Source organism: Hypanus sabinus, unplaced genomic scaffold, assembly GCF_030144855.1.
Source record: "Hypanus sabinus isolate sHypSab1 unplaced genomic scaffold, sHypSab1.hap1 scaffold_1049, whole genome shotgun sequence".
NCBI classification, from domain to species: Eukaryota; Metazoa; Chordata; class Chondrichthyes; order Myliobatiformes; family Dasyatidae; genus Hypanus; species Hypanus sabinus.
This window is the reverse complement of record NW_026779102.1, coordinates 84,705-155,756: the sequence shown is the minus strand read 5'-3', so window position 1 is coordinate 155,756 and position 71,052 is coordinate 84,705. Positions and strand designations below refer to the sequence as shown.

The 71,052-nt window shown below is 48.2% G+C and overlaps 1 protein-coding gene across 1 annotated transcript; it reads left to right on the top strand.

The window, feature by feature from the left end:
- Nucleotides 1–12,440: 12,440 nt before the first annotated feature.
- LOC132386166 (serine/arginine-rich splicing factor 2-like) lies at nucleotides 12,441–65,075 on the top strand. The gene is made up of 3 exons (XM_059958455.1): nucleotides 12,441–12,682; nucleotides 63,958–64,485; nucleotides 64,870–65,075. The coding sequence occupies exons 1-2, from the start codon at nucleotides 12,441–12,443 to the stop codon at nucleotides 64,448–64,450; spliced, it is 735 nt and encodes a 244-aa protein (XP_059814438.1). The 3' UTR covers nucleotides 64,451–64,485; nucleotides 64,870–65,075.
- Nucleotides 65,076–71,052: the final 5,977 nt, after the last annotated feature.

Genomic DNA, 71,052 nt, shown 5'->3' with positions numbered 1-71,052 from the left:
CGAGGGGGGGTCAGCACCATAGACAGTGATGGGTGGGGGTCAGATACGAGAGGGATGTCAGCACCATAGACAGTGATGGGGGGGGGTCAGATACGAGAGGGAGGTCAGCACCATAGACAGTGATGGGGGGGGTGAGATACAAGGGGTAGGTCAGCACCATAGACAGTGATGGGGGGGTCAGATACGAGAGGGAGGTCAGCACCATAGACAGTGATGGGGGGGTCAGATACGAGAGGGAGGTCAGCACCATAGACAGTGATGGGGGGTCAGATACGAGAGGGAGGTCAGCACCATAGACAGTGATGGGGGGTCAGATACGAGAGGGAGGTCAGCACCATAGACAGTGATGGGGGGTCAGATACGAGAGGGAGGTCAGCACCATAGACAGTGATGGGGGGGGTGAGATACGAGAGGGAGGTCAGCACCATAGACAGTGATGGGGGGGTCAGATGCGAGGGGGAGGTCAGCACCATAGACAGTGATGGGGGGGGGGTCAGGTACGAGAGGGAGGTCAGCACCATAGACAGTGATGGGGGGGTCAGATACGAGAGGGAGGTCAGCACCATAGACAGTGATGGGGGGGTCAGGTACGAGAGGGAGGTCAGCACCATAGACAGTGATGGGGGGGGGGGTCAGGTACGAGAGGGAGGTCAGCACCATAGACAGTGATGGGGGGGGGGTCAGGTACGAGAGGGAGGTCAGCACCATAGACAGTGATGGGGGGGGGGGTCAGGTACGAGGGGGAGGTCAGCACCATAGACAGTGATGGGGGGGGTCAGCACCATAGACAGTGATGGGGGGGGGTCAGATACGAGAGGGAGGTCAGCACCATAGACAGTGATGGGGGGGGTCAGCACCATAGACAGTGATGGGGGGGTCAGATACGAGAGGGGGGTCAGCACCATAGACAGTGATGGGGGGGTCAGATGCGAGGGGGAGGTCAGCACCATAGACAGTGATGGGGGGGTTCAGATACGAGAGGGAGGTCAGCACCATAGACAGTGATGGGGGGGGTGAGATACAAGGGGGAGGTCAGCACCATAGACAGTGATGGGGGGGTCAGATACGAGAGGGAGGTCAGCACCATAGACAGTGATGGGGGGGGGGTCAGATACGAGAGGGAGGTCAGCACCATAGACAGTGATGGGGGGGTCAGATACGAGAGGGAGGTCAGCACCATAGACAGTGATGGGGGGTCAGATACGAGAGGGAGGTCAGCACCATAGACAGTGATGGGGGGGGGGGTCAGGTACGAGAGGGAGGTCAGCACCATAGACAGTGATGGGGGGGGGGGGTCAGGTACGAGAGGGAGGTCAGCACCATAGACAGTGATGGGGGGGGTCAGATACGAGAGGGAGGTCAGCACCATAGACAGTGATGGGGGGGGGGGTCAGGTACGAGAGGGAGGTCAGCACCATAGACAGTGATGGGGGGGGGGGTCAGGTACGAGAGGGAGGTCAGCACCATAGACAGTGATGGGGGGGGGGTCAGGTACGAGAGGGAGGTCAGCACCATAGACAGTGATGGGGGGGGGGGTCAGGTACGAGAGGGAGGTCAGCACCATAGACAGTGATGGGGGGGGGGGTCAGGTACGAGAGGGAGGTCAGCACCATAGACAGTGATGGGGGGGGTCAGATACGAGAGGGAGGTCAGCACCATAGACAGTGATGGGGGGGGGGGGTCAGGTACGAGAGGGAGGTCAGCACCATAGACAGTGATGGGGGGGTCAGATACGAGAGGGAGGTCAGCACCATAGACAGTGATGGGGGGGTCAGATGCGAGGGGGAGGTCAGCACCATAGACAGTGATGGGGGGTCAGATACGAGAGGGAGGTCAGCACCATAGACAGTGATGGGGGGGTGGGGGTCAGATACGAGAGGGAGGTCAGCACCATAGACAGTGATGGGGGGTCAGATACGAGAGGGATGTCAGCACCATAGACAGTGATGGGGGGGTCAGATACGAGAGGGAGGTCAGCACCGTAGACAGTGATGGGGGGTCAGATACAAGGGGGAGGTCAGCACCATAGACAGTGATGGGGGGGTCAGATACGAGAGGGAGGTCAGCACCATAGACAGTGATGGGGGGGTCAGATACGAGAGGGAAGTCAGCACCATAGACAGTGATGGGGGGGGTCAGATACGAGAGGGGGGTCAGCACCATAGACAGTGATGGGGGGGTCAGATACGAGAGGGGGGTCAGCACCATAGACAGTGATGGGTGGGGGTCAGATACGAGAGGGAGGTCAGCACCATAGACAGTGATGGGGGGGTCAGATACGAGAGGGAGGTCAGCACCATAGACAGTGATGGGGGGGTCAGATACAAGGGGGAGGTCAGCACCATAGACAGTGATGGGGGGGTCAGATACGAGAGGGAGGTCAGCACCATAGACAGTGATGGGGGGGTCAGATACGAGAGGGAGGTCAGCACCATAGACAGTGATGGGGGGGTCAGATACGAGAGGGAGGTCAGCACCATAGACAGTGATGGGGGGGGGTCAGATACGAGAGGGAGGTCAGCACCATAGACAGTGATGGGGGGGTCAGATACGAGAGGGAGGTCAGCACCATAGACAGTGATGGGGGGGTCAGATGCGAGGGGGAGGTCAGCACCATAGACAGTGATGGGGGGGTCAGATACGAGAGGGAGGTCAGCACCATAGACAGTGATGGGGGGGTCAGATACGAGAGGGAGGTCAGCACCATAGACAGTGATGGGGGGGGGGTCAGGTACGAGAGGGAGGTCAGCACCATAGGCAGTGATGGGGGGGTCAGATGCGAGGGGGAGGTCAGCACCATAGACAGTGATGGGGGGGTGGGGGTCAGATACGAGAGGGATGTCAGCACCATAGACAGTGATGGTGGGGGTCAGATACGAGAGGGAGGTCAGCACCATAGACAGTGATGGGGGGGGTCAGATACGAGAGGGAGGTCAGCACCATAGACAGTGATGGGGGGGGTCAGATACGAGAGGGAGGTCAGCACCATAGACAGTGATGGGGGGGTGGGGGTCAGATACGAGAGGGATGTCAGCACCATAGACAGTGATGGTGGGGGTCAGATACGAGAGGGAGGTCAGCACCATAGACAGTGATGGGGGGGTCAGATACGAGATGGAGGTCAGCACCATAGACAGTGATGGGGGGGTCAGATACAAGGGGGAGGTCAGCACCATAGACAGTGATGGGGGGGTCAGATACGAGAGGGAGGTCAGCACCATAGACAGTGATGGGGGGGTCAGATACGAGAGGGAGTTCAGCACCATAGACAGTGATGGGGGGGGGTCAGATACGAGAGGGAGGTCAGCACCATAGACAGTGATGGGGGGTCAGATACGAGAGGGAGGTCAGCACCATAGACAGTGATGGGGGGGTCAGATACGAGAGGGAGGTCAGCACCATAGACAGTGATGGGGGGTCAGATACGAGAGGGAGGTCAGCACCATAGACAGTGATGGGGGGGTCAGATACGAGAGGGAGGTCAGCACCATAGACAGTGATGGGGGTTCAGATACGAGAGGGAAGTCAGCACCATAGACAGTGATGGGTGGGGGTCAGATACGAGAGAGAAGTCAGCACCATAGACAGTGATGGGTGGGGGTCAGATACGAGAGAGAAGTCAGCACCATAGACAGTGATGGGGGGGTCAGATACGAGAGAGAAGTCAGCACCATAGACAGTGATGGGGGGGTCAGATACGAGAGGGAGGTCAGCACCATAGACAATGATGGGGGGGGTTAGATACGAGAGGGAGGTCAGCACCATAGACAGTGATGGGGGGGGTGAGATACAAGGGGTAGGTCAGCACCATAGACAGTGATGGGGGGGGTCAGATACGAGAGGGAGGTCAGCACCATAGACAGTGATGGGGGGGTCAGATACGAGAGGGAGGTCAGCACCATAGACAGTGATGGGGGGGTCAGATACGAGAGGGAGGTCAGCACCATAGACAGTGATGGGGGGGGGTCAGCACCATAGAGAGGACCCTTGGGAACGTTGATGCACAGTGATGAGTCTCTGCAGTGGCCAGTTGGTGAAGAAGGTGTACCACATACGGCCAGGGCCGAGTCCAGTGTATAAACTGGATCTCGTTGAATCTGGAGTATTGTGTGTCGTTCTTGTCGCCCCATCATGGGGGAGGGGGTTTCTTCTATAAAATTGAGAAAATTAACCTGGATGTGGTTGATAGTATGTCAAATACTCGTGCACAGATTGAAGGTAAGATGGGGAAAGGTTGACAGGTTGAATTTATCAGAATGGAAATTGGGTTTATTGTCAGTGGCATCTGTCATGAAATTTCTTGTTTTGTGGAATCAAGGAATGGAGGCCAAAAACCTGATTTTTTGGGACCGTGTGCAGATGACTGAATATTACAGAACATGGGCGCCGTGGTTAGCATGACGGTATCCCTGTGCAATGTGTGGGTGCCACAGACCAAAGACCTACCAGGCTAATGGGTCAATGTCAATTGTGCCGTCAGTAGGTTGGGGTTAAATCGGGTTGAAGGGTGCTGGGGTGGTGCTGCTCAAAAGGAAGAGCCTACGCCACATGCCTCTTCAAATGGAAGTAAAATCTGGACATTGTGGTTAGACGGCACTGATCAGGGAATGCAGGCCCATGATTCAGTGAAAGTGGTATCACAGGTCGATTAGGTTGTAAAGAAAGCTTTTGGCACATTGGCCTTCATAAATCAATGTATTGAGTACAGGAGATGGGATGTTATGTTGAAGTTGTATGAGTTGCTGAGGTCTAATTTGAAGTATTGTGTGCAGTTTTGGTCACCGACCTGCAGGAAAGATGTAAATAAGGTTGAAGGAGTACAGAGAAAGTTTATAAGGATGTTCCCAGGTCTGCAGGTTCCGAGTTGGGAAGATTGAGTGTTGGAGCTTAGAAGATTGAGAGGAGATTTGATACAGGGGTACAAAATTGAGGGGTACGGATAGGGGAAATCAAGTAGCTTTTTCTGTTGAGTGTGGGTGGGAGCACAACTAGAGGTTATGTGTTAAGGGTGAAAGGTGAGGAGTTTAAGGGGAACATGAAGGAAAACTTCTTTAGAGTTGTGAGACTGTAGAGCAAGCTGCCAGCATGAATGAGCACACCAGCTTGATTTCAATGTTTAAAAGAAGTATGGATGGGAGGGTGAAGGTCAATGGGGGTAGGCAGATTAAATGGCCCATCATGGGCCAAAAGGCCTGTTTCTGTGCTGTAGTTTTCTGTGACCTCACTATTTGAAATTGTGCTAGAGAAAGTGCAGAGGAAATATTTTACTTGCTTTGGGGACTTTAGATTGGATAGACTGGGCTTGTTTTCCTTGCAGGTGCTGGGAGGGAGATCTTACAAGGCAAATGAAACCCATTTTTACTGGGTGTTCTAGAGATGCAGCTCATTGTTAACAGCCACTGGACTGGGCAGTGAGAAAACCACCTTTCCCAGACTCCCTACAAAATGACTTGGGTCTCAGCAAACCCACGAGGTTGGGATGTCTTGCACACCCGGACCCCGTTCTGAGCAAATACTGCCCACTTGCAGTTACTGCAAAGGAAGTATGTTTATAAATTTAAGCTTTATCAAACAGTATGACAAGAAAGAGGAAAGAATAACGGGCTATTACAGTTAACCAGTGGAAATGTGCACAGAAGTTAGAGCTGTCTTTACCCAGAGTCTGCACGACAGGACACACAACCTTCCGAACATTGCTCGAGATCCATCTCGAACAAGTTGGCTCCCCTGCGGGAGTATTGATCCCAACTCATCTGCACAAAGCACCTTGTGCAACAGGAATGACATCCTCGGCCATCCTCCCTCCTGTCTTCTAGCTCCAGCCAAAAAGACCTCGACCCACACCAGAGTCTGTCACAAAAACCTGTCTGCCCAGCGTTCTCTAGAACTTACTCCCAATCTCACCATCCTGATTGGATGACACTACATACCTAAGCACGAACATCATAGCCCCTTACCTTTTGCTCAAACCCAAACATGCAGAAAGCAGAATAGGCTACTTACGCAGAAAGTAGAATAGGCTGCTTTTACAGAACTGCTAAGATGAAATGCCTACAGGATAGCAGTAAAAATTTTAACAGAGGAGATACACAAACCGTAATATTCTCAGCGGTTTCCACTTTGCTATGAGGAAAGAGAGGACGGGTCCACAGGTTAAGCTCCTGAATTGGGGCAGGTCCAATTTTGCAGGCATCAGGATATTTACAGGGTGAAATTGTTCATTAAAGAGACAACAAGCAAGTGGAAGGCCCTTGTAAAAATACAATTTTAAAGTTAAATTTATCAAATAATCTATATGTCACCGTATATTGTCCTGAGATTCATTTTCTTGCAGGCATTCACAGTCAGTACAAAGAAACAGTAAAATCGATGAAAACTGCACACAAAGGCGCAGAGGCAAGCAGTGTGCAGAGGCGGGTGATGCGCAGAGACAAGTGTGCGTAAGAGGGCAAAAATAACGATCAATGAAAATAACACTGAGAACAGGAGTTGTAAAGCCCTTGAGAGTCAACCCATCAGTTGTGGGACCTGATGTTTGAAGGGTGATAAATGTTCCCAAACCTGAGAGTCCTGAAGCTCCTGTACCTCCATCCTGAAGCAGCAGCAAGATCTGGAAGGTGGAAAGGTTCAGGGGAAGCCTGGTCCCATATGGGTGAGAAGTAGCTGGTGAGAGATGCTGAGTCTAGTCAGGGGAAAAGAGAAAGGGTGAGGGAGCATGCATTGTGTTTAGACTGAGGAAATTTCTTTGAGTATTAGTGGTGTGCTGGTACACACAGGCAGAAAGAGGTCATGAGGTGGATCTGGTAGGCAGGATGAAGGAGATTCTACAGTACAAAGTAAATTTATTATCGAAGTAGCTGTGCCACCATACACAACTGAGATTCATTTTCTTGCAGGAATCAATGAAAGACTGCATCAAAGGGGTAGACAACCAGTGTGCAAAAGATGATAAACTACAAATAGAAAACAAGAAGAAAAAAAGTAATAATAAATAGCAGTGAATACTGAGGACATGTCCTTGACAGTGAATCCATAGGTTGTAGGTGCAGGTCAGTGGAGAGGCAAGTGAAGTTGTCCCCTTTGGTTTAAGAGCCTGATGACTGAAGGGTAACAACTGTTCCTGAACCCGGTGGTGTGGGTCCTGTGCTTTTTTCCTGATGGCAGCAACGAGAAGAGAGCATGATCTGGATGGTGTGTGTCCATGACGATGGATGCTCCTTCCCTGCGATAACGATTTGTATAGATGTCCTCAGTGGTACCCGTGATGGACTGGGCCATGTCCGCTACATTTCTGTATGATTTTCTATTCAAGGGCATTGGTGTTTCTATACCAGGCAGTGACGCAGCCAGTCAATATTCTCTCCACAGCACATTTTTTTTTAAACTTTAGGTTTCATGCCAAATCTTTGCAAACCTGTAAGGAAGTTTTGCTTTGTTTTGCACTGTTGTGCTTTCTTCGTAATGGCACTTGTGCACTGGGCTCAGAACAATCCCTCCGAGATAACACCAACAACTTAAGTTGCTAACCCTCTTCACCTCTGGTCCTCCGATGAGGATCTTCGGTTTCCTCCTTCTCAAGTCTATAAATCAGCATGTTATGAGTAAAAGGGTGACTGGAGAGAATGGGCCCACTTACAGAGCAGCACGTGCAAACCCACAGGGGATGGGTGAGGATCTTAATGAGCAATCGCAGAGGGAAACTTGCCCTACCTTCAGTTAGCAAAGAGGAAAATGGGTGATTGCATCAGTGCCCAGCCAGAGCCAGTCCAATGGAAGAGTAATCTCATTGAATATTGAAAGGCCTGGACAGAGTGAATATTTCCTATAGTGGGTGAGTCTAGTACCAGAGGGCAGAGCCTCAAGGTAGAAGGCCATCCATGTAGAACAGAGATGAAAGCTCAGTGAATCTGGAATTCATTGCCACAGCTGTGGAGGCCAAGTCAATAGGTATATTTAAAGTGGTAATTGATGAGTTTGTGTGTCAAAGGTTACACAGAGAAGGTGGGAATGGGTTGAGAGAAAATAAGTCGGCTGTAATGGAATGGCGGAGCAGGCTCGGTGGGGAATAAACAGTTAATGCTTCAGGACAAGACCCTTGATCAGGATTGGAAAGGAAGGGGGCAGAATCTGGAGCATGTTGGTGGGGGACGGGGAACCCAGGTGAGAGGCCAATTTGAAAACAACCAGCAAGTTAGAAGGTAAATATTGTGATTCTGAAGAAAGACAAAATTAAATGACAGGCATTCCAGCCTCCCCATTACAGGAAGGGTGTGGGGGCTTTGAAGATGCTGCAGAAGTGTTCAGCAGGATGTTGAAGGCACGAGCTGTGAGGAGAGGTCTGGAGTGACGGAGGCTGCGGTGAGATCTGAGAGAGGTTTCTAAAGCCATGCTCATGGCCAGATTTGAGACTGCAGACCATTTTGGTCACCCTATTCCCAGGATCAAGTCTTACACTCCCAGGATTGTTCACATGAATCTTCTCTGAAGCCTCTCCAATGTTAACACATCCTTCCTTGGGTAAGAGACCCACAACTGCTCAGAGTATTCCCATTGGCCAGTGCCCCGTAAAGCTTGAACATCACATCCTTGCTTTTATACTCTAGTCCTCAGGAAATGAATGCTAACATCACCACTGACTCAACCCTCAGGAAATCCTGCATGAAGACTCCTCATTTGCCTTCCTCACCACTGACTCAACCCTCAGGAGATCCTGCATGAAGACTCCTCATTTGCCTTCCTCACCACTGACTCAACCCTCAGGAGATCCTGCATGAAGACTCCTCATCTCATTTGCACCTCCGATTTCTGAATTCACAGCACTCCACATGCAGTCAGCATTACATCCTTGCTTGTCCACTTTTGGCTCATATCCCTCTAAACGTCCACTTCTGAGTTGTGGATTCTTCACCTCATTGTGATCTTGGACTTTATTGGTTACTTTTTGGCAGTTTTATACTTTATTCTGCAATTTTTTTTTACCTTGTGCTATATCAATGCAAATTTTTAATGATCTGATCTGTGTAGACAGTATGGAAGTTGGGCTTTTTGCGTTATCTTGATGCATGTGGTTACCCTTACACAGGAATTACAACAGTACAAGTCAGGGTCTGTGTGGTCCATTTACCTACTCCATGTAGTTAACCCACATTCCCCTCCATGTTGCTGTCATCCATGTGCCCATCTAAGTGTCTCTCTCTGTATGTAAAAAAAAATCAACAATCAATCAGTCCTTTCTCTGACATCTCCTTTTCTCTATTCACCTTAAAATGATACTCCCTCATGTTAGGCATGTCCACCCGGTGGTAAAAACTCTGGCTATCCACTCGATTGATGCCTTATACAACTCTATAAAAGGTTCAAAGTGTGCATACAGTTTACAAGGTGCATACACCTTGAGATTCATTCCGCAGGCAGTCACAAAACGCCATGGAACCCTTTCAAAGAAAACATCAAACAGCCAATACACAATGAGAACAAATAGCACAAGAAACGAAAGCAAGTGAATAACAATACGAAACATCTAACCAGGGCTCTCGGGTGTCTTGGAGTATCCAGTTTAGCTTAGCACTGGGTGGCTCATTGACTACAGGCCAAAGCGTTCCAATCGAATTACGCAAAATAGCAATTTTTGAAAACATGGTGTGGTCTGGCAGGGTGCCAGATATCACTGTGACATTCAAGAGGCTCTTAGCGACTCATGAATGTGCAAGGAAATGGGTGAAGGGAGACCTGGAAGAGGTTTATAAGATTATGAGAGGCACAGATAGAGTAAAGTGTCTCTATCCCCAGGGTGGAGATATTGAGTACCAGATAGAGTAGACAGCGGTGTCTCTATCCCCAGGGTGGGGATATCCAGTACCAGATAGAGTAGACAGCGGTGTCTCTATCCCCAGGGTGGGGATATCCAGTACCAGATAGAGTAGACAGCGGTGTCTCTATCCCCAGGGTGGGGATATCCAGTACCAGATAGAGTAGACAGCGGTGTCTCTATCCCCAGGGTGGGGATATCCAGTACCAGATAGAGTAGACAGCGGTGTCTCTATCCCCAGGGTGGGGATATCCAGTACCAGGTGGCATGTATTTTGAAGTGAGAGAAGTTTCAAAGGAAACGTGAGGTTGTGTTCCACAGACAGTGGTGGATGCCCGGATCACAGCCAGGGTCAGTGGTGGAGGCAGATACATTGGGGTCTTTCCAGAGACATTCATGAATGTGAGGAAAATGGATACGGACGTTGTGTAGGCAGAAGGGACGAGTTTATTTAATTACTAACTGAATTGGTTTGGCACAACATTGTGAGTGAAGGACCTGTTACTGTGCTGTATTCTGTGTCCTGCATTGTATCCACACTCCCAAGACAGAAGAAAAGCGGAGAAGGATTTAAATTGAGCAGCGTAATGAGATTTTCAAGGAATGGAAAAATAATGTTGGAAGTAGAATGTCTATTCGCCCTGAGTAATGCCCTGTACGAATATAGAAATTCATGTAGAGAATAATGAGGGAATGTTTACAGCGGAGTCATGGAGTAACATGGCCCAACTGGTCCATGCTAACCAAGATTGTCCTCCTAAACTGTCCTATCCACATACCTGTTTTTTAAAATTATCAGCCTCTAACTTGTCCATAGATGGGCCACCCTTTGAGTGACAGAGTTACCCCTCAGGTCCCTGTTAAAAATCTTCTTAAACCTGTGCCCTGTGGTTCTTGATTCTGCAGCCCTGAGGTGGGGGGGCAGTGGTCTCTGTATATTCACCCACCCTATCTCATATCTCACCTCTGTACTATACTCCATCAATTACTTCTTTGCCTGTCCTCTTATTCTGCCCAAGTCCTTCAACCTCCCTGCACGTCAACAGTACCTGCCCCTCCATCTGTCTTTGTATCATCCACAATCTTGGCCTCAAAGCCATTAATTACATAATCCAAATGGTTACCATAACATTTTAAAAAGTCATCCCTACACCAATCCCTGCAGAGCATCACTAATCTCCAGCAGCCGACCAGAAAAGTCTCCTTTCTTCCTGCTCCACGCCTCCTACCAATTAGCCAGTATCTTTTCTGTAATACCATGGGCTCTTATCTTGTTTAGCAGCCTCATGTGCTGCCCCTCGAGAAGGGTGAGCTGCCTCCTGGGTCTGCCGCAGTCCTCCCGTTGCTGCCGGGGCGGGGAGTTCCAACATTTGGACCCAGCGTTTCCTGAGGCAGGGCGGTGCGACACCTTAGGAGGGGACGCGAGCGGCCGCTGGTGGTTCTCCTGAGCCTGCTCGCCCTCTGCATCCTGTTTGGTGGTGGCAGTGGCCAGATCGCCGAATGCTGTCCGCGCGGAGAATGCTGAATGGCTGGGAGAGTGTTGCTGTCCGAGGTTCAGCTCCTTCAGAGCTGTGCTCAAACCTCCAGAGTGGGGAGAGTTGCATCGTGCTGCTGTGAATCGGAGGTGCTGGAGTGGTGTGGCAGCTCCAGTGTGCGTGGACCGATGCCCAGGCAAGTAGAGTGTTCCCTCTCCCGTAAGAATCAGAATTAAAGTTTACAATCACTTGTGTATATGGTGAAATTTGTTGTCTTTTAGCACCAATAGAAAGCAAGAGGTTAAAGAATTAATATAGATCAGATAAGTAGTTCTAGTTGTGATCTTTCAGCCACAACTTAGTGATGCCCTCAAAGTCCGAAACCAGATTTCTAACTGCGCTACAAGATCTCCTCCCTCGTTCTGTACACTGCGTGCATTCGTATGTAACACCTTCAGTCCTGTATTTAACACCCTTTTTCAATTTTCTCTCTAAATTTAAATTCTAAACTTTCTCGTTTATTCTTTCTTGTAGAGATTTCTGTAACCTCAATTTCCCTTTTACTTAATCCATACTTCTCCAAGCTACTAAAACCACTGCCCGCACCAACCCCCAATGCTTTCCTTTTTATGTGGAGCTATTCACAGATACTATTGTATATTTTTCCTGTAAATCCTGCAAAAATTGGTAATATATGGTGCCGTGTACTTTGGTGATAGATAGAGGAACAGGCGGTTCATTCCGGAGATGTTGACTGCAGTTTCCTGTATCTCCTAAATGAGTGGGTAATGTGAGGCTGTGAGTTGAGTATTCAGGAAGAGAGCCGAGTGACAAGGGTCCCTTGTGATGGATGCTGCCTTGGTTGTGAAGAGGAGGGGACTCACCTCTTCAGATAGGACGGTGGGAGATGGCAGGTCTGGGAAATAGAAAAAAAATCAATGCTTTCAAGTCAAATAGCTTTTTGTGACAGTCTCTCTCTTCTGCCTTGCCATTCTTCTCTTCCCTTTTTTCCCTTACTTCCTATGTCCCATGTCTCGGTCTATCTACCCAACCCTCATTCTCCCCCCTTCACTCTCCCCATTCACTCACATACTCTCCCACTTTCTCACCCTGGCCCTCTATCTCCCTCTCCTCCCCCCCCCCCCCCCCCCCCCCCAATGCAGGTGGGCGACGTCTACATCCCTCGGGACCGCTTCACGCGGGAGAGCCGGGGATTCGCATTTGTCCGCTTCTATGACAAGAGGGATGCAGAGGACGCGATTGATGCCATGGACGGGGCGATCCTGGACGGCCGGGAATTGCGTGTCCAGATGGCGAGATACTCCCGGCCACCAGACTCCTTCAGAAGAGGCGGCGGTACCAGTAACCGTCGAGCCAGCCGCTACCGACGTAGCAGGAGGTGGGTCTTGGGGGATCCGGGCTAGTGGCAACAGGAAACAGTGTGAATTTTTTTTACAGGGGGTTCCCAGGGAGGGTGTTAATATTTACAAGGGGTCTCTGGGGAGAGTGTTAATATTTACAGGGGGTTCCCGGGGAGAGTGTTAATATTTACAGGGGGTTCCCGGGGAGAGTGTTAATATTTACAGGGGGTTCCCGGGGAGAGTGTTAATATTTACAGGGGGTTCCCGGGGAGAGTGTTAATATTTACAGGGGGGTTACCGGGGAGAGTGTTAATATTTACAGGGGGGTTACCGGGGAGAGTGTTAATATTTACAGGGGGTTACCGGGGAGAGTGTTAATATTTACAGGGGGTTCCCGGGGAGAGTGTTAATATTTTCAGGGGGGTCCCGGGGAGAGTGTTGATATTTGCAGGGGATCTCTGGGGAGAGTGTTAATATTTACAGGGGGTCCCGGTGAGAGAGTTAATATTTTCAGGGGTGTCCTGGGGAGAGTGTTAATATTTACAGGGGGTTCCCGAGGAGAGTTTAATATTTTCAGGGGGGTCCTGGGGAGAGTGTTAATATTTACAGACGGTGTCTCTGGGGAGAGTGTTAATATTTACAAGGGGGTTCCCAGGCAGAGTGTTAATATTTACAGGGGGGTACTGGGGAGGATGTTAATATTTACAGGGGGGGTCCCGGGGAGAGTGTTAATATTTTCAGGGGGGTCCCGGGGAGAGTGTTAATATTTTCAGGGGGGTCCCGGGGAGAGTGTTAATATTTTCAGGGGGGTCCCGGGGAGAGTGTTAATATTTTCAGGGGGGTCCCGGGGAGAGTGTTAATATTTACAGGGGGGTCCTGGGGAGGATGTTAATATTTACAGGGGGGTTCCCAGGGAGGGTGTTAATATTTACAGGGGGGTTCCCAGGGAGGGTGTTAATATTTACAGGGGGTTCCCGGGGAGAGTGTTGATATTTACAGGGGGGTTCCCCAGGGAGAGTGAATATTTATAGGGGGGTTCCCGGGGAGATTGTTAATATTTGCACAGGGTGTCCCCGGGGAGAGTTAATATTAACAGGGTGTCCATGGGGAGAGTGTTAATATTTACAGGGGTTCCTGGGGAGAGTGTTAATATTTACAGGGGGGTTCCCGGGGAGAGTGTTAGTATTTACAAGGGGGTCCCGGTGAGAGTGTTAATATTTTCAGGGTGGTCCTGGGGAGAGTGTTGATATTTGCAGGGGATCTCTGGGGAGAGTGTTAATATTTACATGGGGGGGTTCCCGGGGGTGTGTTAATATTTGCAGGGGGTCTCTGGGGAGAAAGTTAATATTTACAGGGGTCTCTGGGGAGAGTGATGATATTAACAGGGTGTCCCTGGGGAGAGTGTTAATATTTACAGGGGGGTCCTGGGGAGAGTGTTAATATTAACAGGGTGTCCCTGGGGAGAGTGTTAATATTTACAGGGGTTCCTGGGGAGAGTGTTAATATTTACAGAGGGTGTCTCTGGGGAGAGTGTTAATATTTACAGGGGAGTCCCGGGGAGAGTGTTGATATTTACAGGGGGGTTCCCGGGGAGAGTGTTAGTATTTACAGGGGGGTTCCCGGGGCGAGTGTTAATATTTACAGGGGGTTCCCAGGGAGAGTGTTGATATTTACAGGGGGTTCCCGGGGATAGTTTTGATATTTACAGGGGGGTCCCGGGGAGAGTGTTAGTATTTACAGGGGGGTTCCCGGGAAGAGTGTTAATATTTACAGGGGGTTCCCGGGGAGAGTGTTGATATTTACAGGGGGGTCCCGGGGAGAGTGTTAGTATTTTCAGGGGGTCCTGGGGAGAGTGTTAATATTTGCAGGGGATCTCTGGGGAGAGTGTTAATATTTACATGGGGGGGTTCCCGGGGGTGTGTTAATATTTGCAGGGGGTCTCTGGGGAGAAAGTTAATATTTACAGGGGTCTCTGGGGAGAGTGATGATATTAACAGGGTGTCCCTGGGGAGAGTGTTAATATTTACAGGGGGGTCCTGGGGAGAGTGTTAATATTAACAGGGTGTCCCTGGGGAGAGTGTTAATATTTACAGGGGTTCCTGGGGAGAGTGTTAATATTTACAGAGGGTGTCTCTGGGGAGAGTGTTAATATTTACAGGGGAGTCCCGGGGAGAGTGTTAATATTTGCAGGGGATCTCTGGGGAGAGTGTTAATATTTACAGGGGGACCTGGGGAGAGTGTTAATATTTTCAGGGGGGTCCTGGGGAGAGTGTTATATTTACAGGGGTTTCCCGAGGAGAGTGTTAATATTTACAAGGGGGTCCCGGGAAGAGTGTTAATATTTACAGGGGGGTCCCGGGGAGAGTGTTAATATTTACAGGGGGTTCCCGAGGAGAGTGTTAATATTTACAAGGGGGTCCCGGGAAGAGTGTTAATATTTACAGGGGGGTCCCGGGAAGAGTGTTAATATTTACAGGGCGGTTCCCGGGGAGATTGTTAATATTTGCACAGGGTGTCCCCGGGGAGAGTGTTAATATTTACAGGGGGGTTCCCGGGGAGAGTGTTAATATTTACAGGGGGACCTGGGGAGAGTGTTAATATTTTCAGGGGGTTCCTGTGGAGAGTGTTGATATTTACAGGGTGGTCCCGGGGAGAGTGTTAATATTTACAGGGGGGTTCCCAGGGAGAGTGTTAATATTTACAGGAGGGTCCCAGGGAGAGTGTTAATATTTACAGGGTGTCCCCGGGGAGAATGTTAATATTTACAGGGTGTCCACGGGGAGAGTGTTAATATTTACAGGAGGTTCCCGGGGAGAGTATTAATATATACCGGGGTTTCCCGGGGAGAGTGTTAATATTTACAGACGGTGTCTCTGGGGAGAGTGTTAATATTTACAAGGGGGTTCCCAGGCAGAGTGTTAATATTTTCAGGGGGTTCCCGGGGAGAGTGTTGATATTTACAGCGGGGTCCCGGGGAGAGTGTTAATATTTACAGGGGGGTTCCCGGGGAGAGTGTTAATATTTTCAGGGGGGTCCTGGGGAGAGTGTTGATATTTGCAGGGGATCTCTGGGGAGAGTGTTAATATTTACAGGGGGTCCCGGTGAGAGAGTTAATATTTTCAGGGGTGTCCTGGGGAGAGTGTTAATATTTACAGGGGGTTCCCGAGGAGAGTTTAATATTTTCAGGGGGGTCCCGGGGAGAGTGTTAATATTTACAAACGGTGTCTCTGGGGAGAGTGTTAATATTTACAAGGGGGTTCCCAGGCAGAGTGTTAATATTTACAGTGGGGTACTGGGGAGGATGTTAATATTTACAGGGGGGTTCCCAGGGAGGGTGTTAATATTTACAGGGGGTTCCCGGGGAGAGTGTTAATATTTACAGGGGGGTTCCCGGGGAGAGTGTTAATATTAACAGGGTGTCCATGGTGAGAGTGTTGATATTTACAGGGGGGTCCTGGGGAGAGTGTTAGTATTTACAGGGGGGTTCCCGGGGAGAGTGTTAATATTTACAGGGGGGTTCCCGGGGAGAGTGTTAATATTTACAGGGGGTTCCCGGGGAGATGTTAATATTTACAGAGGGGTTCCTGGGGAGATTGTTAATATTTACAGGGAGTCCCGGTGGGAGTGTTAATATTTACAAGGGGGTCCCGGGGAGAGTGTTAATATTTACAGGGGGGATCCCGGGGAGAGTGTTAATATTTGCAGGGGGTCTCTGGGGAGAGTGTTAATATTTACAGGGGGGTGTCCCCGGGGAGAGTGTTAATATTTACTGAGGGTGTCTCTGGGGAGAGTGTTAATATTTTCAAGGGGGTCCCGGGGAGAGTGTTAATATTTACAGGGGAGGGGGGATTCCCAGGCAGAGTGTTAATATTAACAGGGTGTCCCCGGGGAGAGTGTTAATATTTACAGGAGGTCCTGGGGAGAGTGTTAATATTTACAGGGGCGTCCGGGGGTGTGTGTTAATATTTACAGGTGGGGTTCCCGGGGAGAGTGTTGATATTTACAGGGGGTCTCTGTGGAGAGTGTTAATATTTACAGGGGGTTCCCGGGGAGATTGTTAATATTTGCACAGGGTGTCCCCGGGGAGAGTTAATATTAACAGGGTGCCCATGGGGAGAGTGTTAATATTTACAGGGGTTCCTGGGGAGAGTGTTAATATTTACAGGGTGTCACGGGGAGAGTGTTAATATTTTCAGGGGGGTCCCGAGGAGAGTGTTAATATTTACAGGGGGATCTCGGTGAGAGTGTTAATATTTACAGGGGTGTCCTGGGGAGAGTGTTAATATTTACAGGGGGTTCCCGAGGAGAGTTTAATATTTTCAGGGGGGTCCTGGGGAGAGTGTTAATATTTACAGGGGGTTCCCGAGGAGAGTGTTAATATTTACAGGGGCGTCCCGGGGAGAGTGTTAATATTTTCAGGGAGTCCCGGGGAGTGTGTTATTATTTACAGGGCGGGTTCCCGGGGAGAGTGTTGATATTTACAGGGGGTCTCTGGGGAGAGTGTTAATATTTACAGGGGGTTCCCGAGGAGAGTGTTAATATTTACAGGGGCGTCCCGGGGAGAGTGTTAATATTTACAGGGGGGTCCCGGGGAGAGTGTTAGTATTTACAGGGGGGTTCCCGGGAAGAGTGTTAATATTTACAGGGGGTTCCCGGGGAGAGTGTTGATATTTACAGGGGGGTCCCGGGGAGAGTGTTAGTATTTTCAGGGGGTCCTGGGGAGAGTGTTAATATTTGCAGGGGATCTCTGGGGAGAGTGTTAATATTTACATGGGGGGGTTCCCGGGGGTGTGTTAATATTTGCAGGGGGTCTCTGGGGAGAAAGTTAATATTTACAGGGGTCTCTGGGGAGAGTGATGATATTAACAGGGTGTCCCTGGGGAGAGTGTTAATATTTACAGGGGGGTCCTGGGGAGAGTGTTAATATTAACAGGGTGTCCCTGGGGAGAGTGTTAATATTTACAGGGGTTCCTGGGGAGAGTGTTAATATTTACAGAGGGTGTCTCTGGGGAGAGTGTTAATATTTACAGGGGAGTCCCGGGGAGAGTGTTAATATTTGCAGGGGATCTCTGGGGAGAGTGTTAATATTTACAGGGGGACCTGGGGAGAGTGTTAATATTTTCAGGGGGGTCCTGGGGAGAGTGTTATATTTACAGGGGTTTCCCGAGGAGAGTGTTAATATTTACAAGGGGGTCCCGGGAAGAGTGTTAATATTTACAGGGGGGTCCCGGGGAGAGTGTTAATATTTACAGGGGGTTCCCGAGGAGAGTGTTAATATTTACAAGGGGGTCCCGGGAAGAGTGTTAATATTTACAGGGGGGTCCCGGGAAGAGTGTTAATATTTACAGGGCGGTTCCCGGGGAGATTGTTAATATTTGCACAGGGTGTCCCCGGGGAGAGTGTTAATATTTACAGGGGGGTTCCCGGGGAGAGTGTTAATATTTACAGGGGGACCTGGGGAGAGTGTTAATATTTTCAGGGGGTTCCTGTGGAGAGTGTTGATATTTACAGGGTGGTCCCGGGGAGAGTGTTAATATTTACAGGGGGGTTCCCAGGGAGAGTGTTAATATTTACAGGAGGGTCCCAGGGAGAGTGTTAATATTTACAGGGTGTCCCCGGGGAGAATGTTAATATTTACAGGGTGTCCCCGGGGAGAGTGTTAATATTTACAGGAGGTTCCCGGGGAGAGTATTAATATATACCGGGGTTTCCCGGGGAGAGTGTTAATATTTACAGACGGTGTCTCTGGGGAGAGTGTTAATATTTACAAGGGGGTTCCCAGGCAGAGTGTTAATATTTTCAGGGGGTTCCCGGGGAGAGTGTTGATATTTACAGCGGGGTCCCGGGGAGAGTGTTAATATTTACAGGGGGGTTCCCGGGGAGAGTGTTAATATTTACAGGGGGGTTCCCGGTGGGAGTGTTAATATTTTCAGGGGGGTCCTGGGGAGAGTGTTGATATTTGCAGGGGATCTCTGGGGAGAGTGTTAATATTTACAGGGGGTCCCGGTGAGAGAGTTAATATTTTCAGGGGTGTCCTGGGGAGAGTGTTAATATTTACAGGGGGTTCCCGAGGAGAGTTTAATATTTTCAGGGGGGTCCCGGGGAGAGTGTTAATATTTACAAACGGTGTCTCTGGGGAGAGTGTTAATATTTACAAGGGGGTTCCCAGGCAGAGTGTTAATATTTACAGGGGGGTACTGGGGAGGATGTTAATATTTACAGGGGGGTTCCCAGGGAGGGTGTTAATATTTACAGGGGGGTTCCCGGGGAGAGTGTTAATATTAACAGGGTGTCCATGGTGAGAGTGTTGATATTTACCGGGGGGTCCTGGGGAGAGTGTTAGTATTTACAGGGGGGTTCCCGGGGAGAGTGTTAATATTTACAGGGGGGTTCCCGGGGAGAGTGTTAATATTTACAGGGGGTTCCCGGGGAGATGTTAATATTTACAGAGGGGTTCCTGGGGAGATTGTTAATATTTACAGGGAGTCCCGGTGGGAGTGTTAATATTTACAAGGGGGTCCCGGGGAGAGTGTTAATATTTACAGGGGGGATCCCGGGGAGAGTGTTAATATTTGCAGGGGGTCTCTGGGGAGAGTGTTAATATTTACAGGGGGGTGTCCCCGGGGAGAGTGTTAATATTTACTGAGGGTGTCTCTGGGGAGAGTGTTAATATTTTCAAGGGGGTCCCGGGGAGAGTGTTAATATTTACAGGGGAGGGGGGATTCCCAGGCAGAGTGTTAATATTAACAGGGTGTCCCCGGGGAGAGTGTTAATATTTACAGGAGGTCCTGGGGAGAGTGTTAATATTTACAGGGGCGTCCGGGGGTGTGTGTTAATATTTACAGGTGGGGTTCCCGGGGAGAGTGTTGATATTTACAGGGGGTCTCTGTGGAGAGTGTTAATATTTACAGGGGGTTCCCGGGGAGATTGTTAATATTTGCACAGGGTGTCCCCGGGGAGAGTTAATATTAACAGGGTGCCCATGGGGAGAGTGTTAATATTTACAGGGGTTCCTGGGGAGAGTGTTAATATTTACAGGGTGTCACGGGGAGAGTGTTAATATTTTCAGGGGGGTCCTGGGGAGAGTGTTAATATTTACAGGGGGTTCCCGAGGAGAGTGTTAATATTTACAGGGTGTCCCGGGGAGAGTGTTAATATTTTCAGGGGGGTCCTGGGGAGAGTGTTAATATTTACAGGGGGTTCCCGAGGAGAGTGTTAATATTTACAGGGGGTCCCGGTGAGAGAGTTAATATTTTCAGGGGTGTCCTGGGGAGAGTGTTAATATTTACAGGGGGTTCCCGAGGAGAGTTTAATATTTTCAGGGGGGTCCTGGGGAGAGTGTTAATATTTACAGGGGGTTCCCGAGGAGAGTGTTAATATTTACAGGGGCGTCCCGGGGAGAGTGTTAATATTTTCAGGGAGTCCCGGGGAGTGTGTTATTATTTACAGGGCGGGTTCCCGGGGAGAGTGTTGATATTTACAGGGGGTCTCTGGGGAGAGTGTTAATATTTACAGGGGGTCCCGGTGAGAGAGTTAATATTTTCAGGGGTGTCCTGGGGAGAGTGTTAATATTTACAGGGGGTTCCCGAGGAGAGTTTAATATTTTCAGGGGGGTCCTGGGGACAGTGTTAATATTTACAGGGGATTCCCGGGGAGAGTGTTAATATTTACAAGGGGGTCCCGGGAAGAGTGTTAATATTTACAGGGGGGTTCCCGGGGAGAGTGTTAATATTTGCAGAGGGGGGGGTCCCCGGGGAGAGTGTTAATATTTACAGGAGGTCCTGGGGAGAGTGTTAATATTTACAGGGGCGTCCCGGGGAGAGTGTTAATATTTACAGGGGTTCCTAGGGAGAGTGTTAATATTTACAGAGGGTGTCTCTGGGGAGAGTGTTAATATTTACAGGGGATCCCTGGGGAGAGTGTTAATATTTACAGGGGGGTCCCGGTGAGAGTGTTAATATTTGCAGGGGGCCTCTGGGGAGAAAGTTACTATTTACAGGGGTCTCTGGGGAGAGTGATGATATTTACAAGGGGGTTCCCGGGGAGATGTTAATATTTACAGGAGGGTCTCGGTGAAGGTGTTAATATTTTCAGGGGGCTCCTGGGGAGAGTGTTAATATTTACAGGGGGGTCCCGGGGAGAGTGTTAATATTAACAGGGCGTCTCTGGGGAGAGTGTTAATATTTACAGGGGGTTCCCGAGCAGAGTGTTAATATTTACAGTGGGGTTCCCGGGAGAGTGTTAATATTTACAAGGGGGTCCCGGGAAGAGTGTTAATATTTACAGGGGTTCCTAGGGAGAGTGTTAATATTTACAGAGGGTGTCTCTGGGGAGAGTGTTAATATTTACAGGAGGTCCCTTGGGAGAGTGTTAATATTTACAGAGGGTGTCTCTGGGGAGAGTGTTAATATTTACAGGGGCGTCCCGGGGAGTGTGTTAATATTTACAGGTGGGGTTCCCGGGGAGAGTGCTGATATTTACAGGGGGTCTCTGGGGAGAGTGTTAATATTTACAGGGGGGTCTCGGTGAGAGTGTTAATATTTTCAGGGGGGTCCCGGGGAGAGTGTTAATATTTACAGGGGAGTCCCGGGGAGAGTGTTAATATTTTCAGGGGGGTCCTGGGGAGAGTGTTGATATTTGCAGGGGATCTCTGGGGAAAGTGTTAATATTTACATGGGAGTTCCCGGGGGTGTGTTAATATTTGCAGGGGGCCTCTGGGGAGAAAGTTACTATTTACAGGGGTCTCTGGGGAGAGTGATGATATTTACAAGGGGGTTCCCGGGGAGAGTGTTAATATTTACAAGGGGGTTCCCGGGGAGATTGTTAATATTTTCAGGGGGGTCCCGGGGAGAGTGTTAATATTAACAGGGCGTCTCTGGGGAGAGTGTTAATATTTACAGGGGTGTTCCCGGGGAGATGTTAATATTTACAGGGGGGTTTCGGTGAGAGTGTTAATATTTTCAGGGGGGTCCTGGGGAGAGTGTTAATATTTACAGGGGGTTCCCGAGGAGAGTGTTAATATTTACAAGGGGGTCCTGGGAAGAGTGTTAATATTTACAGGGGTTCCTAGGGAGAGTGTTAATATTTACAGAGGGTATCCCTGGGGAGAGTGTTAATATTTACAGAGGGTGTCTTTGGGGAGAGTGTTAATATTTACAGGGGTTTCCCGAGGAGAGTGTTAATATTTACAAGGGGGTCCCGGGAAGAGTGTTAATATTTACAGGGGGGTCCCGGGGAGAGTGTTAATATTTACAGGGGGTTCCCGAGGAGAGTGTTAATATTTACAAGGGGGTCCCGGGAAGAGTGTTAATATTTACAGGGGGGTCCCGGGAAGAGTGTTAATATTTACAGGGCGGTTCCCGGGGAGATTGTTAATATTTGCACAGGGTGTCCCCGGGGAGAGTGTTAATATTTACAGGGGGGTTCCCGGGGAGAGTGTTAATATTTACAGGGGGACCTGGGGAGAGTGTTAATATTTTCAGGGGGTTCCTGTGGAGAGTGTTGATATTTACAGGGTGGTCCCGGGGAGAGTGTTAATATTTACAGGGGGGTTCCCAGGGAGAGTGTTAATATTTACAGGAGGGTCCCAGGGAGAGTGTTAATATTTACAGGGTGTCCCCGGGGAGAATGTTAATATTTACAGGGTGTCCCCGGGGAGAGTGTTAATATTTACAGGAGGTTCCCGGGGAGAGTATTAATATATACCGGGGTTTCCCGGGGAGAGTGTTAATATTTACAGACGGTGTCTCTGGGGAGAGTGTTAATATTTACAAGGGGGTTCCCAGGCAGAGTGTTAATATTTTCAGGGGGTTCCCGGGGAGAGTGTTGATATTTACAGCGGGGTCCCGGGGAGAGTGTTAATATTTACAGGGGGGTTCCCGGGGAGAGTGTTAATATTTACAGGGGGGTTCCCGGTGGGAGTGTTAATATTTTCAGGGGGGTCCTGGGGAGAGTGTTGATATTTGCAGGGGATCTCTGGGGAGAGTGTTAATATTTACAGGGGGTCCCGGTGAGAGAGTTAATATTTTCAGGGGTGTCCTGGGGAGAGTGTTAATATTTACAGGGGGTTCCCGAGGAGAGTTTAATATTTTCAGGGGGGTCCCGGGGAGAGTGTTAATATTTACAAACGGTGTCTCTGGGGAGAGTGTTAATATTTACAAGGGGGTTCCCAGGCAGAGTGTTAATATTTACAGGGGGGTACTGGGGAGGATGTTAATATTTACAGGGGGGTTCCCAGGGAGGGTGTTAATATTTACAGGGGGGTTCCCGGGGAGAGTGTTAATATTAACAGGGTGTCCATGGTGAGAGTGTTGATATTTACCGGGGGGTCCTGGGGAGAGTGTTAGTATTTACAGGGGGGTTCCCGGGGAGAGTGTTAATATTTACAGGGGGGTTCCCGGGGAGAGTGTTAATATTTACAGGGGGTTCCCGGGGAGATGTTAATATTTACAGAGGGGTTCCTGGGGAGATTGTTAATATTTACAGGGAGTCCCGGTGGGAGTGTTAATATTTACAAGGGGGTCCCGGGGAGAGTGTTAATATTTACAGGGGGGATCCCGGGGAGAGTGTTAATATTTGCAGGGGGTCTCTGGGGAGAGTGTTAATATTTACAGGGGGGTGTCCCCGGGGAGAGTGTTAATATTTACTGAGGGTGTCTCTGGGGAGAGTGTTAATATTTTCAAGGGGGTCCCGGGGAGAGTGTTAATATTTACAGGGGAGGGGGGATTCCCAGGCAGAGTGTTAATATTAACAGGGTGTCCCCGGGGAGAGTGTTAATATTTACAGGAGGTCCTGGGGAGAGTGTTAATATTTACAGGGGCGTCCGGGGGTGTGTGTTAATATTTACAGGTGGGGTTCCCGGGGAGAGTGTTGATATTTACAGGGGGTCTCTGTGGAGAGTGTTAATATTTACAGGGGGTTCCCGGGGAGATTGTTAATATTTGCACAGGGTGTCCCCGGGGAGAGTTAATATTAACAGGGTGCCCATGGGGAGAGTGTTAATATTTACAGGGGTTCCTGGGGAGAGTGTTAATATTTACAGGGTGTCACGGGGAGAGTGTTAATATTTTCAGGGGGGTCCTGGGGAGAGTGTTAATATTTACAGGGGGTTCCCGAGGAGAGTGTTAATATTTACAGGGTGTCCCGGGGAGAGTGTTAATATTTTCAGGGGGGTCCTGGGGAGAGTGTTAATATTTACAGGGGGTTCCCGAGGAGAGTGTTAATATTTACAGGGGGTCCCGGTGAGAGAGTTAATATTTTCAGGGGTGTCCTGGGGAGAGTGTTAATATTTACAGGGGGTTCCCGAGGAGAGTTTAATATTTTCAGGGGGGTCCTGGGGAGAGTGTTAATATTTACAGGGGGTTCCCGAGGAGAGTGTTAATATTTACAGGGGCGTCCCGGGGAGAGTGTTAATATTTTCAGGGAGTCCCGGGGAGTGTGTTATTATTTACAGGGCGGGTTCCCGGGGAGAGTGTTGATATTTACAGGGGGTCTCTGGGGAGAGTGTTAATATTTACAGGGGGTCCCGGTGAGAGAGTTAATATTTTCAGGGGTGTCCTGGGGAGAGTGTTAATATTTACAGGGGGTTCCCGAGGAGAGTTTAATATTTTCAGGGGGGTCCTGGGGACAGTGTTAATATTTACAGGGGATTCCCGGGGAGAGTGTTAATATTTACAAGGGGGTCCCGGGAAGAGTGTTAATATTTACAGGGGGGTTCCCGGGGAGAGTGTTAATATTTGCAGAGGGGGGGGTCCCCGGGGAGAGTGTTAATATTTACAGGAGGTCCTGGGGAGAGTGTTAATATTTACAGGGGCGTCCCGGGGAGAGTGTTAATATTTACAGGGGTTCCTAGGGAGAGTGTTAATATTTACAGAGGGTGTCTCTGGGGAGAGTGTTAATATTTACAGGGGATCCCTGGGGAGAGTGTTAATATTTACAGGGGGGTCCCGGTGAGAGTGTTAATATTTGCAGGGGGCCTCTGGGGAGAAAGTTACTATTTACAGGGGTCTCTGGGGAGAGTGATGATATTTACAAGGGGGTTCCCGGGGAGATGTTAATATTTACAGGAGGGTCTCGGTGAAGGTGTTAATATTTTCAGGGGGCTCCTGGGGAGAGTGTTAATATTTACAGGGGGGTCCCGGGGAGAGTGTTAATATTAACAGGGCGTCTCTGGGGAGAGTGTTAATATTTACAGGGGGTTCCCGAGCAGAGTGTTAATATTTACAGTGGGGTTCCCGGGAGAGTGTTAATATTTACAAGGGGGTCCCGGGAAGAGTGTTAATATTTACAGGGGTTCCTAGGGAGAGTGTTAATATTTACAGAGGGTGTCTCTGGGGAGAGTGTTAATATTTACAGGAGGTCCCTTGGGAGAGTGTTAATATTTACAGAGGGTGTCTCTGGGGAGAGTGTTAATATTTACAGGGGCGTCCCGGGGAGTGTGTTAATATTTACAGGTGGGGTTCCCGGGGAGAGTGCTGATATTTACAGGGGGTCTCTGGGGAGAGTGTTAATATTTACAGGGGGGTCTCGGTGAGAGTGTTAATATTTTCAGGGGGGTCCCGGGGAGAGTGTTAATATTTACAGGGGAGTCCCGGGGAGAGTGTTAATATTTTCAGGGGGGTCCTGGGGAGAGTGTTGATATTTGCAGGGGATCTCTGGGGAAAGTGTTAATATTTACATGGGAGTTCCCGGGGGTGTGTTAATATTTGCAGGGGGCCTCTGGGGAGAAAGTTACTATTTACAGGGGTCTCTGGGGAGAGTGATGATATTTACAAGGGGGTTCCCGGGGAGAGTGTTAATATTTACAAGGGGGTTCCCGGGGAGATTGTTAATATTTTCAGGGGGGTCCCGGGGAGAGTGTTAATATTAACAGGGCGTCTCTGGGGAGAGTGTTAATATTTACAGGGGTGTTCCCGGGGAGATGTTAATATTTACAGGGGGGTTTCGGTGAGAGTGTTAATATTTTCAGGGGGGTCCTGGGGAGAGTGTTAATATTTACAGGGGGTTCCCGAGGAGAGTGTTAATATTTACAAGGGGGTCCTGGGAAGAGTGTTAATATTTACAGGGGTTCCTAGGGAGAGTGTTAATATTTACAGAGGGTATCCCTGGGGAGAGTGTTAATATTTACAGAGGGTGTCTTTGGGGAGAGTGTTAATATTTACAAGGGGGTTCCCGGGGAGATGTTAATATTTACAGGGGGGGGTCTAGGTGAGAGTGTTAATATTTTCCGGGTGTTCCTGGGGAGAGTGTTAATATTTACAAGGGTGTCCCGGGGAGAGTGTTAATATTTACAGGGGGGTCTAGGTGAGAGTGTTAATATTTTCCGGGTGTTCCTGGGGAGAGTGTTAATATTTACAAGGGTGACCCGGGGAGAGTGTTAATATTTACAGGGGGATCTAGGTGAGAGTGTTAATATTTTCCGGGTGTTCCTGGGGAGAGTGTTAATATTTACAAGGGTGTCCCGGGGAGAGTGTTAATATTTACAGGGGGGTCTCGGTGAGAGTGTTAATATTTTCAGGGGGGTCCTGGGGAGAGTGTTAATATTTACAGGGGGGTCCCGGGGAGAGTGTTAATATTAACAGGGCGTCTCTGGGGAGAGTGTTAATATTTACAGGGGTGTTCCCGTGGAGATGTTAATATTTACAGGGGGGTCTCAGTGAGAGTGTTAATATTTTCAGGGGGGTCCTGGGGAGAGTGTTAATATTTACAGGGGGTTCCCGAGGAGAGTGTTAATATTTACAAGGGGGTCCCGGGAAGAGTGTTAATATTTACAGGGGTTCCTAGGGAGAGTGTTAATATTTACAGAGGGTATCCCTGGGGAGAGTGTTAATATTTACAGAGGGTGTCTAGGGGAGAGTGTTAATATTTTCCGGGTTTTCCTGGGGAGAGTGTTAATATTTACAAGGGTGTCCCGGGGAGAGTGTTAATATTTACAGGGGGGTCTCGGTGAGAGTGTTAATATTTACAAGGGGGTTCCCAGGCAGAGTGTTAATATTTACAGGGGGGTACTGGGGAGGATGTTAATATTTACAGGGGGGTTCCCAGGGAGGGTGTTAATATTTACAGGGGGTTCCCGGGGAGAGTGTTAATATTTACAAGGGGGTTCCCGGGGAGAGTGTTAATATTAACAGGGTGTCCATGGGGAGAGTGTTGATATTTACAGGGGGGTCCTGGGGAGAGTGTTAGTATTTACAGGGGGGTTCCCGGGGAGAGTGTTAATATTTACAGGGGGGTTCCCGGGGAGAGTGTTAATATTTACAGGGGGGTCCTGGGGAGAGTGTTAATATTAACAGGGTGTCCCTGGGGAGAGTGTTAATATTTACAGGGGTTCCTGGGGAGAGTGTTAATATTTACAGAGGGTGTCTCTGGGGAGAGTGTTAATATTTACAGGGGAGTCCCGGGGAGAGTGTTAATATTTGCAGGGGATCTCTGGGGAGAGTGTTAATATTTACAGGGGGACCTGGGGAGAGTGTTAATATTTTCAGGGGGGTCCTGGGGAGAGTGTTATATTTACAGGGGTTTCCCGAGGAGAGTGTTAATATTTACAAGGGGGTCCCGGGAAGAGTGTTAATATTTACAGGGGGGTCCCGGGGAGAGTGTTAATATTTACAGGGGGTTCCCGAGGAGAGTGTTAATATTTACAAGGGGGTCCCGGGAAGAGTGTTAATATTTACAGGGGGGTCCCGGGAAGAGTGTTAATATTTACAGGGCGGTTCCCGGGGAGATTGTTAATATTTGCACAGGGTGTCCCCGGGGAGAGTGTTAATATTTACAGGGGGGTTCCCGGGGAGAGTGTTAATATTTACAGGGGGACCTGGGGAGAGTGTTAATATTTTCAGGGGGTTCCTGTGGAGAGTGTTGATATTTACAGGGTGGTCCCGGGGAGAGTGTTAATATTTACAGGGGGGTTCCCAGGGAGAGTGTTAATATTTACAGGAGGGTCCCAGGGAGAGTGTTAATATTTACAGGGTGTCCCCGGGGAGAATGTTAATATTTACAGGGTGTCCCCGGGGAGAGTGTTAATATTTACAGGAGGTTCCCGGGGAGAGTATTAATATATACCGGGGTTTCCCGGGGAGAGTGTTAATATTTACAGACGGTGTCTCTGGGGAGAGTGTTAATATTTACAAGGGGGTTCCCAGGCAGAGTGTTAATATTTTCAGGGGGTTCCCGGGGAGAGTGTTGATATTTACAGCGGGGTCCCGGGGAGAGTGTTAATATTTACAGGGGGGTTCCCGGGGAGAGTGTTAATATTTACAGGGGGGTTCCCGGTGGGAGTGTTAATATTTTCAGGGGGGTCCTGGGGAGAGTGTTGATATTTGCAGGGGATCTCTGGGGAGAGTGTTAATATTTACAGGGGGTCCCGGTGAGAGAGTTAATATTTTCAGGGGTGTCCTGGGGAGAGTGTTAATATTTACAGGGGGTTCCCGAGGAGAGTTTAATATTTTCAGGGGGGTCCCGGGGAGAGTGTTAATATTTACAAACGGTGTCTCTGGGGAGAGTGTTAATATTTACAAGGGGGTTCCCAGGCAGAGTGTTAATATTTACAGGGGGGTACTGGGGAGGATGTTAATATTTACAGGGGGGTTCCCAGGGAGGGTGTTAATATTTACAGGGGGTTCCCGGGGAGAGTGTTAATATTTACAGGGGGGTTCCCGGGGAGAGTGTTAATATTAACAGGGTGTCCATGGTGAGAGTGTTGATATTTACCGGGGGGTCCTGGGGAGAGTGTTAGTATTTACAGGGGGGTTCCCGGGGAGAGTGTTAATATTTACAGGGGGGTTCCCGGGGAGAGTGTTAATATTTACAGGGGGTTCCCGGGGAGATGTTAATATTTACAGAGGGGTTCCTGGGGAGATTGTTAATATTTACAGGGAGTCCCGGTGGGAGTGTTAATATTTACAAGGGGGTCCCGGGGAGAGTGTTAATATTTACAGGGGGGATCCCGGGGAGAGTGTTAATATTTGCAGGGGGTCTCTGGGGAGAGTGTTAATATTTACAGGGGGGTGTCCCCGGGGAGAGTGTTAATATTTACTGAGGGTGTCTCTGGGGAGAGTGTTAATATTTTCAAGGGGGTCCCGGGGAGAGTGTTAATATTTACAGGGGAGGGGGGATTCCCAGGCAGAGTGTTAATATTAACAGGGTGTCCCCGGGGAGAGTGTTAATATTTACAGGAGGTCCTGGGGAGAGTGTTAATATTTACAGGGGCGTCCGGGGGTGTGTGTTAATATTTACAGGTGGGGTTCCCGGGGAGAGTGTTGATATTTACAGGGGGTCTCTGTGGAGAGTGTTAATATTTACAGGGGGTTCCCGGGGAGATTGTTAATATTTGCACAGGGTGTCCCCGGGGAGAGTTAATATTAACAGGGTGCCCATGGGGAGAGTGTTAATATTTACAGGGGTTCCTGGGGAGAGTGTTAATATTTACAGGGTGTCACGGGGAGAGTGTTAATATTTTCAGGGGGGTCCTGGGGAGAGTGTTAATATTTACAGGGGGTTCCCGAGGAGAGTGTTAATATTTACAGGGTGTCCCGGGGAGAGTGTTAATATTTTCAGGGGGGTCCTGGGGAGAGTGTTAATATTTACAGGGGGTTCCCGAGGAGAGTGTTAATATTTACAGGGGGTCCCGGTGAGAGAGTTAATATTTTCAGGGGTGTCCTGGGGAGAGTGTTAATATTTACAGGGGGTTCCCGAGGAGAGTTTAATATTTTCAGGGGGGTCCTGGGGAGAGTGTTAATATTTACAGGGGGTTCCCGAGGAGAGTGTTAATATTTACAGGGGCGTCCCGGGGAGAGTGTTAATATTTTCAGGGAGTCCCGGGGAGTGTGTTATTATTTACAGGGCGGGTTCCCGGGGAGAGTGTTGATATTTACAGGGGGTCTCTGGGGAGAGTGTTAATATTTACAGGGGGTCCCGGTGAGAGAGTTAATATTTTCAGGGGTGTCCTGGGGAGAGTGTTAATATTTACAGGGGGTTCCCGAGGAGAGTTTAATATTTTCAGGGGGGTCCTGGGGACAGTGTTAATATTTACAGGGGATTCCCGGGGAGAGTGTTAATATTTACAAGGGGGTCCCGGGAAGAGTGTTAATATTTACAGGGGGGTTCCCGGGGAGAGTGTTAATATTTGCAGAGGGGGGGGTCCCCGGGGAGAGTGTTAATATTTACAGGAGGTCCTGGGGAGAGTGTTAATATTTACAGGGGCGTCCCGGGGAGAGTGTTAATATTTACAGGGGTTCCTAGGGAGAGTGTTAATATTTACAGAGGGTGTCTCTGGGGAGAGTGTTAATATTTACAGGGGATCCCTGGGGAGAGTGTTAATATTTACAGGGGGGTCCCGGTGAGAGTGTTAATATTTGCAGGGGGCCTCTGGGGAGAAAGTTACTATTTACAGGGGTCTCTGGGGAGAGTGATGATATTTACAAGGGGGTTCCCGGGGAGATGTTAATATTTACAGGAGGGTCTCGGTGAAGGTGTTAATATTTTCAGGGGGCTCCTGGGGAGAGTGTTAATATTTACAGGGGGGTCCCGGGGAGAGTGTTAATATTAACAGGGCGTCTCTGGGGAGAGTGTTAATATTTACAGGGGGTTCCCGAGCAGAGTGTTAATATTTACAGTGGGGTTCCCGGGAGAGTGTTAATATTTACAAGGGGGTCCCGGGAAGAGTGTTAATATTTACAGGGGTTCCTAGGGAGAGTGTTAATATTTACAGAGGGTGTCTCTGGGGAGAGTGTTAATATTTACAGGAGGTCCCTTGGGAGAGTGTTAATATTTACAGAGGGTGTCTCTGGGGAGAGTGTTAATATTTACAGGGGCGTCCCGGGGAGTGTGTTAATATTTACAGGTGGGGTTCCCGGGGAGAGTGCTGATATTTACAGGGGGTCTCTGGGGAGAGTGTTAATATTTACAGGGGGGTCTCGGTGAGAGTGTTAATATTTTCAGGGGGGTCCCGGGGAGAGTGTTAATATTTACAGGGGAGTCCCGGGGAGAGTGTTAATATTTTCAGGGGGGTCCTGGGGAGAGTGTTGATATTTGCAGGGGATCTCTGGGGAAAGTGTTAATATTTACATGGGAGTTCCCGGGGGTGTGTTAATATTTGCAGGGGGCCTCTGGGGAGAAAGTTACTATTTACAGGGGTCTCTGGGGAGAGTGATGATATTTACAAGGGGGTTCCCGGGGAGAGTGTTAATATTTACAAGGGGGTTCCCGGGGAGATTGTTAATATTTTCAGGGGGGTCCCGGGGAGAGTGTTAATATTAACAGGGCGTCTCTGGGGAGAGTGTTAATATTTACAGGGGTGTTCCCGGGGAGATGTTAATATTTACAGGGGGGTTTCGGTGAGAGTGTTAATATTTTCAGGGGGGTCCTGGGGAGAGTGTTAATATTTACAGGGGGTTCCCGAGGAGAGTGTTAATATTTACAAGGGGGTCCCGGGAAGAGTGTTAATATTTACAGAGGTTCCTAGGGAGAGTGTTAATATTTACAGAGGGTATCCCTGGGGAGAGTGTTAATATTTACAGAGGGTGTCTTTGGGGAGAGTGTTAATATTTACAAGGGGGTTCCCGGGGAGATGTTAATATTTACAGGGGGGGGTCTAGGTGAGAGTGTTAATATTTTCCGGGTGTTCCTGGGGAGAGTGTTAATATTTACAAGGGTGTCCCGGGGAGAGTGTTAATATTTACAGGGGGGTCTAGGTGAGAGTGTTAATATTTTCCGGGTGTTCCTGGGGAGAGTGTTAATATTTACAAGGGTGACCCGGGGAGAGTGTTAATATTTACAGGGGGGTCTAGGTGAGAGTGTTAATATTTTCCGGGTGTTCCTGGGGAGAGTGTTAATATTTACAAGGGTGTCCCGGGGAGAGTGTTAATATTTACAGGGGGGTCTCGGTGAGAGTGTTAATATTTTCAGGGGGGTCCTGGGGAGAGTGTTAATATTTACAGGGGGGTCCCGGGGAGAGTGTTAATATTAACAGGGCGTCTCTGGGGAGAGTGTTAATATTTACAGGGGTGTTCCCGGGGAGATGTTAATATTTACAGGGGGGTCTCAGTGAGAGTGTTAATATTTTCAGGGGGGTCCTGGGGAGAGTGTTAATATTTACAGGGGGTTCCCGAGGAGAGTGTTAATATTTACAAGGGGGTCCCGGGAAGAGTGTTAATATTTACAGGGGTTCCTAGGGAGAGTGTTAATATTTACAGAGGGTATCCCTGGGGAGAGTGTTAATATTTACAGAGGGTGTCTAGGGGAGAGTGTTAATATTTTCCGGGTTTTCCTGGGGAGAGTGTTAATATTTACAAGGGTGTCCCGGGGAGAGTGTTAATATTTACAGGGGGGTCTCGGTGAGAGTGTTAATATTTACAAGGGGGTTCCCAGGCAGAGTGTTAATATTTACAGGGGGGTACTGGGGAGGATGTTAATATTTACAGGGGGGTTCCCAGGGAGGGTGTTAATATTTACAGGGGGTTCCCGGGGAGAGTGTTAATATTTACAGGGGGGTTCCCGGGGAGAGTGTTAATATTAACAGGGTGTCCATGGGGAGAGTGTTGATATTTACAGGGGGGTCCTGGGGAGAGTGTTAGTATTTACAGGGGGGTTCCCGGGGAGAGTGTTAATATTTACAGGGGGGTTCCCGGGGAGAGTGTTAATATTTACAGGGGGTTCCCGGGGAGATGTTAATATTTACAGAGGGGTTCCTGGGGAGATTGTTAATATTTACAGGGAGTCCCGGTGGGAGTGTTAATATTTTCAGGGGGGTCCTGGGGAGAGTGTTGATATTTGCAGGGGATCTCTGGGGAGAGTGATGATATTTACAGGGGGGTTCCCGGGGAGAGTGTTAATATTTACAGGGGGTCTCTGGGGAGAGTGTTAATATTTACAGGGGGTCCCGGTGAGAGAGTTAATATTTTCAGGGGGGTCCTGGGGAGAGTGTTGATATTTGCAGGGGATCTCTGGGGAAAGTGTTAATATTTACATGGGGGTTCCCGGGGGTGTGTTAATATTTGCAGGGGGCCTCTGGGGAGAAAGTTACTATTTACAGGGGTCTCTGGGGAGAGTGATGATATTTACAAGGGGGTTCCCGGGGAGATGTTAATATTTACAGGAGGGTCTCGGTGAGAGTGTTAATATTTTCAGGGGGGTCCTGGGGAGAGTGTTAATATTTACAGGGGGGTCCCGGTGAGATTTTTAATATTTTCAGGGGGGTCCTGGGGAGAGTGTTAATATTTACAAGGGGGTCCCGGGGAGAGTGTTAATATTTACAGGGGGGTTCCCGGGGAGAGTGTTAATATTTGCAGGGGGTCTCTGGGGAGAGTGTTAATATTTACAGGGGGTTCCCGAGGAGAGTGTTAATATTTACAGTGGGGTTCCCGGGAGAGTGTTAATATTTACAGAGGGTGTCTCTGGGGAGAGTGTTAATATTTACAAGGGGGTTCCCGGGGAGATGTTAATATTTACAGGGGGTTCTAGGTGAGAGTGTTAATATTTACAGGGGGGGTCCCGGGGAGAGTGTTAATATGAACAGGGCGTCTCTGGGGAGAGTGTTAATATTTACAGGGGTGTTCCCGGGGAGATGTTAATATTTACAGGGGGGTCTCGGTGAGAGTGTTAATATTTTCAGGGGGGTCCTGGGGAGAGTGTTAATATTTACAGGGGGTTCCCGAGGAGAGTGTTAATATTTACAGTGGGGTTCCCGGGAGAGTGTTAATATTTACAGGGGGGTTCCCGGGGAGAGTGTTAATATTTGCAGGGGGGTCCCGGTGAGATTTTTAATATTTTCAGGGGGGTCCTGGGGAGAGTGTTAATATTTACAGGGGGGTCCCGGTGAGATTTTTAATATTTTCAGGGGGGTCCTGGGGAGAGTGTTAATATTTACAAGGGGGTCCCGGGGAGAGTGTTAATATTTACAGGGGGGTTCCCGGGGAGAGTGTTAATATTTGCAGGGGGTCTCTGGGGAGAGTGTTAATATTTACAGGGGGTTCCCGAGAGAGTGTTAATATTTACAGGGGGGTTCCCGGGGAGAGTGTTAATATTTACAAGGGGGTCCCGGGAAGAGTGTTAATATTTACAGGGGTTCCTAGGGAGAGTGTTAATATTTACAGAGGGTATCCCTGGGGAGAGTGTTAATATTTACAGAGGGTGTCTAGGGGAGAGTGTTAATATTTTCCGGGTTTTCCTGGGGAGAGTGTTAATATTTACAAGGGTGTCCCGGGGAGAGTGTTAATATTTACAGGGGGGTCTCGGTGAGAGTGTTAATATTTACAAGGGGGTTCCCAGGCAGAGTGTTAATATTTACAGGGGGGTACTGGGGAGGATGTTAATATTTACAGGGGGGTTCCCAGGGAGGGTGTTAATATTTACAGGGGGTTCCCGGGGAGAGTGTTAATATTTACAGGGGGGTTCCCGGGGAGAGTGTTAATATTAACAGGGTGTCCATGGGGAGAGTGTTGATATTTACAGGGGGGTCCTGGGGAGAGTGTTAGTATTTACAGGGGGGTTCCCGGGGAGAGTGTTAATATTTACAGGGGGGTTCCCGGGGAGAGTGTTAATATTTACAGGGGGTTCCCGGGGAGATGTTAATATTTACAGAGGGGTTCCTGGGGAGATTGTTAATATTTACAGGGAGTCCCGGTGGGAGTGTTAATATTTTCAGGGGGGTCCTGGGGAGAGTGTTGATATTTGCAGGGGATCTCTGGGGAGAGTGATGATATTTACAGGGGGGTTCCCGGGGAGAGTGTTAATATTTACAGGGGGTCTCTGGGGAGAGTGTTAATATTTACAGGGGGTCCCGGTGAGAGAGTTAATATTTTCAGGGGGGTCCTGGGGAGAGTGTTGATATTTGCAGGGGATCTCTGGGGAAAGTGTTAATATTTACATGGGGGTTCCCGGGGGTGTGTTAATATTTGCAGGGGGCCTCTGGGGAGAAAGTTACTATTTACAGGGGTCTCTGGGGAGAGTGATGATATTTACAAGGGGGTTCCCGGGGAGATGTTAATATTTACAGGAGGGTCTCGGTGAGAGTGTTAATATTTTCAGGGGGGTCCTGGGGAGAGTGTTAATATTTACAGGGGGGTCCCGGTGAGATTTTTAATATTTTCAGGGGGGTCCTGGGGAGAGTGTTAATATTTACAAGGGGGTCCCGGGGAGAGTGTTAATATTTACAGGGGGGTTCCCGGGGAGAGTGTTAATATTTGCAGGGGGTCTCTGGGGAGAGTGTTAATATTTACAGGGGGTTCCCGAGGAGAGTGTTAATATTTACAGTGGGGTTCCCGGGAGAGTGTTAATATTTACAGAGGGTGTCTCTGGGGAGAGTGTTAATATTTACAAGGGGGTTCCCGGGGAGATGTTAATATTTACAGGGGGTTCTAGGTGAGAGTGTTAATATTTACAGGGGGGGTCCCGGGGAGAGTGTTAATATGAACAGGGCGTCTCTGGGGAGAGTGTTAATATTTACAGGGGTGTTCCCGGGGAGATGTTAATATTTACAGGGGGGTCTCGGTGAGAGTGTTAATATTTTCAGGGGGGTCCTGGGGAGAGTGTTAATATTTACAGGGGGTTCCCGAGGAGAGTGTTAATATTTACAGTGGGGTTCCCGGGAGAGTGTTAATATTTACAGGGGGGTTCCCGGGGAGAGTGTTAATATTTGCAGGGGGTCTCTGGTGAGAGTGTTAATATTTACAAGGGGGTCCCGGGGAGAGTGTTAATATTTACAGGGGGGTTCCCGGGGAGAGTGTTAATATTTTCAGGGGGGTCCCGGGGAGAGTGTTAATATTAACAGGGCGTCTCTGGGGAGAGTGTTAATATTTACAGGGGTGTTCCCGGGGAGATGTTAATATTTACAGGGGGGTTTCGGTGAGAGTGTTAATATTTTCAGGGGGGTCCTGGGGAGAGTGTTAATATTTACAGGGGGTTCCCGAGGAGAGTGTTAATATTTACAAGGGGGTCCCGGGAAGAGTGTTAATATTTACAGGGGTTCCTAGGGAGAGTGTTAATATTTACAGAGGGTATCCCTGGGGAGAGTGTTAATATTTACAGAGGGTGTCTTTGGGGAGAGTGTTAATATTTACAAGGGGGTTCCCGGGGAGATGTTAATATTTACAGGGGGGGGTCTAGGTGAGAGTGTTAATATTTTCCGGGTGTTCCTGGGGAGAGTGTTAATATTTACAAGGGTGTCCCGGGGAGAGTGTTAATATTTACAGGGGGGTCTAGGTGAGAGTGTTAATATTTTCCGGGTGTTCCTGGGGAGAGTGTTAATATTTACAAGGGTGACCCGGGGAGAGTGTTAATATTTACAGGGGGGTCTAGGTGAGAGTGTTAATATTTTCCGGGTGTTCCTGGGGAGAGTGTTAATATTTACAAGGGTGTCCCGGGGAGAGTGTTAATATTTACAGGGGGGTCTCGGTGAGAGTGTTAATATTTTCAGGGGGGTCCTGGGGAGAGTGTTAATATTTACAGGGGGGTCCCGGGGAGAGTGTTAATATTAACAGGGCGTCTCTGGGGAGAGTGTTAATATTTACAGGGGTGTTCCCGGGGAGATGTTAATATTTACAGGGGGGTCTCAGTGAGAGTGTTAATATTTTCAGGGGGGTCCTGGGGAGAGTGTTAATATTTACAGGGGGTTCCCGAGGAGAGTGTTAATATTTACAAGGGGGTCCCGGGAAGAGTGTTAATATTTACAGGGGTTCCTAGGGAGAGTGTTAATATTTACAGAGGGTATCCCTGGGGAGAGTGTTAATATTTACAGAGGGTGTCTAGGGGAGAGTGTTAATATTTTCCGGGTTTTCCTGGGGAGAGTGTTAATATTTACAAGGGTGTCCCGGGGAGAGTGTTAATATTTACAGGGGGGTCTCGGTGAGAGTGTTAATATTTACAAGGGGGTTCCCAGGCAGAGTGTTAATATTTACAGGGGGGTACTGGGGAGGATGTTAATATTTACAGGGGGGTTCCCAGGGAGGGTGTTAATATTTACAGGGGGTTCCCGGGGAGAGTGTTAATATTTACAGGGGGGTTCCCGGGGAGAGTGTTAATATTAACAGGGTGTCCATGGGGAGAGTGTTGATATTTACAGGGGGGTCCTGGGGAGAGTGTTAGTATTTACAGGGGGGTTCCCGGGGAGAGTGTTAATATTTACAGGGGGGTTCCCGGGGAGAGTGTTAATATTTACAGGGGGTTCCCGGGGAGATGTTAATATTTACAGAGGGGTTCCTGGGGAGATTGTTAATATTTACAGGGAGTCCCGGTGGGAGTGTTAATATTTTCAGGGGGGTCCTGGGGAGAGTGTTGATATTTGCAGGGGATCTCTGGGGAGAGTGATGATATTTACAGGGGGGTTCCCGGGGAGAGTGTTAATATTTACAGGGGGTCTCTGGGGAGAGTGTTAATATTTACAGGGGGTCCCGGTGAGAGAGTTAATATTTTCAGGGGGGTCCTGGGGAGAGTGTTGATATTTGCAGGGGATCTCTGGGGAAAGTGTTAATATTTACATGGGGGTTCCCGGGGGTGTGTTAATATTTGCAGGGGGCCTCTGGGGAGAAAGTTACTATTTACAGGGGTCTCTGGGGAGAGTGATGATATTTACAAGGGGGTTCCCGGGGAGATGTTAATATTTACAGGAGGGTCTCGGTGAGAGTGTTAATATTTTCAGGGGGGTCCTGGGGAGAGTGTTAATATTTACAGGGGGGTCCCGGTGAGATTTTTAATATTTTCAGGGGGGTCCTGGGGAGAGTGTTAATATTTACAAGGGGGTCCCGGGGAGAGTGTTAATATTTACAGGGGGGTTCCCGGGGAGAGTGTTAATATTTGCAGGGGGTCTCTGGGGAGAGTGTTAATATTTACAGGGGGTTCCCGAGGAGAGTGTTAATATTTACAGTGGGGTTCCCGGGAGAGTGTTAATATTTACAGAGGGTGTCTCTGGGGAGAGTGTTAATATTTACAAGGGGGTTCCCGGGGAGATGTTAATATTTACAGGGGGTTCTAGGTGAGAGTGTTAATATTTACAGGGGGGGTCCCGGGGAGAGTGTTAATATGAACAGGGCGTCTCTGGGGAGAGTGTTAATATTTACAGGGGTGTTCCCGGGGAGATGTTAATATTTACAGGGGGGTCTCGGTGAGAGTGTTAATATTTTCAGGGGGGTCCTGGGGAGAGTGTTAATATTTACAGGGGGTTCCCGAGGAGAGTGTTAATATTTACAGTGGGGTTCCCGGGAGAGTGTTAATATTTACAGGGGGGTTCCCGGGGAGAGTGTTAATATTTGCAGGGGGGTCCCGGTGAGATTTTTAATATTTTCAGGGGGGTCCTGGGGAGAGTGTTAATATTTACAGGGGGGTCCCGGTGAGATTTTTAATATTTTCAGGGGGGTCCTGGGGAGAGTGTTAATATTTACAAGGGGGTCCCGGGGAGAGTGTTAATATTTACAGGGGGGTTCCCGGGGAGAGTGTTAATATTTGCAGGGGGTCTCTGGGGAGAGTGTTAATATTTACAGGGGGTTCCCGAGAGAGTGTTAATATTTACAGGGGGGTTCCCGGGGAGAGTGTTAATATTTACAAGGGGGTCCCGGGAAGAGTGTTAATATTTACAGGGGTTCCTAGGGAGAGTGTTAATATTTACAGAGGGTATCCCTGGGGAGAGTGTTAATATTTACAGAGGGTGTCTAGGGGAGAGTGTTAATATTTTCCGGGTTTTCCTGGGGAGAGTGTTAATATTTACAAGGGTGTCCCGGGGAGAGTGTTAATATTTACAGGGGGGTCTCGGTGAGAGTGTTAATATTTACAAGGGGGTTCCCAGGCAGAGTGTTAATATTTACAGGGGGGTACTGGGGAGGATGTTAATATTTACAGGGGGGTTCCCAGGGAGGGTGTTAATATTTACAGGGGGTTCCCGGGGAGAGTGTTAATATTTACAGGGGGGTTCCCGGGGAGAGTGTTAATATTAACAGGGTGTCCATGGGGAGAGTGTTGATATTTACAGGGGGGTCCTGGGGAGAGTGTTAGTATTTACAGGGGGGTTCCCGGGGAGAGTGTTAATATTTACAGGGGGGTTCCCGGGGAGAGTGTTAATATTTACAGGGGGTTCCCGGGGAGATGTTAATATTTACAGAGGGGTTCCTGGGGAGATTGTTAATATTTACAGGGAGTCCCGGTGGGAGTGTTAATATTTTCAGGGGGGTCCTGGGGAGAGTGTTGATATTTGCAGGGGATCTCTGGGGAGAGTGATGATATTTACAGGGGGGTTCCCGGGGAGAGTGTTAATATTTACAGGGGGTCTCTGGGGAGAGTGTTAATATTTACAGGGGGTCCCGGTGAGAGAGTTAATATTTTCAGGGGGGTCCTGGGGAGAGTGTTGATATTTGCAGGGGATCTCTGGGGAAAGTGTTAATATTTACATGGGGGTTCCCGGGGGTGTGTTAATATTTGCAGGGGGCCTCTGGGGAGAAAGTTACTATTTACAGGGGTCTCTGGGGAGAGTGATGATATTTACAAGGGGGTTCCCGGGGAGATGTTAATATTTACAGGAGGGTCTCGGTGAGAGTGTTAATATTTTCAGGGGGGTCCTGGGGAGAGTGTTAATATTTACAGGGGGGTCCCGGTGAGATTTTTAATATTTTCAGGGGGGTCCTGGGGAGAGTGTTAATATTTACAAGGGGGTCCCGGGGAGAGTGTTAATATTTACAGGGGGGTTCCCGGGGAGAGTGTTAATATTTGCAGGGGGTCTCTGGGGAGAGTGTTAATATTTACAGGGGGTTCCCGAGGAGAGTGTTAATATTTACAGTGGGGTTCCCGGGAGAGTGTTAATATTTACAGAGGGTGTCTCTGGGGAGAGTGTTAATATTTACAAGGGGGTTCCCGGGGAGATGTTAATATTTACAGGGGGTTCTAGGTGAGAGTGTTAATATTTACAGGGGGGGTCCCGGGGAGAGTGTTAATATGAACAGGGCGTCTCTGGGGAGAGTGTTAATATTTACAGGGGTGTTCCCGGGGAGATGTTAATATTTACAGGGGGGTCTCGGTGAGAGTGTTAATATTTTCAGGGGGGTCCTGGGGAGAGTGTTAATATTTACAGGGGGTTCCCGAGGAGAGTGTTAATATTTACAGTGGGGTTCCCGGGAGAGTGTTAATATTTACAGGGGGGTTCCCGGGGAGAGTGTTAATATTTGCAGGGGGTCTCTGGTGAGAGTGTTAATATTTACAAGGGGGTCCCGGGGAGAGTGTTAATATTTACAGGGGGGTTCCCGGGGAGAGTGTTAATATTTGCAGGGGGTCTCTGGGGAGAGTGTTAATATTTACAGGGGGGTGTCCCCGGGGAGAGTGTTAATATTTACTGAGGGTGTCTCTGGGGAGAGTGTTAATATTTACAAGGGGGTCCCGGGGAGAGTGTTAATATTTACAGGGGAGGGGGGGTTCCCAGGCAGAGTGTTAATATTAACAGGGTGTCCCCGGGGAGAGTGTTAATATTTACAGGAGGTCCTGGGGAGAGTGTTAATATTTACAGGGGCGTCCGGGGGTGTGTGTTAATATTTACAGGTGGGGTTCCCGGGGAGAGTGTTGATATTTACAGGGGGTTCCCGGGGAGATTGTTAATATTTGCACAGGGTGTCCCCGGGGAGAGTTAATATTAACAGGGTGCCCATGGGGAGAGTGTTAATATTTACAGGGGTTCCTGGGGAGAGTGTTAATATTTACAGGGTGTCACGGGGAGAGTGTTAATATTTTCAGGGGGGTCCTGGGGAGAGTGTTAATATTTACAGGGGGTTCCCGAGGAGAGTGTTAATATTTACAGGGTGTCCCGGGGAGAGTGTTAATATTTACAGGGAGTCCCGGGGAGTGTGTTAATATTTACAGGGCGGGTTCCCGGGGAGAGTGTTGATATTTACAGGGGGTCTCTGGGGAGAGTGTTAATATTTACAGGGGGTCCCGGTGAGAGAGTTAATATTTTCAGGGGTGTCCTGGGGAGAGTGTTAATATTTACAGGGGGTTCCCGAGGAGAGTTTAATATTTTCAGGGGGGTCCTGGGGAGAGTGTTAATATTTACAGGGGGTTCTCGGGGAGAGTGTTAATATTTACAGGGGGTTCCCGAGGAGAGTGTTAATATTTACAGGGGCGTCCCGGGGAGAGTGTTAATATTTACAGGGGGTCCCGGTGAGAGAGTTAATATTTTCAGGGGGGTCCCGGGGAGAGTGTTAATATTTACAGGGGAGTCCCGGGGAGAGTGTTAATATTTTCAGGGGGGTCCTGGGGAGAGTGTTGATATTTGCAGGGGATCTCTGGGGAAAGTGTTAATATTTACATGGGAGTTCCCGGGGGTGTGTTAATATTTGCAGGGGGCCTCTGGGGAGAAAGTTACTATTTACAGGGGTCTCTGGGGAGAGTGATGATATTTACAAGGGGGTTCCCGGGGAGAGTGTTAATATTTACAAGGGGGTTCCCGGGGAGATTGTTAATATTTTCAGGGGGGTCCCGGGGAGAGTGTTAATATTAACAGGGCGTCTCTGGGGAGAGTGTTAATATTTACAGGGGTGTTCCCGGGGAGATGTTAATATTTACAGGGGGGTTTCGGTGAGAGTGTTAATATTTTCAGGGGGGTCCTGGGGAGAGTGTTAATATTTACAGGGGGTTCCCGAGGAGAGTGTTAATATTTACAAGGGGGTCCCGGGAAGAGTGTTAATATTTACAGGGGTTCCTAGGGAGAGTGTTAATATTTACAGAGGGTATCCCTGGGGAGAGTGTTAATATTTACAGAGGGTGTCTTTGGGGAGAGTGTTAATATTTACAAGGGGGTTCCCGGGGAGATGTTAATATTTACAGGGGGGGGTCTAGGTGAGAGTGTTAATATTTTCCGGGTGTTCCTGGGGAGAGTGTTAATATTTACAAGGGTGTCCCGGGGAGAGTGTTAATATTTACAGGGGGGTCTCGGTGAGAGTGTTAATATTTACAAGGGGGTTCCCAGGCAGAGTGTTAATATTTACAGGGGGGTACTGGGGAGGATGTTAATATTTACAGGGGGGTTCCCAGGGAGGGTGTTAATATTTACAGGGGGTTCCCGGGGAGAGTGTTAATATTTACAGGGGGGTTCCCGGGGAGAGTGTTAATATTAACAGGGTGTCCATGGGGAGAGTGTTGATATTTACAGGGGGGTCCTGGGGAGAGTGTTAGTATTTACAGGGGGGTTCCCGGGGAGAGTGTTAATATTTACAGGGGGGTTCCCGGGGAGAGTGTTAATATTTACAGGGGGTTCCCGGGGAGATGTTAATATTTACAGAGGGGTTCCTGGGGAGATTGTTAATATTTACAGGGAGTCCCGGTGGGAGTGTTAATATTTTCAGGGGGGTCCTGGGGAGAGTGTTGATATTTGCAGGGGATCTCTGGGGAGAGTGATGATATTTACAGGGGGGTTCCCGGGGAGAGTGTTAATATTTACAGGGGGTCTCTGGGGAGAGTGTTAATATTTACAGGGGGTCCCGGTGAGAGAGTTAATATTTTCAGGGGGGTCCTGGGGAGAGTGTTGATATTTGCAGGGGATCTCTGGGGAAAGTGTTAATATTTACATGGGGGTTCCCGGGGGTGTGTTAATATTTGCAGGGGGCCTCTGGGGAGAAAGTTACTATTTACAGGGGTCTCTGGGGAGAGTGATGATATTTACAAGGGGGTTCCCGGGGAGATGTTAATATTTACAGGAGGGTCTCGGTGAGAGTGTTAATATTTTCAGGGGGGTCCTGGGGAGAGTGTTAATATTTACAGGGGGGTCCCGGTGAGATTTTTAATATTTTCAGGGGGGTCCTGGGGAGAGTGTTAATATTTACAAGGGGGTCCCGGGGAGAGTGTTAATATTTACAGGGGGGTTCCCGGGGAGAGTGTTAATATTTGCAGGGGGTCTCTGGGGAGAGTGTTAATATTTACAGGGGGTTCCCGAGGAGAGTGTTAATATTTACAGTGGGGTTCCCGGGAGAGTGTTAATATTTACAGAGGGTGTCTCTGGGGAGAGTGTTAATATTTACAAGGGGGTTCCCGGGGAGATGTTAATATTTACAGGGGGTTCTAGGTGAGAGTGTTAATATTTACAGGGGGGGTCCCGGGGAGAGTGTTAATATGAACAGGGCGTCTCTGGGGAGAGTGTTAATATTTACAGGGGTGTTCCCGGGGAGATGTTAATATTTACAGGGGGGTCTCGGTGAGAGTGTTAATATTTTCAGGGGGGTCCTGGGGAGAGTGTTAATATTTACAGGGGGTTCCCGAGGAGAGTGTTAATATTTACAGTGGGGTTCCCGGGAGAGTGTTAATATTTACAGGGGGGTTCCCGGGGAGAGTGTTAATATTTGCAGGGGGTCTCTGGTGAGAGTGTTAATATTTACAAGGGGGTCCCGGGGAGAGTGTTAATATTTACAGGGGGGTTCCCGGGGAGAGTGTTAATATTTGCAGGGGGTCTCTGGGGAGAGTGTTAATATTTACAGGGGGGTGTCCCCGGGGAGAGTGTTAATATTTACTGAGGGTGTCTCTGGGGAGAGTGTTAATATTTACAAGGGGGTCCCGGGGAGAGTGTTAATATTTACAGGGGAGGGGGGGTTCCCAGGCAGAGTGTTAATATTAACAGGGTGTCCCCGGGGAGAGTGTTAATATTTACAGGAGGTCCTGGGGAGAGTGTTAATATTTACAGGGGCGTCCGGGGGTGTGTGTTAATATTTACAGGTGGGGTTCCCGGGGAGAGTGTTGATATTTACAGGGGGTTCCCGGGGAGATTGTTAATATTTGCACAGGGTGTCCCCGGGGAGAGTTAATATTAACAGGGTGCCCATGGGGAGAGTGTTAATATTTACAGGGGTTCCTGGGGAGAGTGTTAATATTTACAGGGTGTCACGGGGAGAGTGTTAATATTTTCAGGGGGGTCCTGGGGAGAGTGTTAATATTTACAGGGGGTTCCCGAGGAGAGTGTTAATATTTACAGGGTGTCCCGGGGAGAGTGTTAATATTTACAGGGAGTCCCGGGGAGTGTGTTAATATTTACAGGGCGGGTTCCCGGGGAGAGTGTTGATATTTACAGGGGGTCTCTGGGGAGAGTGTTAATATTTACAGGGGGTCCCGGTGAGAGAGTTAATATTTTCAGGGGTGTCCTGGGGAGAGTGTTAATATTTACAGGGGGTTCCCGAGGAGAGTTTAATATTTTCAGGGGGGTCCTGGGGAGAGTGTTAATATTTACAGGGGGTTCCCGAGGAGGTGTTAATATTTACAGGGGCGTCCCGGGGAGAGTGTTAATATTTACAGGGAGTCCCGGGGAGTGTGTTAATATTTACAGGGCGGGTTCCCGGGGAGAGTGTTGATATTTACAGGGGGTCTCTGGGGAGAGTGTTAATATTTACAGGGGGTCCCGGTGAGAGAGTTAATATTTTCAGGGGTGTCCTGGGGAGAGTGTTAATATTTACAGGGGGTTCCCGAGGAGAGTTTAATATTTTCAGGGGGGTCCTGGGGACAGTGTTAATATTTACAGGGGATTCCCGGGGAGAGTGTTAATATTTACAAGGGGGTCCCGGGAAGAGTGTTAATATTTACAGGGGGGTTCCCGGGGAGAGTGTTAATATTTACAGGGGTTCCTAGGGAGAGTGTTAATATTTGCAGAGGGGGGGGTCCCCGGGGAGAGTGTTAATATTTACAGGAGGTCCTGGGGAGAGTGTTAATATTTACAGGGGCGTCCCGGGGAGAGTGTTAATATTTACAGGGGTTCCTAGGGAGAGTGTTAATATTTACAGAGGGTGTCTCTGGGGAGAGTGTTAATATTTACAGGAGGTCCCTGGGGAGAGTGTTAATATTTACAGGGGGGTCCCGGTGAGAGTGTTAATATTTGCAGGGGGCCTCTGGGGAGAAAGTTACTATTTACAGGGGTCTCTGGGGAGAGTGATGATATTTACAAGGGGGTTCCCGGGGAGATGTTAATATTTACAGGAGGGTCTCGGTGAAGGTGTTAATATTTTCAGGGGGGTCCTGGGGAGAGTGTTAATATTTACAGGGGGGTCCCGGGGAGAGTGTTAATATTAACAGGGCGTCTCTGGGGAGAGTGTTAATATTTACAGGGGGTTCCCGAGCAGAGTGTTAATATTTACAGTGGGGTTCCCGGGAGAGTGTTAATATTTACAAGGGGGTCCCGGGAAGAGTGTTAATATTTACAGGGGTTCCTAGGGAGAGTGTTAATATTTACAGAGGGTGTCTCTGGGGAGAGTGTTAATATTTACAGGAGGTCCCTGGGGAGAGTGTTAATATTTACAGAGGGTGTCTCTGGGGAGAGTGTTAATATTTACAGGGGCGTCCCGGGGAGTGTGTTAATATTTACAGGGGGTTCCCGGGGAGAGTGCTGATATTTACAGGGGGTCTCTGGGGAGAGTGTTAATATTTACAGGGGGGTCCCGGTGAGAGTGTTAATATTTTCAGGGGGGTCCCGGGGAGAGTGTTAATATTTACAGGGGAGTCCCGGGGAGAGTGTTAATATTTTCAGGGGGGTCCTGGGGAGAGTGTTGATATTTGCAGGGGATCTCTGGGGAAAGTGTTAATATTTACATGGGAGTTCCCGGGGGTGTGTTAATATTTGCAGGGGGCCTCTGGGGAGAAAGTTACTATTTACAGGGGTCTCTGGGGAGAGTGATGATATTTACAAGGGGGTTCCCGGGGAGAGTGTTAATATTTACAAGGGGGTTCCCGGGGAGATTGTTAATATTTTCAGGGGGGTCCCGGGGAGAGTGTTAATATTAACAGGGCGTCTCTGGGGAGAGTGTTAATATTTACAGGGGTGTTCCCGGGGAGATGTTAATATTTACAGGGGGGTTTCGGTGAGAGTGTTAATATTTTCAGGGGGGTCCTGGGGAGAGTGTTAATATTTACAGGGGGTTCCCGAGGAGAGTGTTAATATTTACAAGGGGGTCCCGGGAAGAGTGTTAATATTTACAGGGGTTCCTAGGGAGAGTGTTAATATTTACAGAGGGTATCCCTGGGGAGAGTGTTAATATTTACAGAGGGTGTCTTTGGGGAGAGTGTTAATATTTACAAGGGGGTTCCCGGGGAGATGTTAATATTTACAGGGGGGGGTCTAGGTGAGAGTGTTAATATTTTCCGGGTGTTCCTGGGGAGAGTGTTAATATTTACAAGGGTGTCCCGGGGAGAGTGTTAATATTTACAGGGGGGTCTAGGTGAGAGTGTTAATATTTTCCGGGTGTTCCTGGGGAGAGTGTTAATATTTACAAGGGTGACCCGGGGAGAGTGTTAATATTTACAGGGGGGTCTAGGTGAGAGTGTTAATATTTTCCGGGTGTTCCTGGGGAGAGTGTTAATATTTACAAGGGTGTCCCGGGGAGAGTGTTAATATTTACAGGGGGGTCTCGGTGAGAGTGTTAATATTTTCAGGGGGGTCCTGGGGAGAGTGTTAATATTTACAGGGGGGTCCCGGGGAGAGTGTTAATATTAACAGGGCGTCTCTGGGGAGAGTGTTAATATTTACAGGGGTGTTCCCGGGGAGATGTTAATATTTACAGGGGGGTCTCAGTGAGAGTGTTAATATTTTCAGGGGGGTCCTGGGGAGAGTGTTAATATTTACAGGGGGTTCCCGAGGAGAGTGTTAATATTTACAAGGGGGTCCCGGGAAGAGTGTTAATATTTACAGGGGTTCCTAGGGAGAGTGTTAATATTTACAGAGGGTATCCCTGGGGAGAGTGTTAATATTTACAGAGGGTGTCTAGGGGAGAGTGTTAATATTTTCCGGGTTTTCCTGGGGAGAGTGTTAATATTTACAAGGGTGTCCCGGGGAGAGTGTTAATATTTACAGGGGGGTCCTGGGGAGAGTGTTAATATTTACAGGGGGTTCCCGAGGAGAGTGTTAATATTTACAAGGGGGTCCCGGGAAGAGTGTTAATATTTACAGGGGTTCCTAGGGAGAGTGTTAATATTTACAGAGGGTATCCCTGGGGAGAGTGTTAATATTTACAGAGGGTGTCTTTGGGGAGAGTGTTAATATTTACAGAGGGTGTCTAGGGGAGAGTGTTAATATTTACAGAGGGTGTCTAGGGGAGAGTGTTAATATTTTCCGGGTTTTCCTGGGGAGAGTGTTAATATTTACAAGGGTGTCCCGGGGAGAGTGTTAATATTTACAGGGGGGTCTAGGTGAGAGTGTTAATATTTTCCGGGTGTTCCTGGGGAGAGTGTTAATATTTACAAGGGTGACCCGGGGAGAGTGTTAATATTTACAGGGGGGTCTAGGTGAGAGTGTTAATATTTTCCGGGTGTTCCCGGGGAGAGTGTTAATATTTACAGGGGTTCCTAGGGAGAGTGTTAATATTTACAGAGGGTATCCCTGGGGAGAGTGTTAATATTTACAGGGGGTTCCCGGGGAGAGTGTTAATATTTACAGGGGGGTCCCAGGGAGAGTGTTAATATTTACAGGGGGGTGTCACCGGGGAGAGTGTTACTATTTACAGGGGGGTCCCAGTGAGAGTGTTAATATTTTCAGGGGGGTCCCGGGGAGAGTGTTAATATTTACAGAGGGTGTCTCTGGGGAGAGTGTTAATATTTACAGGGGGGTCCCGGTGAGAGTGTTAATATTTTCAGGGGGGTCCCGGGGAGAGTGTTAATATTTACAGGGGGGTCCCGGGGAGAGTGTTAATATTTACAGGGGGGTTCCCGGGGAGAGTGTTAATATTTGCTGGGGGGTCTAGGTGAGAGTGTTAATATTTTCCGGGTGTTCCTGGGGAGAGTGTTAATATTTACAAGGGGGTCCCGGGGAGAGTGTTAATATTTACAGAGGGGTTCCCGGGGAGAGTGTTAATATTTGCAGGGGGTCTCTGGGGAGAGTGTTAATATTTACAGGGGGGGTTCCCGGGGAGAGTGTTAATATTTACAGAGGGTGTCTCTGGGGAGAGTGTTAATATTTACAGAGGGTGTCTCTGGGGAGAGTGTTAATATTTACAAGGGGGTTCCTGGGGAGATGTTAATATTTACAGGGGGGTCTAGGTGAGAGTGTTAATATTTTCCGGGTGTTCCTGGGGAGAGTGTTAATATTTACATGGGGTCCCGGGGAGAGTGTTAATATTTACAGGGGAGGGGGGGTTCCCAGGCAGAGTGTTAATATTAACAGGGTGTCCCCGGGGAGAGTGTTAATATTTACAGGAGGTCCTTGGGAGAGTGTTAATATTTACAGGGGCGTCCCGGGGAGTGTGTTAATATTTACAGGTGGGGTTCCCGGGGAGAGTGTTAATATTTACAGGGGAGGGGGGGTTCCCAGGCAGAGTGTTAATATTAACAGGGTGTCCCCGGGGAGAGTGTTAATATTTACAGGAGGTCCTGGGGAGAGTGTTAATATTTACAGGGGCGTCCCGGGGAGTGTGTTAATATTTACAGGTGGGGTTCCCGGGGAGAGTGTTGATATTTACCGGGGGTCCTGGGGAGAGTGTTAATATTTACAGGGGGTTCCCGAGGAGAGTGTTAATATTTACAAGGGGGTCCCGGGAAGAGTGTTAATATTTACAGGGGTTCCTATGGAGAGTGTTAATATTTACAGAGGGTATCCCTGGGGAGAGTGTTAATATTTACAGAGGGTGTCTAGGGGAGAGTGTTAATATTTTCCGGGTTTTCCTGGGGAGAGTGTTAATATTTACAAGGGTGTCCCGGGGAGAGTGTTAATATTTACAGGGGGGTCTCGGTGAGAGTGTTAATATTTTCAGGGGGTCCTGGGGAGAGTGTTAATATTTACAAGGGGGTCCCGGGGAGAGTGTTAATATTTACAGGGGGGTTCCCGGGGAGAGTGTTATTATTTGCAGGGGGTGTCTCTGGGGAGAGTGTTAATATTTACAAGGGGGTTCCCGGGGAGATGTTAATATTTACAGGGGGTTCTAGGTGAGAGTGTTAATATTTACAGGGGGTTCCCGGGGAGAGTGTTAATATTTACAGGGGTTCCTAGGGAGAGTGTTAATATTTACAGAGGGTATCCCTGGGGAGAGTGTTAATATTTACAGAGGGTGTCTCTGGGGAGAGTGTTAATATTTACAGGGGCGTCCCGGGGAGTGTGTTAATATTTACAGGTGGGGTTCCCGGGGAGAGTGCTGATATTTACAGGGGGTCTCTGGGGAGAGTGTTAATATTTACAGGGGGGTCCCGGTGAGAGTGTTAATATTTTCAGGGGGGTCCCGGGGAGAGTGTTAATATTTACAGGGGAGTCCCGGGGAGAGTGTTAATATTTTCAGGGGGGTCCTGGGGAGAGTGTTGATATTTGCAGGGGATCTCTGGGGAAAGTGTTAATATTTACATGGGAGTTCCCGGGGGTGTGTTAATATTTGCAGGGGGCCTCTGGGGAGAAAGTTACTACTTACAGGGGTCTCTGGGGAGAGTGATGATATTTACAAGGGGGTTCCCGGGGAGATGTTAATATTTACAGGAGGGTCTCGGGGAGAGTGTTAATATTTGCAGGGGGTGTCTCTGGGGAGAGTGTTAATATTTACAAGGGGGTTCCCGGGGAGATGTTAATTTTTACAGGGGGTTCTAGGTGAGTGTTAATATTTACAGGGGGTTCCCGGGGAGAGTGTTAATATTTACAGGGGGGTCCTGGGGAGAGTGTTAATATTTACAGGGGGTTCCCGGGGAGAGTGTTAATATTTACAGGGGGGTCCCAGGGAGAGTGTTAATATTTACAGGGGGGTGTCACCGGGGAGAGTGTTACTATTTACAGAGGGTGTCTCTGGGGAGAGTGTTAATATTTACAGGGGGGTCCCGGTGAGAGTGTTAATATTTTCAGGGGGGTCCCGGGGAGAGTGTTAATATTTACAGGGGGGTCCCGGGGAGAGTGTTAATATTTACAGGGGGGTTCCCGGGGAGAGTGTTAATATTTGCTGGGGGGTCTAGGTGAGAGTGTTAATATTTTCCGGGTGTTCCTGGGGAGAGTGTTAATATTTACAAGGGGGTCCCGGGGAGAGTGTTAATATTTACAGAGGGGTTCCCGGGGAGAGTGTTAATATTTGCAGGGGGTCTCTGGGGAGAGTGTTAATATTTACATGGGGGGTTCCCGGGGAGAGTGTTAATATTTACAGAGGGTGTCTCTGGGGAGAGTGTTAATATTTACAGAGGGTGTCTCTGGGGAGAGTGTTAATATTTACAAGGGGGTTCCTGGGGAGATGTTAATATTTACAGGGGGGTCTAGGTGAGAGTGTTAATATTTTCCGGGTGTTCCTGGGGAGAGTGTTAATATTTACATGGGGTCCCGGGGAGAGTGTTAATATTTACAGGGGAGGTGGGGTTCCCAGGCAGAGTGTTAATATTAACAGGGTGTCCCCGGGGAGAGTGTTAATATTTACAGGAGGTCCTTGGGAGAGTGTTAATATTTACAGGGGCGTCCCGGGGAGTGTGTTAATATTTACAGGTGGGGTTCCCGGGGAGAGTGTTAATATTTACAGGGGAGGGGGGGTTCCCAGGCAGAGTGTTAATATTAACAGGGTGTCCCCGGGGAGAGTGTTAATATTTACAGGAGGTCCTGGGGAGAGTGTTAATATTTACAGGGGCGTCCCGGGGAGTGTGTTAATATTTACAAGGGGGTCCCGGGGAGAGTGTTAATATTTACAGGGGGGTTCCCGGGGAGAGTGTTAATATTTGCAGGGGGTCTCTGGGGAGAGTGTTAATATTTACAGGGGGGTGTCCCCGGGGAGAGTGTTAATATTTACAGAGGGTGTCTCTGGGGAGAGTGTTAATATTTACAAGGGGGTTCCCGGGGAGATGTTAATATTTACAGGGGGGTCTAGGTGAGAGTGTTAATATTTTCCGGGTGTTCCTGGGGAGAGTGTTAATATTTACAGGGGGGTCCCGGTGAGAGTGTTAATATTTTCAGGGGGGTCCTGGGGAGAGTGTTAATATTTACAGGGGGGGTCCCGGGGAGAGTGTTAATATTTTCAGGGGGGTCCCGGTGAGAGTGTTAATATTTTCAGGGGGGTCCCGGGGAGAGTGTTAATATTTACAGGGGAGTCCCGGGGAGAGTGTTAATATTTACAGGGTGGTTCCCGGGGAGAGTGTTAATATTTGCAGGGGGTCTCTGTGGAGAGTGTTAATATTTACAGGGGGGGTTCCCGGGGAGAGTGTTAATATTTACAGAGGGTGTCTCTGGGGAGAGTGTTAATATTTACAGAGGGTGTCTCTGGGGAGAGTGTTAATATTTACAAGGGGGTTCCTGGGGAGAGTGTTAATATTTACAAGGGGGTCCCGGGGAGAGTGTTAATATTTACAGGGGAGGGGGGGTTCCCAGGCAGAGTGTTAATATTAACAGGGTGTCCCCGGGGAGAGTGTTAATATTTACAGGAGGTCCTGGGGAGAGTGTTAATATTTACAGGGGCGTCCCGGGGAGTGTGTTAATATTTACAGGTGGGGTTCCCGGGGAGAGTGTTGATATTTACCGGGGGTCTCTGGGGAGAGTGTTAATATTTACAGGGGGGTCCCGGTGAGATTTTTAATATTTTCAGGGGTGTCCTGGGGAGAGTGTTAATATTTACAAGGGGGTCCCGGGGAGAGTGTTAATATTTACAGGGGGGTTCCCGGGGAGAGTGTTAATATTTGCAGGGGGTCTCTGGGGAGAGTGTTAATATTTACAGGGGGGTGTCCGCGGGGAGAGTGTTAATATTTACAGAGGGTGTCTCTGGGGAGAGTGTTAATATTTACAAGGGGGTTCCCGGGGAGATGTTAATATTTACAGGGGGGTCTAGGTGAGAGTGTTAATATTTTCCGGGTGTTCCTGGGGAGAGTGTTAATATTTTCAGGGGGGTCCTGGGGAGAGTGTTAATATTTACAGGGGGGTCCCGGTGAGATTTTTAATATTTTCAGGGGGGTCCAGGGGAGAGTGTTAATATTTACAAGGGGGTCCCGGGGAGAGTGTTAATATTTACAGGGGGGTTCCCGGGGAGAGTGTTAATATTTGCAGGGGGTCTCTGGGGAGAGTGTTAATATTTACAGGGGGGTGTCCCCGGGGAGAGTGTTAATATTTACAGAGGGTGTCTCTGGGGAGAGAGTTAATATTTACAAGGGGATTCCCGGGGAGATGTTAATATTTACAGGGGGGTCTAGGTGAGAGTGTTAATATTTTCCGGGTGTTCCTGGGGAGAGTGTTAATATTTACAGGGGGGTCCCGGTGAGAGTGTTAATATTTTCAGGGGGGTCCCGGGGAGAGTGTTAATATTTACAGGGGAGTCCCGGGGAGAGTGTTAATATTTTCAGGGGGGTCTTGGGGAGAGTGTTGATATTTGCAGGGGATCTCTGGGGAAAGTGTTAATATTTACATGGGAGTTCCCGGGGGTGTGTTAATATTTGCAGGGGGCCTCTGGGGAGAAAGTTACTATTTACAGGGGTATCTGGGGAGAGTGATGATATTTACAAGGGTGACCCGGGGAGAGTGTTAATATTTACAGGGGGGTCTAGGTGAGAGTGTTAATATTTTCCGGGTGTTCCTGGGGAGAGTGTTAATATTTACAAGGGTGTCCCGGGGAAAGTGTTAATATTTACAGGGGGGTCTCGGTGAGAGTGTTAATATTTTCGGGGGGGTCCTGGGGAGAGTGTTAATATTTACAGGGGGGTCCCGGGGAGAGTGTTAATATTAACAGGGCGTCTCTGGGGAGAGTGTTAATATTTACAGGGGTGTTCCCGGGGAGATGTTAATATTTACAGGGGGGTCTCAGTGAGAGTGTTAATATTTTCAGGGGGGTCCTGGGGAGAGTGTTAATATTTACAGGGGGTTCCCGAGGAGAGTGTTAATATTTACAAGGGGGTCCCGGGAAGAGTGTTAATATTTACAGGGGTTCCTAGGGAGAGTGTTAATATTTACAGAGGGTATCCCTGGGGAGAGTGTTAATATTTACAGAGGGTGTCTAGGGGAGAGTGTTAATTTTTTCCGGGTGTTCCTGGGGAGAGTGTTAATATTTACAAGGGTGTCCCGGGGAGAGTGTTAATATTTACAGGGGGGTCTCGGTGAGAGTGTTAATATTTTCAGGGGGTCCTGGGGAGAGTGTTAATATTTACAAGGGGGTCCCGGGGAGAGTGTTAATATTTACAGGGGGGTTCCCGGGGAGAGTGTTAATATTTGCAGGGGGTGTCTCTGGGGAGAGTGTTAATATTTACAAGGGGGTTCCCGGGGAGATGTTAATATTTACAGGGGGTTCTAGGTGAGAGTGTTAATATTTACAGGGGGTTCCCGGGGAGAGTGTTAATATTTACAGGGGTTCCTAGCGAGAGTGTTAATATTTACAGAGGGTATCCCTGGGGAGAGTGTTAATATTTACAGAGGGTGTCTCTGGGGAGAGTGTTAATATTTACAGGGGCGTCCCGGGGAGTGTGTTAATATTTACAGGTGGGGTTCCCGGGGAGAGTGCTGATATTTACAGGGGGTCTCTGGGGAGAGTGTTAATATTTACAGGGGGGTCCCGGTGAGAGTGTTAATATTTTCAGGGGGGTCCCGGGGAGAGTGTTAATATTTACAGGGGAGTCCCGGGGAGAGTGTTAATATTTTCAGGGGGGTCCTGGGGAGAGTGTTGATATTTACAGGGGGTCTCTGGGGAGAGTGTTAATATTTACAGGGGGGTCCCGGTGAGAGTGTTAATATTTTCAGGGGGGTCCCGGTGAGAGTGTTAATATTTTCAGGGGGGTCCTGGGGAGAGTGTTGATATTTGCAGGGGATCTCTGGGGAAAGTGTTAATATTTACATGGGAGTTCCCGGGGGTGTGTTAATATTTGCAGGGGGCCTCTGGGGAGAAAGTTACTATTTACAGGGGTCTCTGGGGAGAGTGATGATATTTACAAGGGGGTTCCCGGGGAGATGTTAATATTTACAGGAGGGTCTCAGGGAGAGTGTTAATATTTGCAGGGGGTGTCTCTGGGGAGAGTGTTAATATTTACAAGGGGGTTCCCGGGGAGATGTTAATATTTACAGGGGGTTCTAGGTGAGAGTGTTAATATTTACAGGGGGTTCCCGGGGAGAGTGTTAATATTTACAGGGGGTCCTGGGGAGAGTGTTAATATTTACAGGGGGTTCCCGGGGAGAGTGTTAATATTTACAGGGGGGTCACAGGGAGAGTGTTAATATTTACAGGGGGGTGTCACCGGGGAGAGTGTTAATATTTACAGAGGGTGTCTCTGGGGAGAGTGTTAATATTTACAAGGGGGTTCCCGGGGAGATGTTAATATTTTCAGGGGGATCCTGGGGAGAGTGTTAATATTTACAAGGGGGTTCCCGGGGAGATGTTACTATTTACAGGGGTTCTAGGTGAGAGTGTTAATATTTTCCGGGTGATCCTGGGGAGAGTGTTAATATTTACAAGGGGGTCCCGGGGAGAGTGTTAATATTTACAGAGGGGTTCCCGGGGAGAGTGTTAATATTTGCAGGGGGTCTCTGGGTAGAGTGTTAATATTTACAGGGGGGGTTCCCGTGGAGAGTGTTAATATTTACAGAGGGTGTCTCTGGGGAGAGTGTTAATATTTACAGAGGGTGTCTCTGGGGAGAGTGTTAATATTTACAAGGGGGTTCCTGGGGAGATGTTAATATTTACAGGGGGGTCTAGGTGAGAGTGTTAATATTTTCCGGGTGTTCCTGGGGAGAGTGTTAATATTTACAAGGGGGTCCCGGGGAGAGTGTTAATATTTACAGGGGAGGGGGGGTTCCCAGGCAGAGTGTTAATATTAACAGGGTGTCCCCGGGGAGAGTGTTAATATTTACAGGAGGTCCTGGGGAGAGTGTTAATATTTACAGGGGCGTCCCGGGGAGTGTGTTAATATTTACAGGTGGGGTTCCCGGGGAGAGTGTTGATATTTACCGGGGGTCTCTGGGGAGAGTGTTAATATTTACAGGGGGGTCCCGGTGAGATTTTTAATATTTTCAGGGGGGTCCTGGGGAGAGTGTTAATATTTACAAGGGGGTCCCGGGGAGAGTGTTAATATTTACAGGGGGGTTCCCGGGGAGAGTGTTAATATTTGCAGGGGGTCTCTGGGGAGAGTGTTAATATTTACAGGGGGGTGTCCCCGGGGAGAGTGTTAATATTTACAGAGGGTGTCTCTGGGGAGAGTGTTAATATTTACAAGGGGGTTCCCGGGGAGATGTTAATATTTACAGGGGGGTCTAGGTGAGAGTGTTAATATTTTCTGGGTGTTCCTGGGGAGAGTGTTAATATTTACAGGGGGGTCCCGGTGAGAGTGTTAATATTTTCCGGGGGTTCCCGGGGAGAGTGTTAATATTTACAGGGGAGTCCCGGGGAGAGTGTTAATATTTTCAGGGGGGTCCTGGGGAGAGTGTTGATATTTGCAGGGGATCTCTGGGGAAAGTGTTAATATTTACAGGGGGTTCCCGGGGAGAGTGTTAATATTTACAGGGGAGTCCCGGGGAGAGTGTTAATATTTTCAGGGTGTTCCCGGGGAGAGTGTTGATATTTGCAGGGGATCTCTGGGGAACGTGTTAATATTTACATGGGAGTTCCCGGGGGTGTGTTAATATTTGCAGGGGGCCTCTGGGGAGAAAGTTACTATTTACAGGGGTCTCTGGGGAGAGTGATGATATTTACAAGGGGGTTCCCGGGGAGATGTTAATATTTACAGGAGGGTCTCGGTGAGAGTGTTAATATTTTCAGGGGGGTCCTGGGGAGAGTGTTAATATTTACAGGGGGGTCCCGGGGAGAGTGTTAATATTAACAGGGCGTCTCTGGGGAGAGTGTTAATATTTACAGGGGTGTTCCGGGGGAGAGTGTTAATATTTACAAGGGGGTCCCGGGGAGTGTGTTAATATTTACAGGGGGGTTCCCGGGGAGAGTGTTAATATTTGCAGGGGGTCTCTGGGGAGAGTGTTAATATTTACAGGGGGTTGTCCCCGGGGAGAGTGTTAATATTTACAGCGTGGTCCCGGGGAGTGTGTTAATATTTACAGGGGGGTTACCGGGGAGAGTGTTAATATTTACAGGGGGTTACCGGGGAGAGTGTTAATATTTACAGGGGAGTCCCGGGGAGTGTGTTAATATTTACAGGGGGGTTACCGGGGAGAGTGTTGATATTTACAGGGGGTCTCTGGGGAGAGTGTGAATATTTACAGGGGGTCCCGGTGAGAGAGTTAATATTTTCAGGGGTGTCCTGGGGAGAGTGTTAATATTTACAGGGGGTTCCCGAGGAGAGTTTAATATTTTCAGGGGGGTCCTGGGGAGAGTGTTAATATTTACAGGGGGTTCTCGGGGAGATTGTTAATATTTGCACAGGGTGTCCCCAGGGAGAGTGTTAATATTTGCAGAGGGTGTCTTTGGGGAGAGTGTTAATATTTACAAGGGGGTTCCCGGGGAGATGTTAATATTTACAGGGGGGTCTCGGTGAGAGTGTTAATATTTTCAGGGGGGTCCCGGGGAGAGTGTTAATATTTACAGGGGGGTCCCGGGGAGAGTGTTAATATTTACAGGGGGGTCCCGGGGAGAGTGTTAATATTTACAGGGGGGTCCCGGCGAGAGTGTTAATATTAACAGGGTGTCTCTGGGGAGAGTGTTAATATTTACAGGGCGTTTCCCGGGGAGACTGTTAATATTAACAGGGTGTCCCCGGGGAGAGTGTTAATGTTTCAGGGGGGTCCCGGGGAGAATGTTAATAATTACATGGGGGGTCCCGGGGAGAGTGTTAATATTTACAGGGGGTCTCTGGGGAGAGTGTTAATATTTACAGGGGGGTGTCCCTGGGGAGAGTGTTAATATTTACAGGGGGGTTCCCGGGGAGAGTGTTGATATTTACAGGGGTTCTCTAGGGAGAGTTTTAATATTTACAAGGTGGGTCCTGGGGAGAGTGTTAATATTTACAGGGGGTTTCCCGGGGAGAGTGTTAATATTTACAGGTGGGGTTCCCGGGGAGAGTGTTAATATTTACAAGGGGGTCCCGGGGAGAGTGTTAATATTTACAGGGGGGTTCCCGGGGAGAGTGTTAATATTTGCAGGGGGTCTCTGGGGAGAGTGTTAATATTTACAGGGGGGTGTCCCCGGGGAGAGTGTTAATATTTACAGAGGGTGTCTCTGGGGAGAGTGTTAATATTTACAAGGGGGTTCCCGGGGAGATGTTAATATTTACAGGGGGGTCTAGGTGAGAGTGTTAATATTTTCTGGGTGTTCCTGGGGAGTGTGTTAATATTTACAGGGGGGTCCCGGTGAGAGTGTTAATATTTTCCGGGGGTTCCCGGGGAGAGTGTTAATATTTACAGGGGAGTCCCGGGGAGAGTGTTAATATTTTCAGGGGGGTCCTGGGGAGAGTGTTGATATTTGCAGGGGATCTCTGGGGAAAGTGTTAATATTTACAGGGGGTTCCCGGGGAGAGTGTTAATATTTACAGGGGAGTCCCGGGGAGAGTGTTAATATTTTCAGGGTGTTCCCGGGGAGAGTGTTGATATTTGCAGGGGATCTCTGGGGAAAGTGTTAATATTTACATGGGAGTTCCCGGGGGTGTGTTAATATTTGCAGGGGGCCTCTGGGGAGAAAGTTACTATTTACAGGGGTCTCTGGGGAGAGTGATGATATTTACAAGGGGGTTCCCGGGGAGATGTTAATATTTTCAGGGGGGTCCTGGGGAGAGTGTTAATATTTACAGGGGGGTCCCGGGGAGAGTGTTAATATTAACAGGGCGTCTCTGGGGAGAGTGTTAATATTTACAGGGGTGTTCCGGGGGAGAGTGTTAATATTTACAAGGGGGTCCCGGGGAGTGTGTTAATATTTACAGGGGGGTTCCCGGGGAGAGTGTTAATATTTGCAGGGGGTCTCTGGGGAGAGTGTTAATATTTACAGGGGGTTGTCCCCGGGGAGAGTGTTAATATTTACAGCGTGGTCCCGGGGAGTGTGTTAATATTTACAGGGGGGTTACCGGGGAGAGTGTTAATATTTACAGGGGGTTACCGGGGAGAGTGTTAATATTTACAGGGGAGTCCCGGGGAGTGTGTTAATATTTACAGGGGGGTTACCGGGGAGAGTGTTGATATTTACAGGGGGTCTCTGGGGAGAGTGTGAATATTTACAGGGGGTCCCGGTGAGAGAGTTAATATTTTCAGGGGTGTCCTGGGGAGAGTGTTAATATTTACAGGGGGTTCCCGAGGAGAGTTTAATATTTTCAGGGGGGTCCTGGGGAGAGTGTTAATATTTACAGGGGGTTCTCGGGGAGATTGTTAATATTTGCACAGGGTGTCCCCAGGGAGAGTGTTAATATTTGCAGAGGGTGTCTTTGGGGAGAGTGTTAATATTTACAAGGGGGTTCCCGGGGAGATGTTAATATTTACAGGGGGGTCTCGGTGAGAGTGTTAATATTTTCAGGGGGGTCCCGGGGAGAGTGTTAATATTTACAGGGCGTTTCCCGGGGAGACTGTTAATATTAACAGGGTGTCCCCGGGGAGAGTGTTAATGTTTCAGGGGGGTCCCGGGGAGAATGTTAATAATTACATGGGGGGTCCCGGGGAGAGTGTTAATATTTACAGGGGGTCTCTGGGGAGAGTGTTAATATTTACAGGGGGTGTCCCTGGGGAGAGTGTTAATATTTACAGGGGGGTTCCCGGGGAGAGTGTTGATATTTACAGGGGTTCTCTAGGGAGAGTTTTAATATTTACAAGGTGGGTCCTGGGGAGAGTGTTAATATTTACAGGGGGTTTCCCGGGGAGAGTGTTAATATTTACAGGTGGGGTTCCCGGGGAGAGTGTTAATATTTACAAGGTAGGTCCTGGGAAGAGTGTTAATATTTACAGGGGGTTTCCCGGGGAGAGTGTTAATATTTACAGGGGGTTTCCCGGGGAGAGTGTTAATATTTACAAGGTAGGTCCTGGGAAGAGTGTTAATATTAACAGGGCGTCTCTGGGGAGAGTGTTAATATTTACAGGGGTGTTCCGGGGGAGAGTGTTAATATTTACAAGGGGGTCCCGGGGAGTGTGTTAATATTTACAGGGGGGTTCCCGGGGAGAGTGTTAATATTTGCAGGGGGTCTCTGGGGAGAGTGTTAATATTTACAGGGGGTTGTCCCCGGGGAGAGTGTTAATATTTACAGCGTGGTCCCGGGGAGTGTGTTAATATTTACAGGGGGGTTACCGGGGAGAGTGTTAATATTTACAGGGGGTTACCGGGGAGAGTGTTAATATTTACAGGGGAGTCCCGGGGAGTGTGTTAATATTTACAGGGGGGTTACCGGGGAGAGTGTTGATATTTACAGGGGGTCTCTGGGGAGAGTGTGAATATTTACAGGGGGTCCCGGTGAGAGAGTTAATATTTTCAGGGGTGTCCTGGGGAGAGTGTTAATATTTACAGGGGGTTCCCGAGGAGAGTTTAATATTTTCAGGGGGGTCCTGGGGAGAGTGTTAATATTTACAGGGGGTTCTCGGGGAGATTGTTAATATTTGCACAGGGTGTCCCCAGGGAGAGTGTTAATATTTGCAGGGGGTCTCTGGGTAGAGTGTTAATATTTACAGGGGGGGTTCCCGTGGAGAGTGTTAATATTTACAGAGGGTGTCTCTGGGGAGAGTGTTAATATTTACAGAGGGTGTCTCTGGGGAGAGTGTTAATATTTACAAGGGGGTTCCTGGGGAGATGTTAATATTTACAGGGGGGTCTAGGTGAGAGTGTTAATATTTTCCGGGTGTTCCTGGGGAGAGTGTTAATATTTACAAGGGGGTCCCGGGGAGAGTGTTAATATTTACAGGGGAGGGGGGGTTCCCAGGCAGAGTGTTAATATTAACAGGGTGTCCCCGGGGAGAGTGTTAATATTTACAGGAGGTCCTGGGGAGAGTGTTAATATTTACAGGGGCGTCCCGGGGAGTGTGTTAATATTTACAGGTGGGGTTCCCGGGGAGAGTGTTGATATTTACCGGGGGTCTCTGGGGAGAGTGTTAATATTTACAGGGGGGTCCCGGTGAGATTTTTAATATTTTCAGGGGGGTCCTGGGGAGAGTGTTAATATTTACAAGGGGGTCCCGGGGAGAGTGTTAATATTTACAGGGGGGTTCCCGGGGAGAGTGTTAATATTTGCAGGGGGTCTCTGGGGAGAGTGTTAATATTTACAGGGGGGTGTCCCCGGGGAGAGTGTTAATATTTACAGAGGGTGTCTCTGGGGAGAGTGTTAATATTTACAAGGGGGTTCCCGGGGAGATGTTAATATTTACAGGGGGGTCTAGGTGAGAGTGTTAATATTTTCTGGGTGTTCCTGGGGAGAGTGTTAATATTTACAGGGGGGTCCCGGTGAGAGTGTTAATATTTTCCGGGGGTTCCCGGGGAGAGTGTTAATATTTACAGGGGAGTCCCGGGGAGAGTGTTAATATTTTCAGGGGGGTCCTGGGGAGAGTGTTGATATTTGCAGGGGATCTCTGGGGAAAGTGTTAATATTTACAGGGGGTTCCCGGGGAGAGTGTTAATATTTACAGGGGAGTCCCGGGGAGAGTGTTAATATTTTCAGGGTGTTCCCGGGGAGAGTGTTGATATTTGCAGGGGATCTCTGGGGAACGTGTTAATATTTACATGGGAGTTCCCGGGGGTGTGTTAATATTTGCAGGGGGCCTCTGGGGAGAAAGTTACTATTTACAGGGGTCTCTGGGGAGAGTGATGATATTTACAAGGGGGTTCCCGGGGAGATGTTAATATTTACAGGAGGGTCTCGGTGAGAGTGTTAATATTTTCAGGGGGGTCCTGGGGAGAGTGTTAATATTTACAGGGGGGTCCCGGGGAGAGTGTTAATATTAACAGGGCGTCTCTGGGGAGAGTGTTAATATTTACAGGGGTGTTCCGGGGGAGAGTGTTAATATTTACAAGGGGGTCCCGGGGAGTGTGTTAATATTTACAGGGGGGTTCCCGGGGAGAGTGTTAATATTTGCAGGGGGTCTCTGGGGAGAGTGTTAATATTTACAGGGGGTTGTCCCCGGGGAGAGTGTTAATATTTACAGCGTGGTCCCGGGGAGTGTGTTAATATTTACAGGGGGGTTACCGGGGAGAGTGTTAATATTTACAGGGGGTTACCGGGGAGAGTGTTAATATTTACAGGGGAGTCCCGGGGAGTGTGTTAATATTTACAGGGGGGTTACCGGGGAGAGTGTTGATATTTACAGGGGGTCTCTGGGGAGAGTGTGAATATTTACAGGGGGTCCCGGTGAGAGAGTTAATATTTTCAGGGGTGTCCTGGGGAGAGTGTTAATATTTACAGGGGGTTCCCGAGGAGAGTTTAATATTTTCAGGGGGGTCCTGGGGAGAGTGTTAATATTTACAGGGGGTTCTCGGGGAGATTGTTAATATTTGCACAGGGTGTCCCCAGGGAGAGTGTTAATATTTGCAGAGGGTGTCTTTGGGGAGAGTGTTAATATTTACAAGGGGGTTCCCGGGGAGATGTTAATATTTACAGGGGGGTCTCGGTGAGAGTGTTAATATTTTCAGGGGGGTCCCGGGGAGAGTGTTAATATTTACAGGGGGGTCCCGGGGAGAGTGTTAATATTTACAGGGGGGTCCCGGGGAGAGTGTTAATATTTACAGGGGGGTCCCGGCGAGAGTGTTAATATTAACAGGGTGTCTCTGGGGAGAGTGTTAATATTTACAGGGCGTTTCCCGGGGAGACTGTTAATATTAACAGGGTGTCCCCGGGGAGAGTGTTAATGTTTCAGGGGGGTCCCGGGGAGAATGTTAATAATTACATGGGGGGTCCCGGGGAGAGTGTTAATATTTACAGGGGGTCTCTGGGGAGAGTGTTAATATTTACAGGGGGGTGTCCCTGGGGAGAGTGTTAATATTTACAGGGGGGTTCCCGGGGAGAGTGTTGATATTTACAGGGGTTCTCTAGGGAGAGTTTTAATATTTACAAGGTGGGTCCTGGGGAGAGTGTTAATATTTACAGGGGGTTTCCCGGGGAGAGTGTTAATATTTACAGGTGGGGTTCCCGGGGAGAGTGTTAATATTTACAAGGGGGTCCCGGGGAGAGTGTTAATATTTACAGGGGGGTTCCCGGGGAGAGTGTTAATATTTGCAGGGGGTCTCTGGGGAGAGTGTTAATATTTACAGGGGGGTGTCCCCGGGGAGAGTGTTAATATTTACAGAGGGTGTCTCTGGGGAGAGTGTTAATATTTACAAGGGGGTTCCCGGGGAGATGTTAATATTTACAGGGGGGTCTAGGTGAGAGTGTTAATATTTTCTGGGTGTTCCTGGGGAGTGTGTTAATATTTACAGGGGGGTCCCGGTGAGAGTGTTAATATTTTCCGGGGGTTCCCGGGGAGAGTGTTAATATTTACAGGGGAGTCCCGGGGAGAGTGTTAATATTTTCAGGGGGGTCCTGGGGAGAGTGTTGATATTTGCAGGGGATCTCTGGGGAAAGTGTTAATATTTACAGGGGGTTCCCGGGGAGAGTGTTAATATTTACAGGGGAGTCCCGGGGAGAGTGTTAATATTTTCAGGGTGTTCCCGGGGAGAGTGTTGATATTTGCAGGGGATCTCTGGGGAAAGTGTTAATATTTACATGGGAGTTCCCGGGGGTGTGTTAATATTTGCAGGGGGCCTCTGGGGAGAAAGTTACTATTTACAGGGGTCTCTGGGGAGAGTGATGATATTTACAAGGGGGTTCCCGGGGAGATGTTAATATTTTCAGGGGGGTCCTGGGGAGAGTGTTAATATTTACAGGGGGGTCCCGGGGAGAGTGTTAATATTAACAGGGCGTCTCTGGGGAGAGTGTTAATATTTACAGGGGTGTTCCGGGGGAGAGTGTTAATATTTACAAGGGGGTCCCGGGGAGTGTGTTAATATTTACAGGGGGGTTCCCGGGGAGAGTGTTAATATTTGCAGGGGGTCTCTGGGGAGAGTGTTAATATTTACAGGGGGTTGTCCCCGGGGAGAGTGTTAATATTTACAGCGTGGTCCCGGGGAGTGTGTTAATATTTACAGGGGGGTTACCGGGGAGAGTGTTAATATTTACAGGGGGTTACCGGGGAGAGTGTTAATATTTACAGGGGAGTCCCGGGGAGTGTGTTAATATTTACAGGGGGGTTACCGGGGAGAGTGTTGATATTTACAGGGGGTCTCTGGGGAGAGTGTGAATATTTACAGGGGGTCCCGGTGAGAGAGTTAATATTTTCAGGGGTGTCCTGGGGAGAGTGTTAATATTTACAGGGGGTTCCCGAGGAGAGTTTAATATTTTCAGGGGGGTCCTGGGGAGAGTGTTAATATTTACAGGGGGTTCTCGGGGAGATTGTTAATATTTGCACAGGGTGTCCCCAGGGAGAGTGTTAATATTTGCAGAGGGTGTCTTTGGGGAGAGTGTTAATATTTACAAGGGGGTTCCCGGGGAGATGTTAATATTTACAGGGGGGTCTCGGTGAGAGTGTTAATATTTTCAGGGGGGTCCCGGGGAGAGTGTTAATATTTACAGGGCGTTTCCCGGGGAGACTGTTAATATTAACAGGGTGTCCCCGGGGAGAGTGTTAATGTTTCAGGGGGGTCCCGGGGAGAATGTTAATAATTACATGGGGGGTCCCGGGGAGAGTGTTAATATTTACAGGGGGTCTCTGGGGAGAGTGTTAATATTTACAGGGGGTGTCCCTGGGGAGAGTGTTAATATTTACAGGGGGGTTCCCGGGGAGAGTGTTGATATTTACAGGGGTTCTCTAGGGAGAGTTTTAATATTTACAAGGTGGGTCCTGGGGAGAGTGTTAATATTTACAGGGGGTTTCCCGGGGAGAGTGTTAATATTTACAGGTGGGGTTCCCGGGGAGAGTGTTAATATTTACAAGGTAGGTCCTGGGAAGAGTGTTAATATTTACAGGGGGTTTCCCGGGGAGAGTGTTAATATTTACAGGGGGTTTCCCGGGGAGAGTGTTAATATTTACAAGGTAGGTCCTGGGAAGAGTGTTAATATTTACAGGGGGTTTCCCGGGGAGAGTGTTAATACTTACAGGTGGTCTCTGTGCAGAGTGTTAATATTTATGGGCTTCCCTGGGCAGAGAGTTAATATTTACCGGGGATTCCCCAGGGAGTGTTAGTATTTACAGGAGGGGTCCCAGGGAGAGTGTTAATACTTACAGGGGCTCTGTGGGGAGTGTGTTAAAATTTACAGGGGAGGGCACCTGGGGAGGTTGTTAATATTTATAAGGTTGTTCTGAAGAATATGTTAATATATACAGGGGTTCCCCGGGGAGAGTGTTGATATTTACAGGGTTCCCTGGCCAGAGAGTTAATATTTATAGGGGGGTCTCTGGGAAGAGTGTTAATATTCACTGGGTATCCCTGGGGAGACTGTTGATATTTACCTGGATTCCCGGGGTGTGTCTTAATATTTACAGGAGGAGTGTATTTTAGCTGTACTAAAACTGAACCACTCTTCCTTGCTCTCTCCTCTCTTCCCTCAGCCCTCGGAGGAGACGTCGCTCTCGTTCACGCTCCCGTTCCCGATCGAGCCGTTCTCGTTCCCGTTCCCGCTCCCGGTCCAAGCCGGGTGCCCGGGGCAAAGCCCCGCCACGTTCCCGTGCCTCGCGCTCTCGTTCGCGCTCCCCCTCGGGTTCCCGTTCCCGCTCGCGGTCCAGGTCCCGATCTCCTTCGCCCGCCAAGGCCAGGCCAGTGGGTGGCTCCCGCTCTCGCTCCCATTCTCGCTCCCCTTCGCGTTCTCCGTTCCGCCCTGCCTCGGGATCCCGCTCCCGTTCCCGCTCGCCTCTTCCCACCAAGCAGCCCAGCCCCCAGCCGCAGCCGCGGACTCCCCAGTCTGCTGACCCTGCCGAAGTACCGCCCACCTCCCCAGGTCCGGAGCGCTCGCCTTCTCCCATCCCCACTGCCTCTCCAGAAAGGAATGATGAGCCGCGGTCGGCATCTACATCTCCGGAACCAGTGCCACAGGAGACTGAGTGAGGAGAGTGACCCATCTTCCAACACCTCAGTCCCACGTGAGTACTACTCCGGAGGGCAGGGGGGAGGCAGGGCTGAAGGGTTACTGGGTCCATCGGTTTGTCTGAGGGAGAAAAAACTCCAGCATTGTTGAACTCAGTACTTTTGGAGTGTGTTAATATCTACAAGGGGTCTCCGGGGAGAGTGTTAATATCTACAGGGGGTCTCTGGGGAGAGTGTTAATATCTACAGGGGGTCTCTGGGGAGAGTGTTAATATCTACAGGGGGTCCCCGGGGAGTGTATTAGCATTTACAGGGGGTCCCTGGGGAGTGCATGAATATTTACAGGGGAGTATGTCAATATTTACGGAGGTACTCGGGGAACTAACGTAGTGTTTGTGTGATTCCTATGCCTCTCCCTGTATGCCTGTTCCTCTCCGCAGTGGGCCGTTGCGAGACTGGGGTGTGAGTCCAGTGGATCCATGGGACCGAAAGACACATCTGTCGTCGAGGGAATGCATCTCCTGCTAGCCGTGGGTGTGGTAGGGTTGGGTGGGGACAGTGTCAGGAGAGCAGGACCACAGCTCGAACCCACCCATGTCTCGATAATTCTGCTTTAATTTTGTTTGTATAAAAATCTACAAAACTACTTGCTTGTGTGTGTCTGAGTCCATTCTGGTTTCTATATTACCCCCCCAACTCCCTTGCATTTCCGTCTTCCCATGCCTCCTCCTTTCTTCTTCACTTTACTGAAATCCATGTAGGCGTCATCCTTCATCCTTAACCCCCCCCTCCCCCAACTCCCTTGCATTTCCGTCTTCCCATGCCTCCTCCTTTCTTCTTCACTTTACTAAAATCCATGTAGGCGTCATCCTTCATCACTCCCCCTCGTCAGCTCTTTAGAAAACAAAGTTTCAGCTGATGGGGGCTGTCCACGTACCAAACCACTCCGTTTCAGGCCTTGTGATGAAAGATTTTGTCTCTGAAAATTCCTTTAAAGAACTTCCCTACAACACAAGTCAGACTCACTGGCCTGTCCTCAACAATTCAAAGTACATTTATTATCAAAGTATGTATGCAGCATACAACGTGGAGTTTCATCTTCCTGAGGCAGCCATGGAACCCATTCATCAAATCCCCAACACGCAAAAAAAGCATGAAAACAGCAATAAAAAAACATGAGTGAAATACACAGAATATGCCACAACAAACCACCATAGTCACTGAAAGAGTCCAAGCATATTCAGTCTGGCTCAGTTCAACCCAACCCAGTGCTGTGTTGTTCATTATCTTCAAAATTCCATATCAAAATAGGGCCTTTTAAGAGACTTTTGGATAGGTTCATGGAGCTTAGACAAATAAAGGGCTGTGGGTAAGCCTAGGTATCATGTACGGCACAACTTTGTGGGCCAAAGGGTCTGTATTGTGCTGCAGGTTTTCTGTGTAAAACATCAACCAGAAGCACCCCATACAGAGTCCAATTGGGTTGATTAAACCTTGCCCAAGACCCAGGACTTGGGCTGCGTTGGAGTCTGTTCAAATGCAAGGACCTTCCTCTCGCTGAGAAATGGAGTCAATCATGGACTTGCAACCCTTCTCCATAGTTCTTGGCCCCAAGGCTGTGCACTTTGCTGGAAACCTCACTGAAACCCCTTGGAGACAGCAAAGCACCAGATTAGCCCAAAAACACACCAGAAAATATGGGGAAAACAAGTAGTTCTGAACTGTCTGGAGGATTTCACCCTTGGCCCTGTTGTTCAATGGCTCAGTCCTCACGTCAGGTGAAATGAAACTTGGCTAACGATGGGTCCGGTGTGATTTCCTCCCATAAAATCTGGAGGGTACTTGCCCACCTTAATGATACTCAAACTACAAATGCCTCCTTCCTTGGTCATCACCCAAGATCTCCGCTTATTTCCATCATTCCTTTGGCTAAGTGTCCACAATATGGAGAAAGAGACGCTAAAAATCTTCGCCATCTCCTGCAGCTCCATGCACCAGCTGCCCTAATGACCTGGTCTCCCTTTTACAGAGCAAACTCTTGGGGTTATCTTTTAACCCTGCCTTCCAACTCATCTTGCACCCTCCATTTGGCCTCCTAATTTTCTCTTAAACCTTTTGTATTCATCAAGAGATTTATTTGTTCCCAGTGCAATGGCTTTTTCCTGACCTACGCCTCTGCATTGGTGGAAGCGGGCCACGGTTGCTGTGTTGGTGTTGGGACTGGTACAAGAGAGGCAGTCTCTGCTGCACACGTTGCATTGGAAGCGGGCCACGGTTGCTGTGTTGGTGTTGGGACTGGTACAAGAGAGGCAGTCTCTGCTGCACACGTTGCATCCGCGGTGTGCAAGCAAGGGACCGCCAGTACGATATGCAGAGCAAGGCCACGCAACAGATGAATCCGAAGGAACAGTGGCGTCGCAAGAGTTGCCCATCATTATTGAGTTTAATGTATTGCTGCCTTAGAGTCTTCTGCTTTGGATTTTTCCTTGGGGTGGGTTTATTCCCAAAATCTTTCCTATGAGTGGGTAGCGGAAGATTGAGATCAGAGTTTTCCTTGTCCTAGATGAGATGCAATCACAGCTGTGAGCCTCATCCATCTGTCCATTTTTGACCCCCAAAGTTGATAATGCCTATTCTTCACTAACAGGAATGTGGACTCATTTTCCAACCCTTTTAAAAGCCTCCCACTTGCACCCAGTAAGATTGTGCCTAGCGCCTTTCAACTTGGGCCTGCTCCAGTTCAGAGCCTTAACCTGCAGATGAGGAAGTTAGAACCTCACAGATCCAATGTCACCAGCATACGCTGCTTTTCAGCACCGATACATAAAATACACTATAAATTAGAAATATTTATATATAAAATTAAGAAGTGCAAAAAATTAGGCAATCTACATTGTCTGTTCAGAGATCTGGTGGTGGAGGGGAGGAAGCTGTACCTGAAATGCTCAGTGTGTCTTCAGACTCCTGTACCACCACTTTGATGGTAGTAATGAGAAGAGTGTATGTTAGTGGGTTAGATTGATAGTGGCCAAATGGCCTGTACTGTTCAATGTTCTGAAATCTCATCCAAAATGAACTCTGACATTGCATTTACCTTTCTTACTGCCAACTCTGCCCGATTAGAAAATAGTCTACGCTTTATTCCTTCTACCAAAGTGCACTTCCCTACACTGTATTCCATCAGATACTTTTGTCACCTCTTGTCTTCGTTGGGGTGGCAGAAGGGTTCTGATGGTGAAGTACAAGGGGGTGTGGGGGAATGAATGGGATAATGTGTGGGAGGATTTTTTTCCTATCGGGGTGGGGGTGTTGGAATCCACCAAAACTATGGCTGGATCAGCCAGAAGGGGGTGAACCCACCCTTTTGCTATGTTTCCCACAACTCAGTGAAAGTGTTAGTAATCACCCCGGTCCCTGATGTGTGTGCTGGATTGAGTGGTTGCCTCAGCGTGTCCCCTCAGGAGTCTTGGAATGGAAGGTGGACGTCCTCGACCAGCGGCCAGCAGAGGTGGAAATGCCTGTAAAGTCTCAACTCTCGCAGCTTAGGAACGAGAGCTACAGACCATCTCACCCCCGTCCTGAGCTACTTCTGTTTGGTCTATCCTCTAAAACTTAATTGTCCAAGTGCCAGTTAATTGTTAATGTTGCTGTCTCAACCACTTCTGGCAGCTTGTTCTGTAAATGGACAAGAGGTGCCCCTTGGTTCTGTATTAAATCTACTCCCTCTCACCTTAAACCTATGCCCCCTAGTTCTTGATTGCCCAGCCCTAGAGGAAAAAGATGGCACATTCACCCTATCAGTACACTGTGGTCATAGTTTCTTACAGACATTCACAGGGAAATGAAGAAATACAACAAATGGTATTGTGGTTCAGTGTTTAAGAATTGTGAACTTTCTCAGGCCTACGGTTTTTAATCACCTATTCCTGTTCTGTTTTGTGGGTGGATATTCTATTAGCTATTTGTGTGGTGGGGGGGTCGAGGTTCTGTTTTATGCAGGGAAGGGGGATTTTGGGGGTTGATCAGGATGCCATTCTTTTTGTGCGGGGGGGGTTGATGTTTCTCTGAACAACTTTCATGGTCTTTGTTTCGTGGCTATCTGGAGAAAACAAATCTCAGAGTTGTATATGGATACATGCTTTGATAATAAATGAACCTTTGAAAAACTACTCATAAATAAAAAAAAGACCAATGTGCATATAAAAATAACACTGAAAACATGAGTTGTGGACTCTTTGAAAGTGAGCCTTAGGTTATGGAATAAGTTGAGGTGAGTGAAGTTATTCACACCGGTTCATGACTCTGGTAGCTGTTGGGTAGTCACAATGTGAACGCAGCTGGTCTTGGACAAGTTGGAAGAATGGACAAAAAAGTGGCAGATGGATAACAATGTTGGGAAATGAATGACAATAAAAGGAACAATACTGAGGACTATTATTTAAATGAAAGAAAATTCAAACCAGAGGGACTTGGGAATCTTCGTGCAAGACTCTTAGGAGGTTAAGTTACATGTTGAGTCTGTGGTAAACCTACCAAATGTTGAAAAGACTAGATAGGGTCGATGTGGAGAGGATGTTTCCTATGACGAGGGTATCCAGAACCAGAAGGCACAGCCTCAAAATTGAGGTGCACTCTTTTAAAACAGTTAAGGAGGAATTTCTTTAGCCAGAAAGGAGAGAACCTGGAATGCTTTGCCACAGAACACAATGGAGGCCAAATTATTTATTTATTGAAGTTTATCAAACATTTCCACAAGAACTATTTCAGATATTGTACATATATATTGTATAGTCATATATGCCACAAATCTTCACATAATATTTATCTGAGGTGTACACTTATAGAAAAGAGAGGAAAGAAAGAAAAAGCAAATGGAGAAAACTATGTACAAGTGATTTTTTTTACAACATATTCACTGATTTGTGAGAATAAAATCAGGCCCATGAGGTGTTAAATAATTAAGCCATTTTTCCCAGTATGAATCAAATTGTTCCAACTTACGCTGTTATCTTCTCCATTTTGTAAATGTCCATTGTAATTTCCATCGATGCATTTAAGATTGGGCTCTCCTGTGATAACCATTTCCTAGTAAGAGTCTTTTTACCAGCCACCAAAAGTATATTCATTAATTATTTATCTCTTTTCAACCATTCGAGGTATATATTCAAAATATATGGTATTGCTTTCTAAGAGTATTTCACATTTAAAGATGTGTTTTAGGGCTCTGTGTATCCCACTCCAACAGTCCTTGATAACAGAGCATTCCCAGAAAATATAATGGTTTGCATTTTGATTTCCACAATTTCTCCAGCAAACAGGGATGTTACTATCATAATGGGATTTCTGAGACGGTGTAATAAAATATTTTATCAAGTTTTCCCATCCAAACTCCCTCTATTTCTGTGAACTGGTACACTTCATTGATACCTCCATATTATTGTCCATTCTTCCTCAGATATAATTATCCCCCCTTCCTTCTCCCATTTTGTTTTAATATATGCAGTCGAATGTGTTTAAAAGTTTGACTAACCCTTATACACGCTTGAAATGATTCTACTACCATTATCTGAATTATATGCTTTTCTAAATAGCTCTATCAAACTTGTTGGTTACATTTTTAACTGTCCTATTAACACATTGTCGCATCTGTAAATACCGATAAAAGTCTTGTTTTTCTAATAACTGATTATCTTTAAGCATTTCAAAACTGAACAGTGTTCCTTCTTTCATTATATTGCAAAGAACTTATTCCCTTAGCTGTCCAGTCCTTAAGTCTAGCATCCAGTTTATTCGGTGTAAAATCCAAGTCATATGCATACCATTTAAGAATTGCAATATCTCCCTCTAGTTTGTATTCTTTTATAATAGTTTTCCATATTTTAAGAGCCCATTTAACCCATGGGTTATCAATAGAATTTACGTACCTTTGCAGGTTGTTATCAGCCAGAATTACTTGTATGGGGATGGGAAGTACCCGCTCCTCAATGTTTTTCCATTGAGCGTCATATGATGGGTTGCACCAACATATCACAGCTCTCAGCTGTGCTGCAAAATAATAATCTCTAAGAGAAGGTAGGCCCTATTTCCACCCCCCCCCCCGCCCCTTTTCCTTGGCTAGTTGCAAAGTTTTGAGATTAACTCTAGGCCGTTTACCTTGTCAAATATACCTTGATAGCATCTTGTTCCATTCATTGAATTGATTTTGATTAATCTCTATTGGTAGGGTCTGAAAGAGATATAACAGTCTGGGCAGTTTATTCATTTTAATAGATTCAATCCTTGAACTGAGATTTAAAAAAGGAATCAGGTTCCATCTTGTTATATCTTCCTTAATTGTTTTATACTGTATATAGGCTGATAATTGCATTCTGATAATTTTGCCAAATCTTTTGGCATAATGATGCCCAAATATTTGAAAGACTCTGTGTGCCATGCCCAGGGATATCTACTTTCAATTTCTCTTGGTGGATTATAGTAATATGAAAGTAATTGGGTTTTATCTGCGTTGATCTTGTATCCTGATAATTGACCATATTGTTCAAAGGATTGCATCAATTTAGGTAAAGAGTATGTTGGTTGCCCTAAATAGATCAAAATGTCATCCGTGAAACAAGCCAATTTAT

Excerpts from the sequence above, each read along its gene's own strand:
- LOC132386166 (XM_059958455.1), top strand. The coding sequence starts at position 12,441 with ATGCAGGTGGGCGACGTCTACATCCCTCGGGACCGCTTCACGCGGGAG. Across the intron at positions 12,683-63,957 it reads CGCTACCGACGTAGCAGGAG|CCCTCGGAGGAGACGTCGCT; the intron begins GTGGGTCTTGGG and ends CTCTTCCCTCAG.